The 65,823-nt window shown below is 42.7% G+C and overlaps 2 protein-coding genes across 3 annotated transcripts in view; both read left to right on the top strand.

Moving 5' to 3' along the window:
- Positions 1-24,156: 24,156 nt before the first annotated feature.
- LOC109929537 (myeloid-associated differentiation marker homolog) lies at positions 24,157-32,530 on the top strand. Of its 2 annotated transcripts, XM_048610973.1 has the most exons (4): positions 24,157-27,030; positions 29,829-29,933; positions 30,217-30,313; positions 31,770-32,530. In XM_048610973.1, the coding sequence occupies exon 1, from the start codon at positions 26,110-26,112 to the stop codon at positions 26,998-27,000; it is 891 nt and encodes a 296-aa protein (XP_048466930.1). In that variant the 5' UTR covers positions 24,157-26,109; the 3' UTR covers positions 27,001-27,030; positions 29,829-29,933; positions 30,217-30,313; positions 31,770-32,530. The 2 variants fall into 2 exon arrangements, with proteins under 2 accessions (XP_048466930.1, XP_020384793.1); XM_020529204.2 differs by lacking the exon at positions 29,829-29,933.
- A 31,824-nt stretch (positions 32,531-64,354) lies between these two features.
- The window catches only part of LOC109929496 (testis-expressed protein 2), a 136,436-nt gene continuing 134,967 nt past the window's right edge, over positions 64,355-65,823 (top strand). The window contains exon 1 of the mRNA XM_048610819.1: positions 64,355-64,381. The gene's annotated coding sequence lies outside the window, so the exon portion shown is untranslated. The remainder of the gene's footprint in view (positions 64,382-65,823) is intronic.

The raw sequence follows: 65,823 nt of genomic DNA, 5'->3' as shown, positions 1-65,823 counted from the left end.
AACGTCAGCCTCTCTGCTCCTATGATGCTGCTTGGCCTGCTGTGTTCATCCAGCCTTGCACCTTGTTGTCTCAAAACTCAAACGGTCTGGTTTCAAAGAATTGATCAGGTGACTGAAAGTTATTGTGCTAAATTTGCTAACATAACCTTTTGCTTGTTTAACAAACTTTCTAAATTTGCTTTGTAAAGAGTTTTTTACTTTGTTTTAATTGGTTAAGGTCTTGTCTGAACAAAAATACGCTTACAATTTGGAAATTGGAGAAGCTGAATGGGAAAAATCAATTATACGGTCTTATTTGCAAAGTGTATCAGCAGCTCATTATACATCAACCTTTCAAATTTTCCTTTTCTGTTGAAGTCAATGGATTTTAACAAATAAAAATTTGATTGTAAGCACATTATATTGTGGGTTGTAAGTCTTACTGATCATTTCACATAAGATTCACCGGAAAATCCAACCCAACGAATGCTCGCCTTTACACTGAAGCATCGCAATGAGCTGTTAAGTCCAGCAGAGGGCAGCATTGTCCTTCTACTCAAACTGCAGAGGAGTGATGTCCCTCTTAAAAAGAACACGAAGAAAATCATCAAATAATAATTTTTGATTTTAAAAACCTGAAAATTCCAGAAATACTCAGCTGTTCATCCAAAACCTGCGGTGAAAGTTAACACTACTTGTCCTTCAAATTTCAGAGTATTTTCCCATTGCTCAGTTCTAAGTCAGCTGGTGTCTTAACAGACTTGCCTCTGATTCTGAGATAACAAGGTGTAGATCCGGATGAACACAGCAGGCCAAGCAGCATCAGAGGAGCAGGAAGGCTGACGTTTCGGGCCTAGACCTCTGATTCTGTCTCGGTTCACAGCGCAGTCCAAGTATCAAGTACAAAAATTAGGATTGATACCTACGTACAATACAAAGGGAAAATTATAACTTTTGAAGTGCTGCCTTTTATGTATGTTAAATTGAGACATCTGTCTGTGTGGCCTAAGCTGAATAGAAAATATTTCATAGTGCCATTTTGAAGAGCAGAATTCTGTTTCCTTGTCAATTTGACAAAACAGACTACCTGGTCATTATCATTGCTGTATGTGAGTATGCTGTGTAAAACCTGTATACTGCACTTCCTACATTAACCTCACTTCAGAAGTACCTAATTGTCAATTAAATGCTTTGGGTTCTCCAGTGGTCCTGAAAAGCTTTCTATCTAATCATGTAATAAATAATGGATTCTCATACTCAAAGGTAAAGGACGATGTGCTGAAGGATGCCCTAAAGTTTGTGGGCTGCACTGTGGAGGTGCAATGGGGGAAGGTGGTTGTCTATTGAGTGGGTCATGCTGTATACAGACAAGTGGAATATTTATTGTAAATACTGAGTCAAGTTGCACTTCTTTGTAATTTATTTTACAAATATTATGAATAAAGTATATTTTTGGAAAAAGAACTTGGACTTCAATCAAACTTGCAGTAGAGGAAATTCAGCCCTCTTAGTCCTCAGAAGTCACCAGTGAACTAAGATGATATTTTCTGTATTTGAGTCTGCCACTGAGGGTCTGAAATGGGCAAGTGTTACATTTCCCCAGCTGTGATTCTGTACAGCAGTATTGACAGTAATTAGTGCAAATGTCAAATGGGATGTCTACACCACTGGCAAGGCCAGCTTTTCCTGCCCATCCCAGAGTAGGGTGGGTTGGTTGAATTGGTCCTGTCATCAGGTAGCTATAGTGGGGGAAAGAACCAGTCAGGGAAATCAGTCAGCTCCTGCAGATCTCTGATACATCAAGCGGTGTCTTTGGTAGGCTGGCAGAGTGGACCAAAAGGCCATGAGGAACAGAATAAAGCAAAGGCAGATGCCAAAGAGGAAGACATCACCCTGAGGAAACCCCAAGGGGGCACCTAGTTGATAGGGACTCGTAGAATCTCGATGCAGTGCTGGAAAAGCACAGCAGGTCAGACAGCATCCGAGGAGTGGGAAAGTCAACATTTTGGGCTGAAACCATTCATCAGGACTGGGGAAGGGGAGGGGAGCCCAGAAGTAAATGAGAAATTCAACTGCCCCAGTTGACCCACTCTCTGCCTGCTCTTGCCCCACCAAGCTCATCTCTTTCTACCTTGACTCCGTTCTTGCCCCTTTGGTCCAGGAACACCCTATCAACATTCCTGACACAGCCCACATCCTCCACGTTTTCCAAAACTTTCAATTCCCCAGTCGTCATAGGCGTGCAGTCCCTTTACACCTGTGTCCCCCACAGAGGGCCTAAAAACCCTCTGCTTCTTCCTCCCTCATAGGCCGAACTAATCCACTGACCCTCATTTACTTGGCAGAACTGGTCCTCGCCCTCAACAATTTTTTGTTTGATTCCTCCCAATTCCTACAAACCAAAGGAGTGACCATGGGCACCAACATGGGTCTGAGCTATGCCTGCCTCTTTGTAGGATTTGTGGAACAGTCCCTCTTCCACAATAACACCAGAACCATCCCCCCCCCACCTCTTTCTCCACCTTATTGGTGCTGCCTTGTGCTCCCATGAAGTGCTCAAACAGTTCATCAACTTCAGCAACACCTTCCACCCTGCCCTCAAATTCACCTGGACCATTTCTGACACCTCCCTCCCCTTTCTGGACCTCTCCGCCTCCATCTCTGGAAACTGAGTCACCACTGACATCCATTTCAAACCTACTGACTCCCACAACTAGCTCAACTACACCTCCTTTCTCCCACCCTTCTACAAAAATGCTATCCCATACACTCAGTTGCTCCACCTCTGCCACATCTGCTCCGAGGATGAGGTGTTCTACTCCAGGACACCCCAGATATCCTCCTACTTTAGGGACTGTAGTTTCTTCCCCCTTGTAATGCCCTCAACCACATCTCATCTATTTCCTGCACTTCTGCCCTCAAACTCCCTCCAATAACAATGAGGATAGAGTTTCCTTAGACCTCAAGTACCAGCCCACCAATCTCCAGATCCAATGCATCATCCCTGACATTTGTCACCTACAATTATACACCACCACCAAAAAGATATTTCCTTCTCCACCCCTGTCCACTTTCTGCAGGGACCATTCATTCTGCGATTCCTCATCAGTTTTACACACCCCACTAACTTCTCCACCATACTCTATCTTTACACCACAAGTGTAACACCTGCCCCTACACCTCCCCTCTCTCCACTGTCCAAGGCCCCAAAAAATCCTTCCAGATCCTGCAGTTCATCCAGCCTGATCTATTGTATCCGTTGCTTCCAACATGGTCTCCTGTATGACGGGGAGACCAAACAGTCTTGGTCTGTTTCGCTGCACATCTGCACTCTGCATATACCAACCAACCCAACCTTCCAATTGCCATCCATTTTAATTCTCCCTCCCTCTCCCTTGGTGACATGTCCATCCTTGGGCTCTTCCACTGTCAGGTGAGGCCAAAGGTAAACTGGAGGAACAACACCTGATTTTCCCTTAGGAGCTTACAGCCCAATGGCCTCAATATTGACCTCAGATTCAAAATCCCTCTACCCCCAACCTTACCCCATGTCCAGCCCTCCCCCTCCTTGCCTCCTGGACCTAACCTGTCCATCTTCCTACTCCCCTAGCCACACCACCCTTCCCACTGACCAATCACAATAACCCTCTATGGCATCCACCTATCATCATCCCACCTACTGTTGCCCCCAGCCCCATCCCTCTCCATTTTACTTATAGGCTTGCCTCGACCTCCCCAGTCCTGACAAATGATTTTGGCCTGGAACATTGACTTTCTTGCTCCTTGGATGCTGTCTGACCTGTTGTGATTTTCCAGCTCCACATCTATTGACTGTGGCTTCCAGCATCTGCAGTCCTTACTGGCTCCAACTCATGGAATCTTCCCTCAGTCAGAGGATCTCTGAGAGCTTGGTGGTACTGTTTGTGGTCTTGATGACAAGGTAACTTGATATGTGATTTTTGAAGGGAACTAGTGAAAGGAACAAGCACACCGGCTCCCAACTTTGTTTCTCTCCTGCAATTTGGGTCCAACTTTAAGCCCACTCTGCAAAGAGTAGGGTGAGGGATAAAGGGAAGATTCAGGATGACAACCTGGCATTCCTACAGAACTTAAAAACATACCAACTCCCATTTGATTCAAGTATTGCATACTTGTAATCAAAAAGGGTGTTGAGCTTTCAATGATTTTGGAGTATTTAAAATGCACTTTAAGATATAGTAAAGTAGGGCAAAGTCAGCATGGTTTCATCAAGGGGAGGTCATGCCTGACAAATCTCCTAGAATTCTGAGGAAGTAATGAGCAGGGTAGACCAAGGAGAGCCAATGGATGTTATCTACCTGGACTTCAAGAAGGCCTTTGACAAGGTGCCACACAAGAGGCTGCTGAGTAAGATAAGGGCCCATGGTGTTAGAGGCAAGGTGCTAGCATGGATAGAAGACTGGCTGTCTGGCAGAAAGCAGAGGGGATAAAAGGGTCTCTCAGGATGGCAGCCAGTGACCAGTGGTGTTCCGCAAGGGTCGGTGTTGGGACCACAATTTTTCACTTTATATTAATCTTCTAGATGAAGGAACTGTGGGCATTCTGACTAAGCTTGCAGATGATACAAAGGTAGGTGGCAGGACAGGTAGTATTGAGGAGGTGGGGAGGCTGCAGAAGGATTTGGACAGGTTAGGAGAATGGGCAAAGAACTCGGAGTACAACATGGGAAAGTGAGGTCATGCACTTTGGTGAGAAGGATAAGAGCATGGACTATTTTCTAAATGGGGAGAACTGTCTGAAGTGCAAAGCGACTTGGGAGTTCTAGTCCAGGATTCTCTGAAGGTAAACTTGCAGGTTGGGTCAGTAGTCAGGAAGGCAAAAGCAATGTTGGCACTTATTTTCAGAGGACTTGAATATAAAAGCAGGGATGTACTAAAGCTTTAAGGCTCTGGTCAGGCCACATTTGGAGTATTGTGTGCAGTTTTGGGCTCCATATCAGGAAGGATGTAGTGGTCCTGGAGCAGGTTCAGAGGAGATTCATGAGAATGATCCCAGGAATGGAAAGCTTAACAAAAGAAATGTTTGAGGACTCGGACTATATTCACTCATTGGAGTTTAGAAGAATGAGGGGAGATCTAATTGAAACTTAATACTGAATGGCCTGGACAGAGTGGATGTTGGGGAAAATGCTTCCATTGGTAGGAGAGACTAGGACCTGAGGGCACAGGCTTAGAGTAAAAGGAAGACCTTTTCGAACAGAGATAAGGAGAAACTTCTTCAGCCAGAGTGGTGAATCTATGGAATTCACTGCCATAGAAGGCTGTGGGCCAGGTCATCAGTACATTTAAGACTGATAACCCTTGATCCCATTGATGATCAAGAACCTATGGGGAGAAAGTGGGAGAATGGGGTTGAGGAACTTATCAGCCATGATTGAATGGCAGAGCAGACTTGATGGGCTGAATGGCCTAATTTCTGCTTCTATGTCTTATGGTCTTGTGTTTTAAAGTATTGAGCAAGAGACATCCTTTTTTTAAATTCCTTTAAGATAAGTTTTACGGGTTTAATGCTGATGGAATTAAAAAGCTGAAACTCTTGTGCATTCTGTGTGCTTAAGTCATGAGTTACACCTGATTGCTTTGAGGTGGTGATGATCTGCCTCTTTGAATCACTGTAGTCTGTGGTGTAGCTACATTCAGTTCTGTTTGACAGTAGAATTTTAATTCTATGACAGTCAGGACAGTGTAAGGTTAAGTTGAACTCTACGATATCACAGGAGGAGCCAGTAGGGGGCTAGTTCCTTTTAAAACATTACTCTGTGGAATGAATGTATTTCCATTTATTAGGTTAGTAGTGGTGTTTCAAGGGACCTATTACAGTACCCCATTTCTTTTTTTAAAAAACCTCAAGTCAAGAGTGAAGCTTAGTTATGGCAAAGTCAGTTCCTTTGGATGGTTACACTACTCAAACTTGTGGGTTCCCTCAAACCCTTGAATTGGTCCCTCATTTAATAACCAGTGCTGGTTGTATTTTGTCCATCAACAATCCTACCCCAACACTTAAATCCTAATGTGGTTTGCACATTTTCACATTTTGTAAGAACAGCTTATCCAATGTTCTGCTCTTTCGACCCCAATCTAATTTTAGTCAATCGGTTTCCTCTGCACAGCTCCTGCATCTAAGTCAGTCTGTTGTAAAATGACCAGACTTGTGGTTCATAAGGCCAATGACTGCTCTTCCATTTATATTTGCCCTCATGCTATTTATTTACTGCAACTCAGTGGCTCCTACAGAACTCACTTGTCCTACATTAAGTAGTGCATTCAGGATCATTCAGTGTTAAAGTAAAATACAGTGGATGCTGGAAATACGAAATATAGAAAATGTGGGAGAAACTCCAAGTCTGACAGCACTGGTGGAGAGAGAAAGTGTTAATGGTTCAAGTCTGAAATGACTCTTCTGCTGCCAGACCTAGTGAGTTTCTCCAGCACTGTTTATTTCATTTACAATGCACACTCCCACTATCTCTGCCACTGCCTCTATTCTACACCTTCAACTGCAGAATTCTCCTGATATCTAGCATGTGTTTTAGGAGATGCAGTGCAAAGATATGACATCCAATCACAAAAGCCCTCTTTCTATGTATCACTATTGAATCCCAGGTCAGTAGCTTTAAAAAGGTGGGTCAAAGACCCAAGGACTCATAAAAGGAGATCTTGAACCAATGATTTAAAACCTAAGTCTAACAGCCTTGAGATCTGCAAGATTGTAATCCCTTCAAACATGGACTATGAGCAAATCTTTGGAGGTCAGTTGGCTGGACAGCTGCTTTACAATGTAGCATGAGCACAATTCCTGCACCTGCTGATGTTATGATGAAGGATTCTCTTTTCTTTTTTCTTTCTCTCTCTTTCTGCCCTCACCTAAGTCATGGTGACCCTCCACTTGAGCCATCAATTCTGAGAGTAACCCTATGGTCTGGTAAGATAATGGTGACTTTACCTTTTACAATAAGTTCTCAATTAAGATTCTGGTAAGTGGTTTAGAAAGACAATGACCAAAAGAGTTGGATTTATAAATACTGCCACCTAAATGGATAACTTCTACAGGATCATTCATGTCATCCAGGCTGGTTGAATAAAAGCTTCCCCCCACCCCGCCACACTCCTTCAAGCTCTGGAAAACAAGATACACAAGTGGAATTGAGGCTGGGAACATGCAGGGCAAAAAAGATTCAGCCTGAAGGCAAGTCTCTGGGTTATAACTGTTGGTTGACTAGTGGTATTCATTAACACAAGATTCTTGATGGAGTATTTACTACAAGTTTTATTTATTTAATCATTCAGTGATGTTGGTTATGCTAGCTGAACCAACATTAATTGCCTTCTCTAGTTGCCCTTGAGAAGGTGCTGGTGAGTTGTCGTCTTGAACCACTAATCCAAGTGCTGCAGGTAGACCCACTATGTTGTTAGGTAGGGAATTCCAGGATTTTGACTTTAGTGACAATGAAGGAATACAGGTAGCTCTGCTATAACGCATGTTTTGTTAACACGAATTGGCTGTAATGTGATGAATAGTGGACACTGTTTGGTTAAAGTGAACTTTCCACTGTACAAGTATCGTGATTTCCCTATAACGTGATTTTTCTACAAGAGGTCACACAAGAATGCAGCTCCTGCATTATAGGAGAACTACCTGTAGCAATATGTTTCCAAGACATGATGGTGAGTGGCTTGGAGGGGAATGTGCAGATGCTGGTGTTCCCACATATCTGCTGCTCTTGTCCTTCTAAATGGTAGATGGTCATGAGTTTGGAAGGGACTGTCGAAGGAACCTTGATGAATTTATGCAATACATCTTGTAGATCGTATTTAATGCTGCCTTTGTGCATCTCATTAAAGAGGGCAAAATTAAGAGGAAATCAAAGGTGTTTGAAATTGAGATTATGGCAGATCAGGTACCCTTTTAGTGGTGAAAGGGTAAAGAACCAGAGGATGAATTTAGTGTTGGAAAAAGAACCAAATGTGACATGATAAAACCATTTATCCTCAATGAGTGGTTCGATCTATGGTGCGGGCAGTTTCAATTTTGGATTTCAAATTAACACCTGAAGAGAAAATAATTGGACAGTTATAGGAAAAGGATGGGGAATGGAATTGGCTAATTTTGCTTTTGCTTGTGCTCAAAGGCTGAATAGTCACTTTCTACACTGTAACCATTCTTTGATTCTATGCAGATATTACTTTTCAACCACTAAGCCTTTGAGCTCTGTTGTACAGTATCTGAGACAGACATTGTTAGAAATGCACATAATGGATCATCTATTAGGCAGACAATGGACACTTTTCTGGTTAAGGAGTTTGCATTGATTGGAACCAGGTGTACCACATTGACCATGAGATCCCTGGCCAAGGTTAACAACCCCAATCAAACGGGAAGCCCTGGCTGACCAATATAATCGGGATTTTGGATTTAGAATTTCCTCAGTCCAGGGGGCTGAATCCAAGCTAGCTGGCCACAGCCAGTGTACTATGCACAAGTAAATAAAGGATGACTTGGTGACAGGATACCAGCCTCTGTCTAGTTATTTCAAATGGCAATGGGGGGAAAGCGATATGTGCCTGAAGAACATTTTGCTCACAACATCCATCTTGGATTGGGGTAAACATTTTTGGCATGTCCTTATTTGGGAAGCTTGACTTGTTCGATCCTGCTGTTGAAGACTGGGCCTAGTATGTGGAAAGAACACAATGTTTTTCCCAGGCAAATAACATTGTGGCAGATGAAAAGCAGTGAGTAATCCTTCTGATTGCTGCAGGTCCGCAAGTATTTTTGGTTTTAAGAGGCTTAACCTTCTCAGAGGCACCAGCTTAGACCTGATAATTCCCAGACCTGGGAGCAAGGGTGAAGTGGCAGCTGGAATGCTAATGCTGGCCACGTGCCTCCTCTAAGCAAGAGACAATTTAATTCATAGGACTAAATTTGGTGCCAGAACCATGGAAATTGCCCTATATGGGTATAAGGCAAGGTTGATGTGAGGTCAGGCCATGTGACCTACAAACTTCGTGTAGGTGAGGTGGTCCTGAACAAACGTGGATCACCTGAAAGCTGTTACCTTGCAAATGGGACAAGAGCAAAACATACCTAGCCCCTCAAAACATCCAGAAGGCCTGTCAGACTAGGTTCTCCCCCTCCATCTAGTGTCGAGGAAACCTGAGTCTGAGATGGATGCAGCCTCTATCACTTTTGCCGGAAGAAGAGGCTCTTTCCTGAGATGCTCCAGATGCAAGAGGCGGGCTACGGTCCGGTACACTCTACCTGTGTCACAGTCTGAGTCAGAGGTACCGACCTGGGGCGAAAACATAGCAGGAAAAGCTACGTGAGTTGGAGCAGCAGGGGCAGTGGGGGATGATGTAGTGATTGGAACCTGATGGACCTTGTTGATTGAGATCCTTGATTGGGGTTGTTAACCTATGCCAATCAAAGCCCTGGCTGACCAATATAATCAGGGGTTTTAGAATCTCCTCAGTCCAGGGTACTGACTCAGCTGGCCACAACCAGTGTACAGTGCACAAGTTTTTAAACAAAGGGTGACTAGATACCAGCCTCTAAGTTATTTCAGATTTCAAATTCAAATTTGCTGAATAGCTTTGCATTTCAAACACTTTTTCAATCAGATCTGATGCAATTATAAATCTGTACTAGGGGCCTCATTTAGGTTCATAGTCTGTTTATATAGACCAACTACAATGAAATGATCACTGTTTTTCCATTCCTAGTTTTAATAACTCTATTTTTGGTGGTGTCCTTTCAGTTGTGAGCTTAATTCTGAAATACCTTCCTAAGCTGTCTCTTTATTTCTCCTTCCTTTTAAGACATTAATGAAAATGTATCTGTTCAACTAATCCTTGACCACGTTCCCTACACCTCATGTACCTCCGTGTTAAATTGTTTCCTACCGCTCATGGAACATTTTTATGATAAAAGACCTATAAACACAGGTGGTTGTTGAATCGCACTGCATTAAAATGAAGGTCAGTCAAGGACCGTTTCAAAAATAATTTATCATACTTTTTAATGAGAACTAAATACTGAGGTACCTGTGTCACAGACAGAATACACTTCCACTTTAGGCACACATTATCACATAGCAATCTCCCTGCTTGGTTACAGCAGCATCTGGTATAGGTAGGGCTTCCTTATCTCCTCAATCTTCCACTTTAACGTAAGAAGACTGGCTGTAACAATGCAATTTTTATTGTTTTGCTTACAAGCAATTCATATGATCTGAGCAAGTGATTTTGCTTTCAACTAAAGCTCATGATGCCAGTTGTGGATCATTGGATAGCATTCATGGGGAGGTGACGGTCAAGTGGTATTATTGCTGGACTGTTGATCCAGAGACCCAGATGTTCTGGGGACCCAGGTTTGAATCCCACCACGGCAGATGATGGAATTTGAATTCGATAAACATCTGGAATTAAGAATCTAATGAAGACCATGAATCCACTGCTGATTGTTGCGGGGGGGAAACCCATCTGGTTCACTAATGCCCTCTAGGGAAGGAAACTGTCATTCTTACCTGGTCTGGCCTACGTGTGACTCTGGACATACAGCAATGTGGTTGACTCTAAAATTCTGCCTAGCCAGTGATGCCTTCATCCCAAGAATGGACAAAAGAAAAATCCTCTTGGAATGGAATACAAGAGTGATACCTGGATTTCACGGGTTGAGGAGAGATTACACAAATTAGGCCTGTTTTCTCTAGAATTTAGACAGTTAAAGGATGATCTGATCTATCTTTTCAAGATAACAGGAAGAAACAAGGTAGACCAAAACTCTTTCCACTGGTGATTATAGAATTCTGAGGCATAGTCCAAAAAATTAGGGCCAAACCATTCTGGAGAGATGTTAGGAAGTGCTTTACACTCAAGTGGTAGATATTTAAAATTCTCCTCTACAGACTGTAGTGGATGCTAAATCAGTTGTTAACTTAACTGTTCAACTAAAATACTGTTCTGTTACTTTCTCGCTGTAAGAACAGCTGGGAATGGTTGTAGATTCACAAGATGTCCCATTGGTCACCATAACTGTACTGCAACTCAATGAGAGTTGTTGTGATCATGGTATTTAAGTATCTCAATGCTGGCAATTTGCCCACATTCCAATTCTGCTCATCTGCCATACCTAATCCTGTGATGTGACATACTTCTTCCTTGTGGCTAACAATCTCTCTAGTTGATTTGCAGCGACAGGAAATATGATCTTGTTGTTTTTACACCCACTGTTCAAGTCTTTCTAGTCACGTAGACTAGCAGGCTGCAAGAGGGTTGTAGTGGGAGGAGTAGGTAGAAATGGTTGAGGAGGTATGTGGATGGTGTTGGGACAGGAATGGTTGGGCAGGAAATGAAGTGTTGCTAGTCCCAAAATTTTTAAAAAACATTCCTGTCTCTGGGTTTTTAGAGCAAATTCTTGAGATCCAAGGGCAGAGTGGGTCTTGTGTGCTGACCACTGCAGATTATAGAATTGATTTTGAACCCTTTTTACAGCACATTGGTTTAGTCACAGAGGACATAATTAACCGAGAAACGTAATCTGCCTAAATTTAAAACATATCTCATGTCTTGTACTGGAACAGCTTGGTTAGGGGATCAGCAGGTTCTGGACCACAAGTCTTCAGCACTATTACTGGCCTGTTTTTCTTTTTCTGTCATCCTGCCCAACAACCAAGATACCTGCCACTGGCTCCTTGCTCTGACTTTGATTTCCCCTGTCTTATCTACATGGCTGGTGGTGGGTGTTAAGAACAGGCCTCCAAGGCCATTACTCTGCTGTTCTCCCTTCATCCTGCTTCCTGGGACAGGCTTCTGAAAGGTGATAGGGCCAAAGGTTGCACACTTTTCTAACAGTTTCTGGCACGTGCCTGATCTCCCTCCAACCCCTTACTTACAGTAGGCCTCGGTCTTGGTAATGGAAAACTTGTTACATTTGAGCATCCTGCAGCACTACACCTCCCATCCCCTACTACTGTGTTCCTTCCTGCCACTTCTGGTGCTGCGGTTCTAACATGGTGTGTTGTGAATAGTGGTCAGTGTTTTGACTTCCTTGGGTAGGACTCAAATTCAGGGCTTCCTGCTCAGAGGCAAGATTAAAAACCATAATTAGGAGCAGACACTTCAGCCCCTCAAGCCTGCTCTGCTGTTTAATACAATCATGGCTAATCTCCTCTTAGCCTCAACTCCACTTTTCTACCTGCTCCATAACCCTTCAACTCATTACTAATTGAAATCGACCAGATATCCTAAATTAATCTAGTCCCATTTGGCCCATATCCCTTAACTTTCCAATTTATGTACCCATCCAGATGCCTTTTTAAATATTGTAATTGTACCACCCTCCACCACTTCCCGTGGCAAATAATTTCCATACATGCTCCACCCTCTGCATGAAAATGTTGCCCCTTAGGTCCTTTTTTATACCTTTCCTCTCTCTCTCCTTTTAAACCCTCTAGATTTGTACTCCCCTACCCTGAGGAAAAAGGCCTTGGATATTCACCCTATCCATGCCCCTCATGACTTTATAAACTTCTATAAGGCCACCCCTCAGCCTGACACTCCAGGGAAAATAGCCAAAGTATACTCAGCCTATCACTATAGCTCAAACCCTCCAACCCCAGCAACATCCTTAAATCTTTTCTGCACCCTTTCAAGTTTAGCAATATCTTTCCTACAGCAGGGAGACCAGAATTCCTAACCTTTGACCTGCTCTTGTAGCCACCATATTTATATGGCAAGTCGAGATGAGTTTCCGCTCAGTGGTAGCCCCCAGGATGTTAATAGTGGGGGATTCAGTGATGGTAATACTATTAAAAGTCAAGGGTTCATGGATGGATTGCCTGTTATTGGAGATGGTCACTGCCTGGCATTTCTGTGCGCAAATGTTACTTGCTGCTTATCAACCCAAGCATTGATATTGTCCAGATCTTGTTGCATTTGAAGGTGGACTGCTTCAGTACCTGCAGAGTTGTGAATAGTGAGAACATTGTGCAATTGTTGGCAAACATCCCTCACTTCTGATTTATGATGGAGAGAAGATCATTGCTGAAGCAGCTGAGAATGGTTAGGCCAAGGCCACTATCCTCAGGAGCTCCTTGCAAAAATGTCCTGGAGCTGACATTGAACAACAACTACAACCATCTTCCTTTGTGCCAGGTATGACTCCAACCAGTGGAGAGTTTGCCCCGATTCCCATTGGTTCCAGTTTTGCTAGGGCTCCTTGATGATCAAATGCGACCTTGATGTCAAGAGCTATCACTCTCTCCTTGTCTCTAGAATTCAGTGATATATTTCTTTTCTGTCCAAGTTTGAGCCAAGTCTGTAATGAGATCAGGAGCTGAATGACCCTTGCAGAACCTAAACTAAAAGCTTACAAGTGCTGCTTGACAGTACTGTTGATGACGCCTTCCATCACTTTACCAATGAATTCGGAGCAGACCGGGGCAGTAATTGGCCAGATTGGATTTGTCCTTTTTTTTGTATTGGTACATACCCGGACAATGTGCTACATTGTCAGGTAGATGGCATTGTTGTAGCTGTACTAGAACAGCTTGGTTAGGGGATCGGCAGGTTCTGGACCACAAGTCTTCAGCACTATTACTGGAACTTTATCAAGGTCCATAGCTTTTGCAGTATCCAGTGCCTCCAACCATTTCTTGGTGTCACGTGGAGTGAACTTAATTAGCTGAACACTAGCATCCATGATGCTGGGACCACTTAAGGATGCGGAGATGGATTATCCATTTGGTACTTCTGGCTGAAGATTGCTGTGAATACTTTGGCTTGTCTTTTGCAGTGATGTGTTGGCCTCCATCATTGAGGATGGGCATATTTGTGGAGCAGCCTCCTTTTTTAGTAAATTTACTAATGTCCACCACCATTCAAACCAAATGTGGCAGAACTGCAGAGTTTGGATCTGAATGGTCAGTTATGGGATTGCTTAGCATATCTATAACTTGCTGCTTATGCTGTTCGGCACGTAAGTAATCATACTTCGTAACATCACTGGGTTGATAGTTCACTTTTAGGTATGCCAAGTGCTGCTCCTGGCATGCCCTCCTGCACTCTTCTTTAAATCGGGGTTGGTTCCCTGTCTTGATGGTAATAGTTGAGTGGGGTTATGCTGGGCCATGAGGTTACAGATTGTGCTGGAGTACAATTCTGCTGCTGTTGATGGCCCACAGCACCTCATGGATGTCCAGACTTGAATTGCTAGATCTGTTCAAAATCTGTCCCATTTAGCACAGGGATGGTGCCACATAATACAATAAGGGGAATTTCCAAATGTGAAAGTGGAATTTTATCTCCACAAGGACTGCAGTCGTCACTCTTAACAATACTGTCATGGACAGATGCATCTGCAGTCAGCACATAGAAAAGAATGATGTCAAGTCTGTTTACCACCTGCCACAGACCCAGTCTAGCACGTATGTCCTTTGGGACTTGGCCAAATGGATCAGTTATGCTGCTGCTGAGTCACTCTTGAGGACATTGAAATCTCCCACCACAATACATTCTGTATTCTTGCCACCCTCAGTACTTTCTCCAAGCGTTGTTCAACACAGGTACTGATTCATCAGCTGAGGGAGGATAACACATGGTAATTAGCAGGATGTTTCCTTGCCTATGTTTAACCTGAAGCCATGAGACTTCATGGGGTGCACAGTCAATTTTGAGGATTGCCAGAGCAACTCCCTCCTGACTTATGGAGATATTTTGGTGAACCGAGATTTTTTTGAAGATATTATTTTGTTTTGTTCCAAGAGTTTGTTTTATCAAGTTTAGGACATGAGTGTTGGGAGGTAGCAGGGAAATGTTCCAGTTTGAACTGGAGAAGTGTTCTACATGCTCAAACTGAAGGCAGTATTTACTTAAAGAGAGCTATCTCTTTATTACAAAGCCAAAACTGGGGGCTTCATGGTTTCTGCAATCAGTGATTGAATCATTTTTGAGGGAGGCTCCTACCTACTAACCTCATCTCACCCCCTTGACCTGTCTGTCCTCCCTGGACCGCCCTAACTCCCCACCTACACTCTCCTTTTACTGGCTCCATCCCTGCCTCTCCGACCTGTTTGTTTCTTCTCCACCTATCCTCTCCTCCATCCCTCTTCTATCCGCCTCCCCTCCTCCCTATTTATTTCAGAACCCTCTTCCCCTCCCCCATTTCTGAAGAAGGGTCTAGGCCCGAAACGTCAGCCTTTCTGCTCCTATGATGCTGCTTGGCCTGCTGTGTTCATCCAGCTCTGCACCTTGTTGTCTCGAATCATTTTTGAGGTTGGTTTTAGTGAGCCAATGCACCCTGTAATCCAGCAGAGATAGAAATCACTGCAGTGAACTAAACTAATGGTCTAAACTTCAGACGAAACACTAAATAGAGATCTCCATCAGCCTGTTCTTATTTGAAGGTGAGGTCCCTGTCCAATATTTAATCTTCAACCAACAAAACATCAGGTTTACCCAGAAACTTAGGTGAAACCACTGTTAGAAGGAAAGGAAGAGTAGCAGTATTGTTTAAGGAGATCATTGCGGTGGAGAAAGAGGTCGTCTCGGAGGGTCCAATGATAGAATCAATTTGGTGAAACCTAAAACACAAATGGTACAATTACATTGCTAGGTGTAGTCTATAAACTGCCAACTGGTGAGAAGGACAGAGGAACAAATCTGCAGGGAAATGAGTTGCCAACATTATGGAGTACTTGTAGGAGACTTCAATTACTCAAATGTGGACTGGCATACTTGTTGTGTAAGGGGCAGTGAGTTTCCTACAGCAGCATATATCCAGTCCAACAAAAAATGATGCACTGTTGGATCCAATTCTTGGAAATGAGATGGGCTAAGTGAATCAAGTGTCACTGGGGAAATTTAGGAAACAGTGATCATTGTATGGTTAAGGTTGTTGGTGGAGAATGAAATGCAATAATCCAGAGTGAGAAAAATCATTTGGCAGAAAGTTGACTTGAATGAGGCAAGAATGCAGCTGGCAGGACTGACCAAAACTAAAGGCTGGTGGAGATTTGATAGAAAATTTCAAAATCATAAATAGGCTGGATAAAGTAGATATGGAGAAACTATTTTCACTTGTAAAAGGATCAAAAATGAAGGGCATAGGTTTGAAATGATTTGTAAAAGAAGCAAGGACGATATGGGGGAAGAAAACTTGCTCGCTCAGCGAGGTGCCAAGGTATGGAATACAGTTCTGGAGAAGGGTCACTGGACCCAAAACATTAACTCTGATTTCTCTCCACAGATGCTGCCAGACTTGCTGAGTTTTTGACAACTTGTTTTTTAATGGAATACACTGCCTAGAAGTGTGGCAGAGGCAGGTTCATATAAGGTATTCAAGAGGATGTTGGTCAATTATTATATTAAAACGATATGCACAGTTATGATGAAAGAGCAGGATGTTGCCATTGGGCAATGATGCTCGTTTGAAGAGATTGAGCTGGCATGTTGGGCCAAATGGCCGCCTCCTGCACTAAGACTTGTGATGCTACAAGCAGCATATGGAGAAATCTTTAAGCTTACTATCAGTCACATTTGCTGGCACTGAAGCCTTTTAACATTTGGGAAACAGAAGCTGCATGGTCAAATTTTTAAGCCACTATTTTTAGGGAGGACATGTAGGATTATGTATTTATTATTTTGTGACATAATACTGACCAATCTCTTTCTTTATCAGCCATTTTTTTCTTGTCGTCTCTCAACAATGGTGTGATCTGTCATAAACTACAGCCCCAAGAGAGCATTGAGAACAATTATTTCCTTCTTGTGGAACATAAAATGTGATAGCAAAATATGGCAATAGCTCATAGTTTTAAAAATAAACCTTTTTGATGTTGATTTAATAGAAGTGTGGACTGTATTTTCCATTCAGCTATTTTAAGATTTCCCCCACCCCCACTCTAAATTATTTTCTTCCTTTCTCTCCTGGCACTGACTTACACTGTGAAGCTGCAAAAACACCAACTGCTCTGTTTGTTCATCCAATATTTTACTCATGTTTGTATAATGAATATACGCTAGCAAATTATTTTGAGCATACCCACTTATTCATTTGTTTGTTTTCATGTGCCAAATATGGACATTGCTGATATGGCCAGCATTTATTGTAAATTCCTAGTTGTGAGGGGGCACCTTACACAAATAGGTGAGAAATTCAATCATCCAACCCTGCTATAGGGAACAGTAGAGGTTTAGCGTCACCTTCTGGGGAAACCAATGCAGCAATTGTTTCCAGCCCAGACTGTACAGTGGGACCTGTTTAAAACAGTCCCCACACGGTTATTCCAAGTGTGTGCTTGACGTTTGCAGAGCAGGACTATTCTTGTGCCATGCAGATGTGATGTCAGAATCCTGGTTTTGGCAATGTTGGTCCTGGCAATGAACTACCATGTTATCCTGCAAAGAACAGGAATGAGGTTGTAAGTTAGGCTTTGCACTAGCAAACCTCAAACAGCCAGGTACCTGAATTGCAAGTAAGGTCACCTTTTTGATAACGTTTAGAACTTTACATGTGACAAAGTAGTCTACTGTTTCTGAAGGGTTCCGACCCGAAATGTCAACTTTCCTGCTCCTCTGCTGCCTGGCCTGTTGTGTTGCTCCATCTCCACACTGTTTATATCTACTGTTTCCGTGTTGCTTTTGTGTTGTATCTGGATTTGTTGAAGAGCGTTGTATCTTTCCAGGACGGCAGAGGAGGAAGTAACCTGTGCACGGAAAGGCTGTAACAGGTAGTGGAGGCAGAAGGGGCAGTGCCTGTGGGTCAGCTGCATTATAGACAGATGGAGCAGATACAGCAAAGGGAAATTCTAAAGAAAACCCTCTACAGCTTGGGACTGCTCCTTACAGCAGGCCAACCAATATAATGCAGCATCGGAACATATGTCTGTCAGCATTTTCCTACATGCTATCTCATTGAGATCTCTTCAGAACTTATTATAGACTTAAAGATATTTACAGCACAGAATGAAACCATTTGGCCCACTGGTCTATAAAGATCTGACTACATTAATTCCATTTTCAAGCTTTTAGCCAGTAGCTCTGAAGCCTATGACAACACAAACGAATATCAAAATAAGGTAAAGTCTCAGACAACAGGTGGTATTTTAAGCTGCAGGTCACCAGATATCAGGGCGAAGGAGAATCCTTCATGTAACCTCAGCGTGTAGGAATTGAACCCATGTTGCTGTCAGTCTACATCACAAACCAACTGTGCAGCTAACTGATCCCTGCTACTTCCTAAATACTGCTTAAATGTTTCCGGAGTCCCACCACTCTCTCCATGGGGGAGGAAAAAATTCTCCTCCACTCTCTTCTTAGCTTTCTACCTTTTTTATTTTGAATCTGTGACTCATGCACTAATGGAAAAAGTGCTTTCCTATCCACCACATGCCACTCATAATCTTGTGTACCTTTATCAGGTCATCTTTCATCTTTCACTGCTCCAAGGAAATCAATCTTAGCTTATCCAATTTTTCCTTGTATCACCGACTCTCCAGCCTAGTCAGTGTCCTGATAAATTTCCTCTTCACCTTCTAGTGCAATTTTATCCTTTCAATATTGTGGTGACCAGAAGTCTGCACTCAACCTTTGGTAAGCAAATAAATGAACCATTCTTCCCTCCTGGCCTTCTGATCCTAACTCCACAATTGCTTCCAAGTTACATTCAATTACAATACCAGAACTGATGACTATCCGTATCAGATAAGTACCAAGGCCTCTTCTTCAATGCAATGCTGTTGTTTTCTCCCTTCCTCCTGTGGCTCTGGTGGGTGAGCAGACAGGAGTTCTTGTTTCTGAAACCAGAAATTCAGGAGAATGTTGGTGTAAGGAAAAGAGGATGGGGTAGGAAACTTGAAGTCTATGCCATCAGCTGTTTGTTATGCTAAATACCTGGATGACAGTGCTTGGAATTTGAGGCATAAGGCAGGAAAATCCCAACATTTTTCAATACCTTCAGTATACAAACTTTATTATGTAGACAACTATATCCTTCTTTGGATTCAGGAGATGTAGACTTCCATATCCTACTACCCAGCTCTGCTCTGCCATCTCCTATTGTAAAATAGGGATAGGTTCAGCCAGTTGACATCACTGGTCACAGGTGCCACTTAATTCTTCAAATAATATGCATTAGGAAAAGTAGGCCACTGTACCCCTCAAGCCATCTCCATCATTTAAGATTGTGCCTGACCATTTTGTGTTTTGAATTCCATATTGCCATATACCCCCAATAACCTTCAATCCCCTTGCCCAATAAGAACTTGTCTACCTCTTCCTTAAAAGTATTCAATTATCGTGCCTCCATAGGCTGTGTTCCAAAGTTCACAACCCTCTGAAATAAAATTATAACTTCTGACTTAAAAGGCTGACCCCTAATTTTTAATCAGTGCCCCTAGCTTTGGACTCACCCACAGGAGGAAACATCTACCTTCACAAGCCGTTTAGGATCCTACATACTTCAATCAAGTCACCTCTCATTTTCTGAAGGTAAAATCACCATAGTCCCACTCTCTCTCATTAGAGAGACTAGTGGTGAGTTTAATCTGAGGGCTATCACACCTCAGGCAAGGGGCAAAGTTTAGAAGGCAGGATTTTTATGGTAGTCACAGCCTGTTCAGGAATTAAACCCATGCTGTGGTGTCACTTTGCATTGGAAAGCATCTATCCAGCCTTTCCTTGTATGCAAACTTGCCCATTCCAGCTATCAAACTAGTAAATCTCCTCGGAACCACCTCCAACATATTTACATCCTCCTCTTAATAATGAAAACAAAGCTGCACAGTTTGAGATGGTCTTACCAATGCCCTATGTAACTGAAGGATAATATGCTTACTTTCATGTCCAATTACTTTTGTGAAAAAAGAGCTTTTCATTAGCCTTCACAATTATTTATTGTATCTGCATTCTAAACTTTTGTGTTTCATGTAGATCCCCTAAATCCCTCTGTACCTCAGAATTCTGCAATTGTTTATCATTGTTGTACCATCTACAAATTTAACTACCATGTCTTCATTTCCTTCACTTAATTGTTGATGTAAATTGTAAAAAGCCAAGACTCCCACAGAAATGCACATGGAGCTCCAGAAACACAGCTCCTGTTTTCACCCAGCCAGCCAAACTTCTATCCAGGCTAACACGTTATCTCCTGCACCATGAACTTTGTGTGCTATAACCTTTTAGGGAGGCACCTTGTCAGTTATCTTCTGGAAATCCAAGTTCAGTATGTTTACAGGTTCTCCTTTTTACCAGTGCATAAGAACATTAAATTGGTTAAACATGATTTCTCTTTCTCAAAACCACACTGACTCTTCCCGATTAACTTAAGTTTTTGCTAAGCTCCCAGCTATAATCAAAATAATGATCAACAATGGGCAGACAGGAATCAAACAGTTACTATAATCACGCCTCTTTTTTTTTTTCTAAATGGCAGGCAGTGACTAGTAGGATCTCCTGGGGATCAGTGCTAGAATCCCAGCTATTCACAGTATATGTTAATAATTTGAGTGAGGGAACAAAATATCATTCCAAATTTACAGATGACGCAACCCTGGGTGGGAGAGCGAGCTTTGAGGAGGATGCAGAGATGCTTTAGTGCAACTTGGATGAGGTGAGTTAGCAGCAATTGCATGACAGATGCAATATAATGCAGATAAATATGGGATTATCCACTTTGGAAGCAAGAACAGGAAGGCAGATTATTATCTGGCAATAAATTGAGGGAAATGTGCAACGAGACTTGGGTTTCTTCATACTCCAGTTGCTGAAGATGAGCATGCAGGTGCTAAAGGCAAATGGTATGTTAACCTTCAGTGAGAGGATTTGAGCACAAAGCATGCATGTCTTACTGCAATTACACAAGGCCTGGGTTAGACCACATCTGGAATATAGCATTCAAATTTGGTCTTGCCTGAGGAAGGATGTTCTTTTTGTAGATGGAGTGCAGCAAAGGTTTACCAGATTGATTCCCGGGATAGCAGGACTGAAAGAGATTGAATCGGTGGAGTTTAGAAGAACGAAGGGGAAATCACAAACTTCTAAAATTCTAACAGGACTATATCAGGTAGATGCAGGAAGGATGTTCCCAATGACGGGGGAAGTTTCAGAACCAGGAGTCACAGTTTAAACATAAACTAGTTAGGACTGAGAAGAAGAAATTTCTTCACCCAGAGTGGCAAGTCCGTGGAATTTGTGACCACAGCAAGCAGTCGAAGCCAAAATGTTGTATGATATCCAACTCCTTGAAATAGCACTTGGAGCTAAAAGGATAAGAATATGGGGAAAAAGCAGGAACAGATTATGAATTGAATGATTAGCCATGATCATAATGAATGGCAGAGCAAGCTCAAGGGGCTGAATAGCCTACTTCTGCTTCTATTTTTCTATCTTTCTAATTCTAACACTTCCCCATGACTGGTCAAGCTAATTAGACTATTTTCATTATTTGATTCCTCCTTTCTTGAATAAAGGAATTATATTTGCTACTTTAGTTTGATGGCACTTTTCCAGAATTTAGTGAATTTCAGAAAAATGACATCAACACATCCACTAATTCATTAGCCATTATTTTTAAGACCCTAAGATGAAGCCCATCAGGACATAGAGCTGCGGGCTGACAAATCCCGATCAGTTTGTTCTGTCCCATTTCCCTAGTGCTTTTACCAAGTTACTCTCTCTCCTCTACCTCCTGCTTTGCAACTGATACCAGAATATTTTTGCATCCACTACCCCAAAGACAGCAAAGTTTATTGCTTAACTAGATATATCATTTCCTTTTTATTTACTATTAACTCCCCATTCTCTCTCTGGAAGACAACACTCACTTTACTCACTCCTACAAATATTTTAAAAAAAGAAAATCTTCTCTCTTTTTACACTTTTAGCTAACTTTCTCTTATGCTGTAACTTCTTTCTCCAGATTAACCTTTTAGTCACTCTCTGCAGTTCCATACATTCCAACCAATCATCTGATCAGCCACTCATTGTTGTGCAATTACATGCTTTTTCCTCAAGTTTGATGCTTTCCTTTACTCCAGTTAATGATGGATGGTGCATTTTTCTTTAGAAAAAGCAGTAGGAATATTCTTGAGTATTTGTTAACATCCCCTAAATGTCTGCCACTGCCTATTGATCTGTCCCTGGCCCAGTATTCTAATACACATCCACTAACTTAGCTTTCATTCCCACAGAGGCCTTGATTTAGGTTTAAAATACCATTCTTAGACCCACACTTCTCCATTTCAAACCGAATGTAAAATTCAATTATATGGTAGCTGCTCCCTCCCAAGGTTGCCTTTCCTCTGAGGTTTTCCATCATGTCATGTTACACAATACCATACCTAGTCATCCTGAGGGTCCCCAAACCAGTGTCTGTATCAGGTTCTCCTGGGTGAGATGCAGCTTGATGCTAAAAATACCTCCTTGTGCAGTACGTAGCCACATTTTCCGAAGAATAATTCTGTTATATCTTTATGCACCCAATTCAGAAGACAGCTACAACAACTTGGTCCTTGTCATGCCACTCAATCTTTTTTAATACTGCAGAACAGATAATTGACATGAAAGATCAAAAGATAATATTTGTGTTGAGCAAAAGCGAGCGGAGATGCTGCTGCAGAACACTGAATTCAGGGCATCTGTGGTCACTTCCTGTAAACCACAGTGTTCAAAGTAATGGCACATTCTTGCTTCGCTGACTGATTTGCCCATGTATATGAAACCACAGCTAGCTTTTCACACTGTTTTTGCTGTAGTGGTTATTTTCTTGGACTAACAATGCACAGCATGAAGGTTCAAGGACACCATTGCTTTTGAGAATTTCAATTTTTAAAAATCTTATAGCTGTTAAATTGATCATGAGCTGTTGGATTGTTGCAAGAACCCAACTATACATTTTGGGAAAGAATATATGCTGTCCCTGCTTGGTTTAATGTGACTCCAGTTCCACACCAATTGACTCCTAACTACTTTCTGAAGTAGCCTAACCCTGAATGGCTCAAATATAATCAAACCAGTGATTTGAAGTCCACCACCTTCCCAGAGCAACCAACAGTGTGGAATAAATGTTGGCTTTATTAATAATGCTCACATTGAGTATGAATCTTTGCACAAAATAAACTTTTAAAAGAATGAGTGATTTAACTTTGAATTTTGAACCTGTTGCAATATTAATCTGTGGTGAAGTGTGACTCGTATGGAAGAAAGACAAACTGCGAAGGGCATAGAGCTACGAGAAAAAGGGAGGTGTGAAGTGTTTGCAAGAATGAGGCAAGGTATACTGAAGGGTTTTCAGTATTGATAACTTTTGTCTGCAAAGGCCAAGTTCTCCTTATTTGCAGGTCCATCTTGATCTCTCCAGAATGGGCACCATACTGACTGAGGGCTGAGATAACCCACTTCAATACTCCCTCTCCAAAGAAAAGATTTCAACTTCACCTTGAGACTTCTCACTGAAGCTGTGGAACTGAGACCAGCAACATCAGTTCATGGTGGCTTAAGACATAAGTCAGTGTACAGAAGGAGGCTCTTCAGCATTTTGTCTGTGGTTGTTGACTTACTCACCGAGCTGGCTTGTTTTTGTTCAGACATTTTGTCACCATACTGGGTCACATTCGCGAGGCCTCCAATGAAGCGATGTTGTTCTACTCCGCTTGGAATTTATACTGTTGGGTCCGTTATGGTGAGTAGTGTCATTTTCTGTTTTGTTCTCTATGGGTTTGTATATGGGGTCTAATTCTGTATGTTGATTGCATTGTGGGGTGAGAACTGCGCCTCTAGGAATTCCTGTGCATGTCTGTTTGCCTTACACTACTGTAGTTGCGTTGTCCCAGTTAAACTGATGGCCTTCACTGTCCTAGTGTATTGATATTAAGAAAAGTTGCTAGTTTCTGTCCTGTCTGTCCGATGTCATGCTTGTGGCAGTCGTTGCATGGTATTTTGTAAACTGTTGGTCCTGCATGTTGTGGGAATGCCATCTTTAATCCTTGACCTACGACCAACACACTCAAGGATTAAAGACCCCACAGCCTGAGCTACAAATCTTTGCTAACGTTTTGTTTGTGTTGAAACATTACCAGAGCAATCCAAAATTTGTTACAAGATATATCAGTACTGTTTTATTGGAGGGTGACATTTTGTAGCAAGTTAATATTTTATCTAGCATTTATGTAAACATAGTAGTGGGCTGATTGTTTAGCAGCTCTTTTAAAAGCAGTGTGTTCTGTGAAAGATAACAGTAGCACAATCTTTATACTCATTTATTGAGGTGCATATTACAAACATGCATCACTAAATCCAACAACCCCACCTTTAGTCTGGTCCCATAAAAGAAGAGTAAAAGTGAATGTCCACCAGCTGAATACAATTAAGCACTCAATTAATACAATCAGTGAACATCAAATTGTCATAGTGGCAAAAGACTAATGGTTTTCAACTTCCATTATCTAATTTTAATACATGGACTAAAATATTTTTTTTAAAATAAGGAAGAACAAATCTAAAATGGCAGCAACAATCACCTTGGCACACATTAAGGTAGGATCAAGAAATCAGTGAGAAAATTTTAATTTTGTTTATCTTTAATTTACAGGACATGAGTGGTGCTGGCTAACTAGCATTTATTACCCCAGAGAAGGCAATGGTGAACTGCTTTCTTAAACCACTAGTCCCAATGTCTGCAACAGTTGAAGACTGAGTCAACAGTCATGATACATATCTCCCCTGTTTTAGTTTACATTTTTCTGATATGTACATATTGGACATTAAAGATTGCCTGCCACTATCCAGCATGGAAAGACAATGGGCCCAGACTTAAAAACACATAAATGAGCCACATTTCAGTTACTGCTTTGCAGAACACCAGAGCAAAAATGGATCAATAACTATCTCTCCAGCTTTAGCATCTGGAAAGACTGTACCAGTGATAAAACAGACAAATATCCATTCAGCAAGAAGTCAAAGAGCCTACAAATGTTGCTAACGTCAAGGATACATTGAGTAAGCAATAGTAGCCTCAACTACTACTCAAACAACTGAAGAACACTACTGGATGTTGTAGTTTATCATTTTTTGATGTAACTACATAATAAAATGCTGTATTTTCTTTCTTTAAAGATGTAGGAACAAGAGTCGACCATTGAGCCCTTCGAGCCTGTTCCTCTTATCAATGAGATGATGGCCGAGTCTTGCAATTGGCTCCTGAATTCTGGTCCTGTGGCTACACCTTAATTGATATGTCGTATGCTTAAACACAAATTTTAAATGTTTGATGTCAATCATGGCTAATTCACTCCTCACCTGGTCATAACAAATTCCATTGCCCCTCTGGTGCAGTGGGAGCATTCAAGAGGTAGCTGAACAGGGAGGGGAGTATCTGGACAGATAAAACTGCCCAATTATCTCTAAGTCTGGTCAGGAACAGTGGTTTTACGACAGCAGCCAGATAAACTCATTCATAGGCTATAGTTGGTGCATATAATGACTGATTTTTGATGAATTGAATAAGTAAGGGATAGTTATACCCCTTTTATTGAAAGTACTTTATGAATTAAATGGCCTGGTGGTTCAACTTTGCCTAACTGCTGCTTTTCTTACATGACACCAGGTTATAGTCCAACAGGTTTAATTGACACCTAACACCTGAAGAAGGAGGGACACTCCGAAAGCTTGTGTTTTCAAATAAACTTGTTGGACTATAACCTAGCGTGTGTGATGTTTGACCTTATCCACCCCAGTCCAACACCTCCACATCATCTTTCTTAGTCAACGTTGCATTTACTAAGAGTTATCCTGGTGCCCGCCTCGTGTTGGAAAGATTAAACTCACCTAAACAAGCTGCGGTTTCCTAAAACCTTACTGCCATTCGCATCGTTGCTATTGTGGTTACTAAGTAGGTCACTTTACATCTGAAACTCCACTTTCTTTCAGACTTTCCAGTGAGACAGGAAATACTAACATCCAGCCTTCCTACCCTCTCTATACAGAGAGAAGGGTAAGTGCAGCAGATTCAAACTGGGTTCTTTCACATTCGGGACGGTTTAAACTGCTAGATTCTCGGGAGGGGGAATCTCTTGAGGGCAGGCGGTCGTTCAGAGGCAAGATGCCGGTCAGATTCAGTGACATGAGTAACCTGACCTCTCCGAAGACGGTGATCCAGCTGCTGGAGATGCTGTTCACCTGCACGGCTTTCAGCCTGGCGAGTTCTGCCGGGTTCAGCAGCTGGAGCGGGGACTTCACCACTTTCGCCATGTTCACCTGGTGCTTCTCCTTCGTCGCCACCACGCTCGTCTTCCTGGCCGAGTTCACACAGTTCCACAGCCTCCTCGCCCTCTCCTGGAAGAGCCTACCCGTCACGGTGGCCGCCTTCGCTGCCCTCATGAACCTGGCCGCCTCGGTCACCTACCCGCTGATGGTGCTGAGCGTTACCACGGCCCAGAAGGGCTGGAGCGAACTCCCTTCTCCCTACCAGATCGCCGCCACCCTCGCCTCCTGTCTGGCTTTTTTGGCCTACTCGGCCGAGCTCCTCGTCCTCCTTAAGAAGGACGAGGGCAGAGCTGCTTATATGGCGACCTGGCCCGGTCTGCTCAAGGTTCTGGAGGTTTCTGTGGCCTGCGTCGTCTTCGTTACCCTGACGACCGTGAGTAGTCCGGAGTTCGCGGGCTTTCGCTGGGCCGTTGGTGCGCTCTGCGTCTGCGCCCTGCTCTCGCTCGCGGTCATCCTCATGATGGTGGGCGACTGCCGAGCGCGGTGCCCGTTCCCCGTCCTCCGGCTCCTGCTGGTCTTCAGTGCCCTGGCCTTCCTCCTGCAGGGGTCCGTGTTGGTTGTCTGGACCCTTGAGCTCCTCCGCAAAACCCAAGGCCTGGACAAATGCATACAGATGAACTGCCGCTGGAACCAGATGCTTCTGTCTGCTGCTCTCATCGCCCTGAATCTCATGGCCTACCTGACCGATCTGATTTACTCCATCCAGCTGAGCTGCTGCAGGAGCTGACGTTCTGCCAGCCTCTGTAATTGGCTGAAGGTAAGCTGCTTTCCCTTTACCCTGTCTGAAAAAGGGTCATTGGACTCGAAACGTTAACTCTGTTTCACTCTCCCGATGCTGCCAGATCTGCTGAGTTTCTCCAGAAATTTCTGTTTCGGTGTTCTGTTTATTCATTCTTATTCATTTTCTCTCCATTTTATTTGTCTGTCTGAAGCATTCATTACATCCAATCTTCTCCTCTTTACCCCTTCACATTAATTAAATGTCTTTATGGCCAGCTGAATTAGACAGGGACATGGATAGGGTGAACAGCTAAGATCTTTTTCTTAAGTTGAAGGGAGTCCAAACCGAGGATACAGGTTTAAGTTGAGAAGGGAAAGATTTACAAAGGAACTGAGGGCTAATTTTTTCACGCAGAAGGTGTGTGTATGAAATGAGCTGCCAGAGGAGATGGTAAAGACAGGTACAATTAGATTTAAGAGGCACCTGGATAGGTTTATGAACAGGGAAGCTTCAGATGACTGAGTCAAATGCTGGCAAATGGGACTAGGTCATATTGGGATGTCTGGTTGGTGTGGGCAAGTTGGACCAAAGGGACTGTTTCTGTGCTGTATGACTCTGCAACAGACAGTTTTTAAAAAAAAATCACAAATGAACACTGCTGCAGAAACACACCAGTCTTGAAACCTTAATTCTGTTTGTCTCAATGAATGCCAGATCTGTTGAGTTTCTGCAGCATTCACCAGAATATTACTATTACGAGCAGGAGTAGGCCAGTCAACCCCTCAATCCTCCTCCACCATCGAATACAGTCATGATTGATCTTATCTCGGCCTCACTCCACTTTCCCGCCCAGTCCCCATAATCCTTCAACCCATTTCTGATCAAAAATCTGTCTCCTTAAATGTACATAATATCTTCGAACCACTACACTCAGGGCTAGTAAATTCCACAGATTCATGACCCTTTGAGCAAAGTAGTTTCTCCTCATCTCTGTTGTAAATCTGCTATTCATTATCTTAAAACTACGACCCTTCATTCTAAATTGTCTCAAGACAAAACATCCTTTCTATACATCGGATATTACCTGCACATCATTTTATAAAACAGGCAGTCCCTGGGTTACAAATGCTTTTCGTTCTTTAGTACATATGTAAGGTGATATTATGCAAGTTGGATCCCAATATAAAATAGCCATTAATAAGTACGTGAAAACATTGCATGTTGGTTCTTTAAAATTAATATTAACACATCAGGTGTTGTAGAATCTCATTTGTAAGTATGAGTGTTTGTAAATCGGAGAGATCATCTGTACACATACCTACAAAATTGTATACGTTGTCAATTATTATACACCAACTATGCTCTCTCCCTAAGGGCAAAGTAGAAGTTATAATTATAGATAAGTGACTGACTGGTCAAATGACATGATTGCTACATTGTGTACCCTCTGTCCAAATAGTAAAGTAGAAAGAGATTATAACAATGATGTAGGAGCCGATGAAACATTTCAACTCAAGGGTGAAAACTTTATAGGATGACATACCACAGGATGATGCTTTTTGGCCAGATGCTTAGCAGAGTTATTACATTAAGCTAATTTTCCCCCCTCCTTTTCCCACTGCCTGAAGTTATTTTCCTCTTTTTCTGTATTTGTAAAATCCTCCCCAGAAACACTGTTTCCATCATCATTTACGTTCAGGAATGAATTGCATAAACTTATTTTAAAAGCAAGCTTCCTTCTGTTGCCTGTGATTTTGTGTGCCATTTACTTTAAATCTAAGTTGTTTCGTTGTTAAGGCTTCTGCTACTGAAAAGAGTTTTCCTCATTTACTCTATCAAAAACATTCACAATTTTGAACACCTCAACCAAATGTCCTCTTCAACCTGTCTGTTCTAAAGGGAACAATTGCAGATTCTTCAGTATATCCATTTAAGAGTCTTTCATCCATGGTTCTTGTCTACTAAAACTCATCAGCACCCTCTGTCTAAGATCCTGTGTCCAGTGTGAAACAAAATACTCAAATTGAGGCCAAACCAAATTTTTTAAATTCAGCATGATTTCTTTACTTTTGTGCTCTTTGCCTCTTTTTTTGATTTAAAAACCAAGGTTCTCGTAACTTTCTCAACTTGTCTTGTAACTTGCAAAAGATTGTATATGTACACTTTTTAGGGTCTGTCTGTTCCAACTTTTCCTTTTATAATTGAACAGGAAGACTTTGGAAGAATGTTGCATATGCCTAGACTGTTAATATGTCAGTGTAATCCCAATGAGGAGCATGAATACACACAGTTTTTTGTCTGTAAAACAATCATTTCTGAAGAAGGGTCTAGACCTGAAACGTCAGCTTTCCTGCTCCTCTGATGCTGCTTGGCCTGCTGTGTTCATCCAGCTCTACACCTTGTTATCTCATTCAGCACTTTACTCTGTTTTATGTCACTTAATCAGTTTCATATCTGTGTTACCACTGTTTCTTTAATCCCACAAGCTTTGTTTTTGCCAACAAGTTTGTTATGTGGTATGTTGTCAAATGCTTTTTTGAAAATCTACATGCATAACGGTAGGGTTGTGAATCTGTGGAATTCACTAACCCAAAGTATAGTGAATGCTGTAACACTGAATAAATTAAGGATTTTATATAGATTTTTAAATAGTAATGGGTTAACGGGTTATGGAGAGCAGACAGGAAGTGGGCTTGAGGCCAATTTGAGATCATCCGTGGTCGTATTAACTAGCAGAACAGGCTTGAGGTGCTGATTTGCCTACTCCTGGTCCAATTCTTATGTTTTTAACAGCAAACTTAATACTCTCTCTGTTTTTTTTTTAATTCACTCAGGGAATGTGAACTTCATTGGCCGGTCCAGCACTTCTCGCAGGCAATTAAGGATTGGCAATAACGTGAAAGTGAGCTGCCTACTTGAACCACTGCAATCCATTTGGTGTAGGTACACTGTTAGAGAGGGAATTCCATCATTTTTACCTAGCGATTAGGTTAGAGTTGTGGGCCAGATCAATTGAGAACTCAATCAGAACAGTCAAATGCGATTTTCCATTACTGAATCTATGCTGGCTTTTTAAAATTAGCCTATTTTTTTAAAATGCCTGTTAATTTTGTCCCAGATCATTGTCTCTAAGTTTTTCCACCATTGGCTCTAGGCTAACTGGATTGTAGTTGCCAGGTTGAACGCTTTTTTAAACAAGGATGTAATATTTTCAATCCTCAGATCCTTTGCATCACCCCCATATGGGAGAACGATTGGAAGGAATGTGGGCAGAATCTGCACAGTTTCCATCTTTACTTGCCCGTCTAATCTAGACCAGGTAAATTTTTTGTCCTTTTATAATTCATAACTAAAATTTTTGATCCTATCCAGGTATCACTAGCAGCTGCTCCTTTACTGCTACATGAATGCTCAACTCTGGTAAAGACAGATGCAAAGTACCAACTTAGTACATTAGCCATGTCCTGTGCCTCTGCAGAGATTTTTTTGTACCTCATTAGCCTATTCTTCCTTTTGACTACTTTTTTTTTCTATTTGTATGTTTAAAACTTCTTTTTGGGTTCCCTTCTATCACTAATCGTTTCTCATACTTCATACTCACACAAGATGATAAAAATATAGAAGTCTCTTGCATATGTGAATTGATACTAAATTCATGGTTAATTTTTAAGTTTGATAGCTTAATGGATATGGGACAAAGGTAGGTATTATGGAGTTAGTTCTGAGATCATCTCATTGAATGTAGAATAGGGTGAAGCTGTCTAGCCTGTTGAGCCTGTTTTAATATGTTCCTGAGCAGTATCTAAATGCTTGGAATCTTTATGCTTTTGGAACCTTTTTTTTTGTGTAGCCTGTATATTATATTCCAACAATACCACCTCCCTGATTATCCATCAACAGAACGGAGCCAAAGTACATCTCCCACCCTGACTGTCAATTCACTGATTCCGTCCCCCTCGCAAGCACAAATATGGCATTTACTGAGCACTGCTTTGGGAACCAGGGCCCAGCAAATTCACTTAATCTCCCCATTGGTATTGAACAATACATGGTCAACTGCAGCCTCTCTGTACTTGTTCTCTTTTTTCTGACCTCCTTTCCTCCCTCTGTTTGCTCATCTAATCTCTCCCTTTCTTAACTTCTCTCCACATTGGCTTCCACTTCCCTATTCACCCCTTCTCCCTACCATCTTTCTCCTGCCCTTCAGTCTTTTCTTACTGAGTGCCCGTGAACATACTTGAGGTTCCTGAGTTTCACAGTTTGCTGTGAAATGCTGTCAAAATTAGATATTAGCAACTAGTGAAAATGTTGGATAGAGTCTCTATAGCAAGGTGTATGAAAACCAAGTGCAGCCATAATTGCATTGGAATGCTTTGAGAAGAAAGGGAGGTCTGGTATCTTGGATAAAGGCTCGGATAATGAGTGCTTCACAGGGGTCATTTAACTATTGAGGCAGCTACAGTATATGTCTCTAGTGTGCAAACATGTCCTCAAACTGTTGTTGAAATACTGTCAAAAGAGATATCGGAAGTTATCTTCCTGTACTGCATTCCATCTGTTTCCTCTTAGACCAACTAAATTTTCACTCCATTGTATAACTGACTGACCTGAATATTACACTCAGCTGTGATTCTCTGTACACAATAACACAGGATGTCCACTTTTATGTATTTGCTCATGGACTTGCCTGGTGTCCCATATTAAAGGGTCACCGGTCCAGAAGGGATGGTGAGAGCAGGGCTGTCCTGTCTGATGTGTCTCTTCATGTGTTTCAGGTGCTTCCTTGGAAGACGTTACCTGCTTGTCAAATGGTTCAGTGTATGGTCACGGAATGTAGGTGCTGTTCCTGCTCCCAACTTCTATAAATATGGAATCTTTCAGCCAGACAGTCTCCATCATTGTCTACCATTGAATCTTTGGTTTCAGACTAGACTGTGGTTTCTCAAGTGAGGAGTTCACAATCAGTTGAAAACTGAATGAGTTGCTTGTGTGGGACTGAGGTCAGATGATTATTTAATGAGTGCCACAGAAAATCTTGAACTCTATTTAGTTTAAACTGTATCAGTTTATATATTTAATATATTATGTATTTTATAAATGAGGCAACTCTGTTGGGTTGAGCCCAAGATTATTTCTAAAAGCTATTTTGTAAAATTTCTTGTTGCGTAAATTGTAAACTGTGAACTACTTAAAACCCATGTATTCATGTTCAGTTTGAACTCTGTTTTTCTTAATGTTGTAATTTTTCCTGTTTACTGCCTACTGTGGTTGTTTATAGGAAATGGTAATTTCCGTGCTCCTGAACATTACCTGTACTATTTCTCAAGTGGAGCAAGATTTTTGTTTAATATTAGCATTCATTGTCATTTCATTTGTTGCAAATCTAACTGGTGCAAACAGGATGGGTGGAATGGCCTCCTGCACTGTAACGATTCTGTGATTTTGTAGTTGTCTAGGCAATCAGCTCCTGGCTGATCACTGCCCAACGATGAATCATGTTGTAATTAACACCATTAAAAGTGTCAACTGGAGAGCACAACTAATTTGCAAAGCCATAGTGACCAAAGTGGTGAAAGTACAGATATACACTCAAAGTAATGGCAACATCTCTTCCACATTCAGGTCTTGGGGGAGTTGTTACTAATTGAGGAGAATATCACAGCCATTTTGAGGGAGAATACCTTGAAGGGCTCATCCAGTGAGGTTATATAGGTGGAGCTCAGGATTAGGAATTAGAGTTCAGGACCAGTATGTTCCTGTGAAATTGAAGGACAAGGATGGCAAGATTCAAGAACCTTGGATGACAAGAGAAGTTGTGAGCTTAGTCAGAAAGGAAAAGGAGGCCTACATAAGGATTAGGAAATCTGAAGATCGACAGAGACCTTGAGGGATATAAAGAAAGAAGGAAACTACTTAGAGTTAGGAGGGCTAAAAGGGGCGAGAAATGACTTTTAACAAACAGAATTAAGGAAAATCCCAAGGGTTATGTATGTACATAAGGAGCAAGAAGGTAGCTAGGGGAAGGGTGGGTCTACAAAGGAGGAAATTTATGCTTGGAGCTGGAAGGTGTGGGTGTGGTCTTCAATGAATACTTTGCTTCAGTATTCACAAAGGAGAAGGACATTGTGGTGGTGAATCTAGAGAGGGGTATGTTGATATTCTAGTGCATGTCGATATAAAAATGGTGTTGGATATTTTGAAAAGCATTAATGTAGACAACTCTCCAGGCTGTAATGGGATCTATCCCAAAATATTGAGGTACGTGAGGAAGGTAATTGTTGGGGCCTTGCACAAATCTTTACATCCTTTAATCACAGGCACAGAGGACTGGAGAATAGCTCACGTTGTGCCCCTGTTTAAGAGCAACAGGGATAATCTGGGAAATTACAAGCTGGTGAGCATTATGTCAGTGGCAGGGAAATTATTGGAGAAGATTCTTGGACAGGATTTATTCACATTTGGAAAAATATGGACTTATTAGTGAGAGGGAGCATGGCTTTTGAGTTTTTTTTTAGGAAAAGATAAAGATGATTGATAAGGACAGAGCAGTGAATGTTGTTTACATGGACCCTAGCAAGGCCTTTGAAAAGATGCTTCATGGTAAGCTGATCTGGAGGTGAAGTCACATGGGATCTGTGGTGAACTGCTAAGATGGATACAGAACTGACTTAGTCATAGAGGGCTGAAGTGGAAGGGTATTTTTCTGATTGGAAATCTGAGACCAGTGGTATTCCACAGGGATCAGTGCTAGGACCCTTGATTAGTAAACTTGCAGATGACACAGGTTGGCGGAGCTTTGGATAGTGAGGAGGATTGCCAGAGGATTCAACAGGCTAGAGATGGGCTGGAGACTAGGGTGGAGAAATGGCAGATGGATTTTAAGCCGGACACATGAGGTGATGCACTTTGGAAGGTCTAATGCAGGAGCAAAGTACACAGGAAATGGCACAATCCTTAGAAGCATTAACATACAGAGGGGTCTAGGCATATAGGTCCACTGTTCCCTGAAAGTGGCAACACAGGTGGATAAGGTGGTCAAGAAGGTGTATGGCATGCTTGCCTTCGTTGGTTGGGGTATAGAGTATAAAAAGTGGCAAGCCATGTTACAGCTGCACAGAACACTAGTTAGGCCACGTTTGGAATATTGTTTATAGTTCTGGATGCCACACTACTAGAACAATGTGGAGACTTGAGGGTACAGAAAAGGTTTACTAGGATGTTGCCTGGTTTGGAGGGTGTTAGCTATGAGGAGAAATTGGACAAACTTGGGTTTGTTTTCACTTGAATGTCAGAAGCTGAGGGGTGACATGATGATAGAGATTTACAAAATTATGAGCGGCATGGATGGTTAGTCTTTTTCCCAGGATAGAAATGTCAGTCATCAAGGGACATACCTTTAGGTAAAAGGGGGAAAGTTTTTATTAGTGTGGTGAGTGCCTGGAATGTGCTGCTAGGGGAGGTGGTAGACGCAGATACAAGAGCAACATTTAAGAGGTACCTTGACGGCTATGTGACTGGGCAGGAATAGAGGGATACGGACTGTGCAGAGGCAAAAGGTCTTTTGTTTAGAAAGGAGTCATGTGTCAGCACAGGCTTGTAGGCTGAAGGGCTTGATCCTGTGCTCTACTGTTCTTTTGTCCTTTGTTCTAAGAGAGTTTGTTAATATCTCTCAACAATAGCATAGTGTTTACGTCACTGAATCAGTCATCAAGAGAACCCGAGTCAAAATCTCATCGAGCTAGTTTCAGAATTTGAATTCAATTTTTAAAAATATTGAGCTGGAAATAATAAGTAGCCATGTGTGGACTTTGCCATGCCTTGAGCAATTTGGGTAATGGAGATAAACGTGGGAAATTACAGCAAGAATGGAAAAAATTGAATCGCCACATCACAAAAATCTCCAATTTGTCCCTTGAGTTGGAATTATTTATTTATTTGCAATAAATAGTAATTTTTAAGTACTTAAACCTGCTCTATATTTTCTAATTAACCTGAATTTATCAGGTAAAGTGGGCATTTTGTGTACTTTGATAAAATCTTTAATTTCTGTGGTAACTCCGGGAATAGTGTGGTTTGATTTCCAGTGCACTACTCCATTGAGGTGTTCAGAAGCAGTCACCTGCCAGATGTAGCTTGCTGCTTGCTTCTCTTATCTTCCATTTTAATGTGTCCTCACCAACATGTCTTGTACATTTTTATGGACATCATTCTCCTCCAAACTTCATCCACCAAAGTCAGCATCGGGAAACCATCAATCTCAACGAGTATCGTGGTTAATTGGACCAATTCTAAATCCATTTCAGGACTTCACTTTGGAGCTCAGGTGTGCCTTTGACTTGAATGCTTCTGCCAGCTCATTTGACAGAGGGAGACACAGCCCTGATGCATCTACACAGGATGTATCTTGTAACTTTTCATGGCGCTTACTCACTATCTTCCTGGGTGGCAGCAAACCTCCAGAATTGTGTAGCTTTATAGCCAGAGGGCAGGAAGAGCTACTAGTTGTGGAGAATAAGGTGGTTGAAAGCTATTGAGCGGTGATGCTGCATTGAAGAATGAAGTTAGCCATCCATGAGCAGTTTGAAGCAGTGACAGAGTTGGAGAGAGTGTGAAGTAGTGGAGAGAAGATGGTATTTCCAGGTTTGCCGCATTTGAAGTGGTGTGCTGCTAGACTGTAAGAACGGTACCATCAGCTTGTGCCTGGAAGGTCCCAGCTCTGTCTGGCATTTTGCCTCTCCTGCCACGTGATTGCATGAGAAAGAGGCCGATTACATTATTAAATGATGTGAGGAGCAGAAGATCGTCATGCAGTATAGAAACGTGCCCTTCAGCCCACCATGTCTATGTCAACCAACAAACACCAAACTACACTAGTCCTATTTACCTGAGCTAGGTCCATATTCTACTGCCATTTTAAATGCTTATCCAGATGCTTCCTGAATGTTGTGAACGTACTTGCCTCAGCCAACCTCTCAGGTAACACATTCCATTTTTCTACCACCCTCTGGGTAAAAATGTTTCCTTGGATCTCCTCTAAACCATTTATTCCTCATCTTAACCTTATGCCCTTGGTTTTAGACACATTTGTCATTGTCATGGGGAAAGTGATCCTCACGATCTACTGTTTATCCCTCTCAATAATTTGTATACCTCAAACATGCTGGTAAATCTCCTCTGCACTCTCTCTATTACAATCACGTCCTTCCACTTGTGTTGCGAGCAGAGTACTCCCATCTGTGGCCTAACCAACACTTTATTAAGTTGCAACAAGACTTTCATGCTCCTCTATTCTACGTCCCAGCTAATGAAGGCAAGCATCCCGTACGTTTTCTTGACACCTTGTCTGCTCTGCAGATACCTTTGGCGATCTATGGACTTTGACACCAAGGTTTCTTTGTTTCTCAGTACTCCCTATGGACCTACCATTCATTGAGTATGTTCTTCCCTTATTAGACCTCCCAAAATACATTACCTCACACTTATCAAGATTAAATTCCATCTGCCATTGCGCTGCCCAATTTCCCAGCTGTAGGCTGAGCCCTCAAGGTTCTTGAGTAGATTTGTTGCTTGTTTTGAGACCTCACAACATCAGTAATTGTCATGTCATCTGCAAACTTGCACAGTAAACCTTCTATATTCACATCAGTCATCAATGTACATAAGAAAAAGTATGGGTTCCATTACCGATCCCTGTGGCACACCTCTGGTCTCAGGCTTCCAATGACAAAAACAACCCTCCAACATCAGTCTTTGGGTCCACTTTGTCAAGATCCCATGGGCTCTTACCTCTTGGACCAGCCTTCTATGGAACCATATCAAAGGCCTTACTGAAGTCCTTGTAAAGCATATCAATTGCACTACCAACATCAATATTTTTAACCACCTTTTCAAAAAAATCTCAAATTAGTCAGACAGAATTCCCCCGCTAACAAATCCATGCTGACTATTCCTAATCAATCCCTGCCTTTCTAAGTATTGCTTAATCCTGTCGTTCAGAATTTTTTCCAATACTTTTCCTACCGCTAACTGGTCTGTAATTACCTGGCTTATCCCTACAGCCTGTCTTGAACAAAGGAACCATATGAGCTATTGTCCAGTCATCTGGCATTTTCTTGTGGCTAGCTAGGTATTGAATATCTGCCACGGCCCCAGCAATCTCCTCCCTGCCTCCCGTAGCAGCTTGGGATGCATCTCATCAAATCCCGGCTACGATGTCTTTCTCTCTGAACACAAATGAGAAGTATTAATTTAAGACCTCACCCACATCCATTGGCTCCATTGCATAGGTTGCTGCTCTGGTCTCTAATAGGTCCCACCCTTTTCCTGGTAATCCTCTTACTCCTAGTGCACTTTTTATAAAAGCCTTAGGGTTTTTCTTGAACCGATCTGCATTTTCTGGTGCCTCTTTGCTTTTTAAGCAACCTCCAATAGTCTGTATACTTTTGAAGAACCTCTCCTGTTTTTAGTGAGCTGTACCTGACATTTGCTTCCTTCTTTTTCTTTATGAAACTCTCAATATCCCTTGAAGTTCAGGGTTCCCTGGACTTGCTACCCTTGCTTTTCACTCTTAAAGGAAGATGCCAGCCCTGAACTCTCCCTATACTACTTTTAAAAGACTCACTTTCCAAATGTAGACTTGCCTGCAAAAAACCACTCTTAGTCTATTTGGACAGATTGTGTTTAATGATATTGAAATCGGTCTACCCCGCACGCCCCCACCCCACCAATTTAGACACAACTTACGCACTATCCCTTTCCATAATAACTTTGAAACTTAAACACTTACGGTCACTATCTCCAAAATGTTCTTCCATTAAACTTCAACCACTTGACTGGCTTCACTTCCTAGGATTAGGTCATGGAGTCATACAGTCCAGTCAGTCCAACTCATCTATGCCTAACCAGGTTTCCCAAATTAAACTAGTCCTACCTTCCTGTGTTTGGGCCATATCCCTCTAAACCTTTCCTATTCATGTAGCTACCCAAATGTCTTTTAAATTTTGTAACTGTACTTCCATCTGTTACTGCCTCTGACAGTTCATTCTACATACAAACCACCCTCTGTGTGAAAAAGTTGCCTCTCTAGTCCCTTTTTAAGTCTTTCTCCTCTCACTTTAAAAATATGGCCTTAGTTTTGAACACTCCCACCCTAGGGGGAAAAAACCTTTGCTTTTCACCTTGTATATACCCCTTATGATTTTATAAACCACTATAAGGTCGTCCCTCAACCTCTTACGCTCAGTGAAAAATGCCCCAGCCTCTCCTTATAATTCAAACACTCCAGCCTTGGCAGCATTCTTGTAAATCTTTTCTGAATGCTCTCCAATTTAATAATATCCTTCCTATAGCAGGGTAACAAGAATTGCACACAGTATTACAAAAGTGGCCTCACTAACATCCTGTACAACCTCAACATGACGTCCCAACTCCTATATTCAAAAGGTCAGAGCAATGAAGGCAAGCATGCTAAATGCCTTCTTAACCACCCTGTCTACCTTCGATGCAACTTTCAAAGGACTATGTTCCTGAACTCCTAGGTCTCTCTGTTTGAAAACACTACCCAGGACCCTATCATTAACTGTATAAGTCTGCCCTTTTTCATTTTACCAAAATGCAATACCTCGCATTTATCCAAATTAAGCTGCCTATTGGCCTAGTTGTTCAAGATCCTTTTGTAATCTTAGATAAACTTCTTTACTGTCAACTATACCACCAATTTTGGTGTCACTGGCAAACCTACTAAGCATGCCTCCTAAATTCTGGCCCTATATGTGATACCAGTGACTACACCACAGTAGTTCATACTCCGTGGCCCACTGGTCTACTGAACCAGTTGGCCATATTAAACCATTAGAAGCGTTGTGGGAGCAACTTGTAGTTCAAGATGAAACCTCAACATCACCTTCTTAAGGGTAGCAAATGCTGGCCCTAGCAACCTCACCCATATCCCAAGCATGAGTTAACAGTACAAATGTCCTGCAACTGGGGAAACATTCTATCACCCTGCCTTCCAACCCCACTTTCCTTTACATTAAACAAAATGAAGCAGTAGAGTTAAATATGGTCTGAAACAACCAATAGTATTTATGACTGTAATTGAAGTGTTGGATTTTGGCTTTCATTTTTCACCTGCATTTGGGCCGCACACCAGCTCAAAAACAGAACATAAAGTTTGTGTTGAAAAAGCTCTGGATTCAATGAGGGAATAAAACAGGTGGAGGAAAAACTCAACCCTGAGTATTCATCGTAAGAGAAGGTGATGCAGTGAATCAGTGAGAGGATGTACAATGAAGAGTTGTGTCATAAATCACTTCCTGGGGGAACCAGTGAAATTAGACAGTCTGGAAGCAGAAACTGTGTGATAAATAGTATCAGTATGGCTCAGTTAACATTCACATTTTTGAGTTAAGAAGTCATGGGTTTAAGTCTTGCTGCATGTACATGAGCACATAATCCAGGCTGACACTTATAATAAAGTGATAGCATTTTGAAAAAGGTGGTATTAATATTGATGACAGGAGTGAGGGGTGGGCAGGGGAAGGAGTGAGCTGATAGTTGGAGAAGGAGACTAGAGAGAGAGAGAGAGAGAGAGAGAGGATGAAGTGATTTGTTCCTTTCTTTCTCTCTCCGAGCTCAGGTTCCACCTAACACTCCTCAAACCCTTTACTCCAAGGTCCTCCTCAAGTGAACATAGAAGACCCCACTGCACTATTTCAAAGGATTTTAAAAGGAGATTTTAAAAATGTTTTTAAGTTTCCAATAGTTAAAATTTGAAGCAATGAGACTCGGACATTATTTGCAAAAGTAAATTTTCAGTCCCAGAGAGGTTGTTTCAAAATAATTAAGTCATGCCATGACAATGAAAATTCAATTAGATTTCAATGCATCAGACCTCTTTCTGGCAGGTTTCATGAGTATCCATTTCAAATTCATGTCCACTATGTATTTGGATGCTGGATGTTCCAGTGAAGTCACAATTTCATAGACATTATGTAAGAACAGGGCAACTCAAACAGCAACTTCTTAATTTCTACTTTTTGATTTAATTCCTTCACCTTCCCAGCAATAGCCACAGAATTGCGCTTGAGGAGATGATGGTTAGCTGCTTCCTGGAAAACTGTGTGGTTTTACAGAGCAGTTAAGAGTCAACCACATTGCTTAGCATCTGGAGTCACATATAGGCTTGACTGCATAAGAATGGCAGGTGAATATGATTGGTCTCTACGATTAACTGCTAGGTTTATGGAGCCCACTACTGATACTGGCTTTTTTAAAATTCCTAATTTATTTTATTAATTGAATTTAAATTGCTGAATTGTTATGTTGAGATTTAATTTAATCTCTGGATCAATGATCCAGGCCTCTGGATTACTAGTCCAGTATATAACCACAGTGCGACTATTGCATTTTTAACTAATCATGTGCAGATTCTGGATTGTGATCCGATTTAGTCTTTAGTAGCAGTGAGCTCTGATGGCATTGCCATTTTTCCTACTGCAAATTCTGGCCCTTTGTTGTTAATCAATTCCAGAGAGACTAGATGTAATCATTAGTTTGTTTTAAGTACCTTAGCCCTTCCTGATGGCCCAAAGCCAAGCTTAGCAGACAACATTGCAGTTATCACTTGATCATCTGGAAAGAGGGTGTGGAAAGAATGTAGTTGTGACTTTATTCAATGTAAACAAAGGGAATCTACCGAACATGGTTGTTGAGAGCTAGTCGGTTACTGGTACTTTTCTAATCTCCTTTCTCAGAATAGGCTGGAGATTATTCTGACTCTTAAACATTTGCCTTTCAAGCAAATGTCGTGTGTTTTGTTCCAGTGTTTTACTTTTATTCCCACTTACTATTTATCATTTCTTCTCTTGAGGTCCCATTAGTCCTGTTAACGTGAGCCCTCTCCACCCCATCCTGCCTCCCCACCAACCCCAGGGAGTGGAGCAAGTTGTCCCTTGGGGCCACTTTGGAACAATTTTCTCACCAGTTAGCCCTAGTGTCTCCCTTCCCATTCCCACAGTCCCTCACTCATCCCGGGGAAGTTTATACATAACTGGTTTTCTGACACATTTATTGGTGTAAGTATAGAATGGAAAATGTTGGATGGCTGTCCAGTATCCACTTACCTGGATTGTTCTGAATCCTCCAGCAGTTACAGATCTATTTCCTGAAGATTTCTGGAAAATTTATGTGGCATTAGAAGAGTGTTATTTTTCATTTTCGTTGAACTCTTCTGCTTCTGATTTACATAATCATTGAAGATTGGAAAAATCTGGTGATTGGAGATGGGAGGTCAGTTGTTGAATCCTTCAGCAACACCTCCATCCAGAGTCAGCATCTCATCCTCAGGGCTACTGGGTCCCATTGGGCTTGCGGAGGAGAAATTAGTCAGGATTATTGCAATGGAAGGTGCACTACTGATTGCTACTTGAAGTACTTGTGCATTAATAACTAATGTGGACAAGAACAGGCTGGGCTTTTTTAAACTCATTCATGGGATTTGGGCCCTGGTGGCAAGACCAGCAGTTATTGCCCATTCCTAATTGCTCAGTTAAGAGTTGTGGATCTGGACTCAACCCATAGGCCACAGGGTAAGGATGGCAGATTTCCTGAAACCAGATGGGTTTTTATGACAATCAACTCATTAGTCCAGAATTTAATGAACTCAAATTTCAACATCTGCCCTGGGAGATTTGAACCTGTGTCCCCAGAATATTGGCCTGGGGTTCTGGGTTACTTGTCTAGTGACATCACCACTACACCACTGGCTCCCCTCCTACAACAAATAAAAAGAACTGGTCCACATGTGTTGGTGTGCAACAAAGCAATGATGTCACAGATGTCCATTTGCCCATATACAATACATTCAGCAGCCTGGGAAGTGTAGTGAACATTTGTATAAACTACTGAACAGAGTGGAGGAGAAAATTACAGGAATGATGATTGTGGATGATATTGCAACTGGTGCTTTAGTTTCCTGTAACACTTCATAGTAGATTGTCATTTAGCAGTAAAGAACTTAAGTATTGTTGAACAAAAGAGACATTTTTCCAGACATTTCTTCCTGCACTCAGTATAAAAAATATTGTTTTCCCTTTCTATTGGTATTTTTTGCAAATTGTCTTGATGAGTGCAAGACAAAAACTTTGCAAAAATGTATATTTTATGAAGCTATACTCAATAGCAGGTGTGCTATTTTATGCTGATCTTTGTAACCAAACAAAAGATAAGCATTTATCACTAGTAATTTCTAAATTCTTTCTATAATTTTACAAACTTGCCACGAACATAGGAGATGAGGAGTGACGCCAGTAAATCTTTTGAGCTATTGAAAGCATTAGATAAGGTTGATATAGGGGGACTATTTTCTCTTGTTGGGGATCAAGAACTGGGGTATAATCTTAAAGTTACAGCCAGACCATTTGTGGTGAAATAGAATCATAGAGTCATAGACTCATACAGCAACAAAACAGACCCTTCAATCCAAACCAACCATAATCCCAAACTAAACTGGTTCTGCCTTCCTGCTCCTGGCCCATATCTCTGCATACCTCTCCTATTCATGTATCTATCCAAATGTCTTTTAAACATTTTAATTATACCCGAATCCACCACTGCCTCGGGAAGTTCATCCCACATGCAAACCATCCTCTGTGTGAAAAATTTGCCTCCCATGTCTTTTTGAAATCTCTCTCCTCTCACCTTAAAATTGTGCCCCCTAGTCTAGAAATCCCCCATCTTAGGGAAAAGACAACTACCATTAACTCTATCTATGCAATCCATTATTTTATGAACTTCTATCAGGTCACATTTCAACCTCCTATGCTCCAGTGAAAAATGTCCCAGCCTATCCAGCATCTCTTCATAACTCAAACCTTCCATACTTGGCAACATCCTGGTAAATCTCTCCTGAACTCTCTCCAGCTTGATAATATCCTTTCTATAACTGGGTGACCAGAACTGGACACAATATTACAGAAAAGGCCTCACCAATGTCCTGCATAACCTCAACATGACTTGCCACCTCCTATACCGAAATGACTGAGCAATGAAGGCAAGCATGCCAAATGCCTTTTTAACCACCCTGTCTATATGTAATGCAATCTTCAAAGAATTATGTACCTGCACCCCTGGGTCCCAGATGATGCTGGAAATCTCCTCCCGAAATCATGGATGCTGAGAGTGAATTAAAGTTAGGTAGTGATAGCAAAACAAATGGAACAAAGACAGTTAAATGAAACTGAGGTATGTATCAGTGATCTGATTGAATGGTGGAGAGGCTGGATTGCTGGATGCCTCTTTATTTCTATGTTACCAAGCAAATTCCAATCTTCAAGGCTTCCTCAATACAAGCAAATCAAACTCTGACCTAAGAACAAGGAGAATTAAAGTGGCTGGACTTTAAAAGAACCTAGCCATTTGAAAACAAAGATCCACTCAAGCAGAAGGATAATTGATTGTGAGCTACATGATGTAATGCCGGTGCTGGACCGGGGTGGACAAAGTCTGAAGTCAGACAATACCAGGTTATAGTGCACCAGGTTTATTTGAAATCATGAGTTCTCAGAGTGTTGCCCCTTCGTAAGGTGAAGTGACGAAGGGGCAACGCTCCAAAAACTTATGATTTCAAATAAATCTGTTGGGCTATAACCTGGTGTTGACTGACTTCTGCTAATGTATATTATACATTTCCAATAGTCTATAAATGCCACAGATCATCTTCTATCTTGTGTATAAAGTAGGAGACTGGTTTTTAATGTCATGTTTGTGTTTCCTTTGCAAATCAGAATATTTTTTCTAAGAATATTTTTCAGAATTTGGGCAAAATATTTGTCATTCTAACAATTCCCTTGTAACCAGTGGTCTTAGCTGGTTGGCTGTTTTTTATTTCCAACACCATAGCTTAGGTCTCACAACTGAAAAACTGACCTATAAAATTTTAAAAGTCTTGACAATGTAATGATAGATGCTGTTTCCCACACTGAACACACAGTTCTAACTTGGAGCTATCTTGCTATTGGTTCATTATCACTAGGTCAAAATCCTGGAGCGTCTGTCCTACAGTGATTGCAGTGAGGTCAGCCAGGTGGACCTGATAGAATATGAGTTCCCTGTTTGGGGCTGTTCACCTGGACCAATCAGGGAGCCCTGGTTAGATATAAACAGGAGTATCAGAGGTTCTGCTCACTGTGAGAGCTGGCCCTGAGGAAGCTGGACAAGAGTCAAGAACGATGACATGTAAATAAAGGGTGACTTGCTTTTGGGATACTGGCCTCTGTGGAGTTATTTCAGTGGTGACAAAAAAAAAACGGGTCTGAAGAAATTCGCTCGTGCCAGTCATCCTTGAGTTGGGGTAAGCATTTCTGGGATCGTGCCGTTATTTGGGGAGCTTAACTTGTTCAAACCTGCCGTTGAAGTCTGGGCCCAGTATGTGGGAAGAATGCATTATTTTTTCAGAACAAGTGACATCGGGGCAGATGAAAAGCAACGAGTAATTATCCTGACAGCTTGTGCACCCGCAGATTTTTGGTTATTAGGAGCCTCAATTTTCCTGAAGCACCAGATATTAAAACCTTTCAAGTGTTGATGGATTTGGCTAAGGAAGATTATGACCCTGAGACTTCTCTAATTCTGAGATGTTATCGTTTTTACTCAGCATTTCCAGAACCGGGGAATCTGTGTGGGGATTTTTGACAAGGTTAAGATGACTGGCAGAGGCATGTGACTTTGGTTTAACCCTTAATGAGATACTAAGAGACCATTTTATATGTGGGATTAATGATGGAACCATGCAAAAGCACCTACCAGCTGAAGCCCAATTGGACTTCAGAGACTTCAACTAACTTTGTCATTAGAAAATGTGGCAAGTGGAGCATATGAGTTACAGGGTATGACAATGGAAGTGGATACCCTCACCAGGCTGATGGAGCTTGGGGGACATCACTTGAGTGAAGGCATTTGCAAAGCCTCACTCAGGACATATCCTGAACAGAGGGACTCTAGGTCAGCCCACAACAAAACCCCAAAACCAAGCCAAGCCTTAGCCAAATGGTTAACATTTTCTTCAGGATCCAGACTGGCAAGCCAGTGTAGTTGTTGCTGGTATGTGGACTCGAGACAGCAAAAGAGTTCCGCTAGGCCTGAATTGAGCAAAAGAGCTCATAGGCCGTTATCCAGGAGAGTGCACACCCTGGACAGTCCACTTACATCTGCCTTGGAACAGTTAAATTACTTCACAGCATCCAAATCAGAACCAATCACAATGAACACCTGGTTAAATGGTTTTAATGGAGGTCAATACTGGTGCGGCTATCAATGATTGCAGAACCAGTCTTTAAAAAAATTCGCCCTGGACTCCAACCCTTAAGTTTGCATAAGACTTCGGCTAGACTGAGAGCCTATCCCAGGAAACTTTTACAGAGTAGGGGTACAACTTCAGTTCTGGCCTTGTATGGAAAGCAGTTGGTTCAGTTACCACTGATTATGGTAAAAGGCTCACGCCTCAGCTTGATGGAGGGAAATTGGTTGAGAAAGATTCAACTTGATTGGCTCAACATTTTTCTATTAAAAAATGGCTGCTTGAGTGAAGTCCTACTTAAATACCAGAAGGTTTTTCAGGAAGGTCTGGGAGCTATCAAAGGAGCTAAAGTCATCCTGTATGTTGACCAGTCTGCAATTTCATGATTCTGCCAGGTCCCACCCAGAGCCATTTGCCAAACGTGCAAGAAGCAGAAATCAAGAGGCTGGAAAGCAAAGGAATCAACAAATCAGTACAGGTTACAGAATGGGCAGCACTAATCGTATTGATTATGAAGCTTGACAGGTCGGTTTCCCTTTGTGGGGATTTTAAACAAACAGTAAACCGCTTCTTACAGCTGGATAAGTACTCAATGCTTCCCATAGAAGGCTTAAATGCAAAACTGGTGGGTGGGGGGGAGCGGTGGTGGGTTGGTAGGTTGGGGAAATGGGGTGCTGTCTTTCACGAAGCTGGACATGAACCATGCATACCTGCAATTGTGTTAGATGACGATTCCCAGAAGTATGCTGCAATTAATACCCATGAGGCTTTGTACCAATACATGAAACTGCCATTTGGGATATATCAGCCTGTGCAATTTTTCAGTAGACCACGGAGAACATTTTACAAGGTATGTGCCAGGTCACTGTCTATCTGGATGATATGCTATTAACAGGGAAGACCGGTTAGGAGCACTTAGAGAATTTGGACATAGTCCTTAGACATTTCTGCAAGGCAGGCATCTGCCTTAGAAGGGAATGTGTATTCCAGGCACCCAAGTGACCTACTTAGCCTACAGTGTCGACAAGACTGTGTTACACCCATTGGAAGATAAAGCGAGGGTGATCAAAGGTTCCCCAGCTCCCATCTCTGTCCTGGAGCTTAGGTCATCCCTTGGATTGATGGATTATCACAGAAAATTCATACATAACCTGGCCTCCACCCTGGCACCTCTGCATCAACTCTTAAAAAAGGTCAGCCTTGGAAATGGTCTTGTAGCCAAGACTTAGCTTTTAGGGAAGTGAAGAAGCAGCTGCCATCATCTATGGTGTTGGCACACTATGATCCCAAGTGAGAACTGGTGATGACATGTGATGCCTCCCTGTGCGTTATTGGGGTAGTGAGGAATGCATATTAGCGTATACTTTTCGGACTTTGGCTGATGCAGAGCGCAAATACATCCAGATAGTGAAGGAAAGTTTGGTGGTCATCTTTGATCTGAGCAAGTTCCACCAATACTTTTACAGACATAAATTTGTAACAGTAACAGACGACAAACCCTTTCTAGGGCTACTCAAAGAAGACAAGGCCATGCTGCCCATAGCTTCAGGTCTAATTCAGCAGTGAGATCTTATTCTAAGTGTGTACAATTACAAGTTGGAACATCACCCAGGAGGCCAAGTAGCTGCCTCCTCTTGGCAGATACACCACCCATGGTGCCGCCACTGGAAGAGTCCATTCTGGTTTTAAACTTTCTGGACACCCTTCCAGTCACTGCTGACAATATCAGACTGTGAATGTAAAAAGATCCGGTCCTGGCAAAACCAAAACAGCTGGTGGTGATGGGGGAAACCAAAGGGCTACCACAACCAGAACTGAAACCTTTCTGGACCTGGTGAAACCAGATTACCATCGAGCAACGATCTGCCAGGTTCTGGCTGAACTCTACCAGAGTCATCCAGGGGTGTTCAAAATGAAGATGTTGGCAATAAGTTATGTCTGGTAGCCAGGATTGGATGCAGACATAGCCATGATGATTGGGCAGTGCCCAGAGTGACAAGAAGGACAAAAATCACCACCAGCAGCCCCCCCACATTCGTGCAAATGTCTGGGTAAACCTTGGACTCGGTTGTGCTTCGACCCTGCCTGCTCTTTCATGGGCTCAACGTTCTTAGTCCTTATGGACGCCACTCAAAGTGGTTGGATGTGCACAGAGTTCATTCATGAAACATGGGGACAGTGATAGAAAAGCAAAACATGGGCTCCTGAAGTGTTGGTCATAGATAACAGGCCATCATTTACCAGCAGGGAATCCAAGTGTTTCCTAAAGTCAAATGGCATTCAGCATATAAAGACAGCTCCATACCATCCGTCGTCCAATGGTCTGGCAGAAAGAGCAGTCCAAACTTTGAAGGCAGGCTTAAAGAAACAAACCACAGCTTCACTTCCTCAGTTCCTATTTGATTATAGGACGTCCCTCATGCAACTACAGGTATAGATCCAGCAGACTTGCTAATGGGGAGAAGACTCCGCACCAGGTTCAATCTGAAATGCTCAGTCCTGGAGAGGGGAGGGTGAAACAGTATCAGGAATGCCAATGCCAGGCACAAAACTCCTCTAAGCAAGAGAGACAGTTTACTTCAAGGGACGAAGTTTGGTGTTGAAACCATAGAACTGGCCTGGCATTGGTAAGAGGCATGTTCAACGTGAGGTTAGCTCCCATGACGTACAAATTTTGGGTAGGTGAGGCAGTCTTGAACAAGCATGAGGACCACATGAAAGCTTCAAATACATGAACAGAGCAGGAGCAAAAGATACCCGGCCCCATCAGAACAGCTGAAAGGACTGTCAGAAACCATGGGTTCTCCCCCCGTCTAGCATCGAAGAAACCGCGGCCTCAACACCTTTACTGCCTAAAGAAGAGGATGAACTTCTTCTGAGACACTCGGGGTGCAAGAGGTGGGCTACAGTCTGGTACACGTCACCCATATCTGAGGCTAATTCAGAGGAATTGGACCCGGTGTGAAAACTGGAGGGGCTACGAGAAAAAGAACAGGTCTATGTCCCTAGACTTAGAGGGTAAGGGATGTAGTGATTGTAACGAGGTCAGCCAAGTAGACCTCATAGAATATGAGTTTCTTCATTGGGACTATTAATCTGGTACAATCAGGGAACTCTGGCCGACAGATATAAATGGGAGTGGCGGGGGTATGTTGTCAAGTACTGTGCACGTGTAAATAAAGGATGATTTGGTGACAGGATACTGACCTCTGTGGAGTTATTTCACTTCCAACCAGCACTGTGGGTCTCTGCATCCAAATGCTGCAGCAATTCAAGACAGTGGCTCATACCACCCTCTTCAGGGCAATTAAGATGGGCAATAAATGCGGCCCTACTCAAAGATGTCCACACCCCATGAACAATTAAAACTGTGGCCATAGCAGACAGGTCTCTGGCACTGAGCCTGGCCCTGTGGCACAGAAGGGAAGGGGGGAGAAGAGGAGAGCAATTGTAGTGGGGGATTCGATAGTAAGAGGCACAGATAGGCGGTTCTGTGGACGCGAACGAGATGAAAGGATGGTATGTTGCCTCCCAGATGCCAAGGTCCGTGATGTCTCAGATCGTGTCTTCAAGATCCTTAAGGGGGAGGGTGAGCAACCAGCAGTCATGGTACACATCGGTACCAATGACATAGGTAGAAAAAGGACAGAGAATGTGAAAAACGAGTACAGGGAGTTAGGTTGGAAGCTGAAGTCCAGGACAAACAGGGTAGTTATCTCTGGATTACTACCAGTGCCACGTGATAACAAGGTAAGAAATAGGGAGAGAGTGCAGCTAAACACGTGGCTACAGGGCTGGTGTAGGAGGGAGGGCTTCCATTATATGGATAATTGGAGCACATTCTGGGGAAGGTGGGACCTGTACAGTGAGGACGGGTTGCACCTGAACCGGAAGGGCACAAATATCCTGGGAGGGAGGTTTTCTCAAGCTATACAGGATGGTTTAAACTAGATTGGCAGGGGGTGGGGAACCGGATTTATAATTCAGAGCATGAGGTATTCAGCCTTCCAACGGACACAACAGGGAGTGAGGTTGTTTATAAAGAAATGCGGTCAATGGAGCGTAATTGTGGACACAGAGATGGTTTGAGGTGTGTATACTTCAATGCTAGAAGTATCAGAAATAAAGCGGATGAACTTAGAGCATGGGTCAGTACTTGGAACTACGATGTTGTGGCCATTACAGAAACTTGGGTAACTCAGGGAGAGGAATGGTGGTTGGAAGTTCTGGGATTTAGTTGCTTTAAAAGAAATAGGGAGGGTGGAAAAAGAGGTGGGCGAGTCGCATTGCTTGTCAGGGCTAGTATAGCAGCTACTGAAAGGTAGTTCAAGAATGATATGTCGACAGAGTCAGTTTGGGTTGAGGTCCAGAACAAGAAAGGAGCAGTCACTTTGTTGGGGTTTTTTTTACAGACCCCCTAATAGTTGCAGAGAAGTAGAGGAGCGGATTGGGAGGCAGATACTGGAAAGGTGCAGAAATCACAGGGTTGTAGTCATGGGTGACTTCAACTTTCCAAATATTGATTGGAAACTTTTTAGTTCTAATAGGTTAGATGGAGCGGATTTCGTCCAGTGCATTCAGGAAAGATTCCTGACACGGTACGTAGATAGACCAACACGAGGAAATAATGGATTTGGTGCTTGGCAATGAACTGGGCCAAGTGTTAGACCTGTTGGTAGGAGAGCATTTTGGTGGTAGCGATCATAACTCTGTTACTTTTACAATAGTCATGGAAAAGGATAGGTACATACAGCAGGGTAAGGTTAATAATTGGGGGAAGGGTAATTACAATTCTGTTAGGCAAGAACTGGGTAACATAAATTGGGAACAGATGCTGTCAGGGAAGAGCACTATTGAAATGTGGAGATTGTTTAAGGAATGCATACTGCGTGTGCTTGATATGTTTGTGCCTAGCAGGCAGGGAAGATGCGGTCGAGTGAGGGATCCTTGGTTCTCAAGAGAGGTCGAACGTCTGGTTAAGAGGAAGAAGGATGCTTATGTAAGGTTTAGGAAACAAGGAACGGAAAAGGCTCTAGAGGGATACAAGTTATCCAGGAAGGAGCTGAAGAAAGAGCTCAGGAAAGCTATAAGGGAGCATGAGAAAACCTTGGCAGACAGGATCAAGGAAAACTCCAAGGCTTTTTACACATACGTGAGGAATAAGAGAATGACCAGAGAAAGGGTAGGGCCGATTAAGGATTGTAAAGGGAATTTGTGCACAGAGCCTAAAGAGATAGGAGAGGTCCTTAATGAATACTTTTCTTCGGTATTCACAACTGAGAGGGACCTAGTTGCAGAGGAGGACAGTGTGAAACAGGCTGGTAGGCTAGAGGAGGTCGATGTTAGTAAGGAAGATGTGCTAGGAATTTTGAGGAAGTTGAAGATAGATAAGTCCCCCGGGCCTGATGGGATTTATCCAAGGATTCTTTGGGAAGCGAGGGAAGAGATCACAGGGCCTTTGGCGATGATCTTCTCGTCCTCACTGTCCATGGGTATAGTGCCGGAAGATTGGAAAGAGGCAAACGTCATTCCCTTGTTCAAAAAAGGGAATAGGGATAACCCGGGAATTACAGGCCAGTTAGTTTTATGTCAGTGGCGGGCAAATTATTGGAAAACCTCAGAGATAGGATTTATGATCACTTGGAAAGGCACAGTTTGATTCGTGATAGTCAGCATGGATTTGTGAGGGGTAGATCATGCCTCACAAACCTTATCGAATTCTTTGAAGAGGTGACCAAACACATGGATGAAGGTAGAGCAGTGGACGTGGTATACATGGATTTAAGTAAGGCGTTTGATAAGGTTCCCCATGGTAGGCTCATGCAGAAGGTAAGGAGGCATGGGATAGGGGGAAATGTGGCAGATTGGATTCAGAATTGGCTGACCCTTAGAAGACAAAGGGTGGTAGTGGACGGAAAATATTCAACGTGGTGCTCAGTTACAAGTGGTGTACCACAAGGATCTGTCCTGGGTCCTCTTCTATTTGCAATTTTTGTAAATGATTTGGTTGAAGGAGTGGAAGGGTGGATTAGCAAGTTTGTGGACGATACGAAGGTGGGTCGTGTTGTGGACAGTGCGGAGGGCTGTTCTAGGTTACAAAGGGACATTGATAGGATGCAGAACTGGGCTGAGAAGTGGCAGATGGAGTTTAACCCTGAAAAGTGTGAGGTGATTCATTTTGGAAGGACAAACTTGAAAGCAGAATACAGGGTTAATGGAAAGATTCTTGACAGTGTGGAGGAGCAGAGGGATCTTGGGGTTCATGTTCACAGTTCCCTGAAAGCTGCCACCCAGGTGGATAGAGTTGTTAAGAAGGCATATGGTGTGTTTGCTTTCATTAATAGAGGGATAGAGTTCAAGATCGGTGAAGTTATGCTCCAGCTATACAAAAGCCTGGTTCGGCCACATCTGGAGTATTGTGTCCAGTTCTGGTCACCTCATTACAGGAAAGATGTGGAGGCGTTGGAAAAGGTGCAGAGGAGATTTACCAGGATGTTGCCTGGAATGGAGGGAAGGTCTTATGAGGAAAGGTTGCGAGCGCTACGGCTTTTCTCTTTATAACTACGAAGGATGAGAGGTGACTTGATAGAGGTGTTTAAAATGAACAGAGGTGTAGATAGAGTAGACAGCCAGAGACTTTTTCATAGGGTGGAGGTAGCTATTACGAGGGGGCATAGTTTTAAAGTGAGTGGAGGTAGATATAGGGGAGACGTCAGAGGTAGGTTCTTTACTCAGAGAGTGGTAGGGGCATGGAATGCATTGCCGGAGAGGATAGTGGAGTCGGCCTCATTAGGGTCATTTAAGCGGCTATTAGATAGGCATTTGGATGATAGTCTAAGGTAAGGGTGGAGGTTAGATAGACCTTAGGATTAGGGTAAAAGTTCGGCACGACATCGTGGGCCAAAGGGCCTGTATTGTGCTGTACTGTTCTATGTTCTATGTTCTCTGTGGGGATCATAGTCTCAGGATAAGGGTTCAGGAATTGAGATGAGGAAATATCTCCTTACTAAAAGAGCTGTGTCTCTTTTTTGTAATTCTATGTCCAGAGAGCCACGTTCTTGAGTTTATTCAAGGTGAAGATAGACAAGTATTTGGAAAATAAAGAAGTCAGGACATGGCGTTAAAGTGGGAAAGTTGAAGTGGAAAGTCAGCCATAACCTTATTGAATGACAGAGCAGGTTCCAGGGCATCTTTGCTTCAATGTCTCATTTCCTTATGTTTTTCTCTGACCGAAGTGTAGCGTAATTCTAAAACAATAGAAATAGATATTGCTGGAGAAACTTCAGAAAAAGGATTACTGAACTCCAAACGTTAACTCTGTTTTCTCTCCACAGATGCTACCAGACCTGCTGAGTTTCTCCAGCAATTTCTGTTTCTGTTTGTTGTCACAAAAAAGGTGGGAATAAAATCTAAAATTCAGTTTAAGGAACCCTGGTGGCAGCACCAGAGTAATTCACATTATATGGGCTCCTGAACAGAGTGCAAATTGGGATGTGTATTTCCCATCTCAGATAATGGGAATTCAAAAAGTGATGAACAATAAGAACCAGCCTGTCATACGCATTTGGGGCAGAAAATCAAGACTTATATGTTGATTTAAGATCTGTTCAGGTTGAGGGATTTAAAACAACAAAGAAAAGAAATGCGGGGATAACACAGTGTGGAGCTGGAAGAACACAGCAGGCCATCAGAGCAGCAGGAAAGTTGACGTTTTGGATTGGGACCCTTCTTCAGAAATGAGGAGGGGGAAGGGAGCTCAGAAATAAATAGAGAGGAGGGGTGGGGCTGGGGAATGTAGGTGGGATGATGATAGGTGAGTATATGGTCTTGAGGAGTATCTCTGCTCTGTTCGCGACAAACGACAACACCTTCCAGTCGAGAGCTATTTTAACTCCCCCTCCCACTTCCTGGGTGACATGTCCATCCTGGGCCGCCTCCAGTGTCACAATGACGCCACCTGCAAACTGGAGGAGCAGCGCCTCACATTCCGCCTTGGGAGCCTACAGCCCAATGGCCTAAACATAGACTTTACCAGTTTCAAAATCTCCCCACCCCCCCGGCCTCATCTCTTGACCAACCCTCCATCTCATCCCCGCCTCCTTGACCTGACAGAACCTGTCCATCTTCTCTCTCACCTATCCACCCCTCTCACCTCACTGACCAATCCCCACCACTCCCTACCTGCATTCACCTACCACCATCCCACCTACCTTCCTCAACCCCACCCCTCCACTCTATTTATTTCTAAGCTCCCTTCCCCATTTCTGAAGAAGGGTCCCAACCCGAAATGTCAACTTGCCTGACCCTCTGATGCTGCCTGGTCTGCTGTGTTCCTCCAGCTCCACACTATGTTATCTCTGACTCCAGCATCTGCAGTTCTTACTGTCTCTCAAAGAAATGTGTTATAAAGAAATAGAAAGATGCTTGCAGTGTGATGTGAACTGCTTTCATGATCAGCAGGGGGAGTAGGAGGTACCAGCATTTTAAAGGCTGCAACTAGGAGGGAAGACAAAAAAATAGAGAGAGCAACTAACTTTTATACGGTAGCCTTCACAACATAGAGGAGTCCCAAAGTACTTTACAGTGAAGATGTATTTTTGAGGTGTAGTCTCTCATGCTGGGAGTGTGGCAGCTAATTTTCACACAGACTAGAAGTCTGACCTTCCAGCAGACTTTGAGACCCTGACTGTTTGGGACCAAGTGGGAATCCTGAACACAGACTTTGTGGCAGCGGGATTGTCTCAGCGATCTTCCTGAGAGGTGGCTGCCTCTGTGATATTGCGGGTTCAACCAGAGTCTCCTGGCAGCCCCACCGGGAAAGGGAGCCTGAATGTCACCCTGTTCCTTGTTTTATTTGCTTGCTGTCAGTGATTTGGCAGTGGAACAGTCGCAGGAAGTTCCTCACTACTGACTCCGACTTGGCTTTTGACCTTCAGGAATCTGACTGAACAACAAAGGTAAAAGGGAATGACAACAATGCAGGGTGTAGGATCCTGGCCTTCAATCAATATCATTTGTAAGAAATGTGTGGAGAATGAAATTGATCTGAAACTCAGTTATAAATTGCCCTGCCCCAGAAGGATAAGGGTTGATGTGTGAAGTGTTGTTCATTCCTCAGTTAAGCAGATTTGACTTGTCAAATCTCACCGCTCTTCCTGTGCTTCTGGGATAAAAAGTTACGTGCCTCTGCATGTCTTACTGTCAAAAAAGTACCCAGCTCTGCCTCGTTTTTCAGTCACTCACTTATTTTTACATTATATATGTAAACAGCTCAAACATTGGATTGTCCTGTAATCTCCTTTACATCTTGGTTAGCAAGTGGATTTGACATTTAATTATTTTACTGATTTAAAAATGTTTCAACATGCCTCACGAACAAATACTTTATTTTTGTTATGGGTTCGCCTCCATTCAGCCCAATAACATTCATCAGTCCCTGATCCATCTGGCTGTCCTGTACATATGGACATTTTACTCGGATGGTGCAGTAATTTGGGTCACTCTGAGGTCAAATACCAAGATACTGTGTACAGTTTTTGGTCTCCTTATTTGAGAAAGGATGTACTGACACTGGAGGGGGTACAGAGGAAGTTCACTAGGTTGATTCTGTATTGAGAGGGTTGGCCAATGAGGAGAGATTGAGTAGACTGGGACTATACTCATCGGAATTTAGAAGAATATGGGGGATTTTATAGAACCATATAAAATTATGAAGAGAATAGATATGATAGAAGCCGGGAGGTTGCGGGTGAAACTAGAACTGGGGGCAGAACCTCAAATAAAGGGGAGCAGAGTTAGGACTGAGTTGAGGAAGAACTTCACCTAAAGTTTTGTGAATATGTGGAATTCCCTGCCCAGTGAAGCAATTGAGGCTACCTCGTTGAGTATTTTTAAGGCAAAGATAGGTAGATTTTTGAACAGTAAAGGAATTAAGAGTTATGGTGATCGGGTGGGTAAGAAGAGCTGATTCCATGAAAAGATCAGCCATGATCTCATTGAATGGTGGAACAGGCACAAGGGGCCAGATGGTCTGCCCCTGCTCCTATTTCTTATGTAAGGTCTTCTGGACCTGTAGATCTCAATATGTGCTATCCAAGTTATACGATTCCTCCACTCTGTCTCATAGTCCTGTAATTTGTTTTCCTTTAAGTATTTTATGTTAAGAAAGCTTAGTAGAAAAGTTAGGCTTCACCTAACAATGCAAATATTGAAAATGATAAAATACCCCCTAGTGCTGACACTGTATACACTCAACTCATGGTTTTGCGCTGGTCTAAAGTTATACTGCATTCACACAAATGTATGTTGTCACACCCCTTCTCTAGAGGAAGCCTTCACTTTGCTTGTCACTAACATGCTCCTGGAATCAGATTAGGAACATATTCTCTGAGCCAATCTGTCATATTGATACTGTCTAAATCCATTTTTCACCAATATGAAGACAGCACTAAAGACTCTCAGTGAGTGAGGAAATAAGAACTCAACAGGAACAGTCCTGTCTGCTGTCACATTTTATTTCATCTTGATTCCAGATATTGATAGATTTGTCCTCCCTACCAACCATTTGCATTTCCATTGTGACATCACTAATGTGGAATTCTGGTGCAACTCCAATGTGTTGCAACATTCTCCTCATAAATCCATTAATGTGCTGCTATGTCTAATCCACGCACCGTTGTAATTGGTCACTCAGCTGGTGGATGTGAGTTTAGTTTTGTGATCTGTTCTTGTACTGAATTTTCAACTTCAGTCACTGGGCAGAAAGAGAAGAAAGGAGAAGCAATCATTTATGAGGTATCAGACCTGAAATGTTGAGTGTCTCCAAATGTTGAGTGTTAGTTGGCATTTTCTGCTTGTAGTTTGAGATACTTTTGTACAGTACTGTATGACTAGATTAAAGCAAAGCATCACTTGGTATAAGCTTAAGATTTGAGAAATTGGTCACCTCCTTGCCTGGGGTGGTTGCGGGGGATCGGGGTGAGGTGGTCAGGGCCTGTTAGCTGAAGCAGGTGCAATTACAGAAGGTGGGAAAAAATCACATTACAATGAGCCAGAGGTTATGGCTACATGAAGGAAATAACAGAAAGCATACAAAGATATCTGGAATGTCATTATTCAAACACGTCTTTAACATCAAGATTTCAACATGAATCAGAAGGCATGTCTCTTGATTGTTTGCTTGAAGCAATTATGTTGTTTTTAAGTGGAGGTTACAAAAGCTGTTCCCTCTATGGACTATGACCTCGACTTTCCAGATTTTCTTTTGGCACAGCTGCAGGGTAGTTGTCAGTTCGTATAAACTGACCCTGTATTCCCTTGAGTTTGGATGGTTGAGCAATGATATATTTGAGGTATTTCAAATGATTTGGCAAAGTAGTTACACAAAAGTAATTTGCTTTCTTGGGTAAATCCAGAATAAGGGATACAACCTTAAAGTTAGAGGCAGACCATTTTGAACGAAATCAGGAAAGACTTTTTCCCATTAAGGATCATGGAAATATTAAACTCTCTCCCCACATGAGGCTGTGGATTGTTTGAAAATTTTAAGATTGAGAATGATGGATTTTTGTTAGGTAATGGGTATCAAAGAATATGAAACAAGGTTGAGCAAATGAATTTGAGTTACAAAATAGCCTTATGGGTCTGAATGGCCTACTCCAGTTTCACTAAACGATTCACTCTGTTATTGCGTTTGTATGTTTATTTTATTTCATAGCTGTTAGACTGCACCAGTGGCTAGGTGCTTGAGAGCTCATTACTCAAGATTAATTTTCATTATTCCCAATAGCAAGATGATTCCAAATCTGACTGTGTCATGTGGGTAGAGGCTGGCAGAGACTATACATTCCCAGAGGGAGGAGAAACTGAAAGTGAAGTCAGTCCTGAGCTGTTCCAATGGGACCGCCAGTGAACATTATACTATAAACACTCAGAGAGAAATATTGTTTGTTCTCTTGAATTGAAGAACTGCATATCCATCAGCTACTATCTTCTACCTGTGAAATATCTAAAACGACAGATAACGGTGATGTTTCTGTTTTGATATCCTCACATTTTAAAATTAGAAGCAATAATTCAGCTGCTCAGCTCTAGAGAACAAATATCATTTGATATTTGTGGAATAATTTACTGATTTATAAGCAGCCCTTCATGTGTCCATTATGAAAAATAGGAAGCTAATGTTATTTCTGAAAAAAATGTTATTCCAGGGCATTGTTGTTCTATTTTCTGAGCATAGCATAAAGTTCAGAATTCAGTTACTTTTTAACTATTTGTGTTTAATGTTTGCAGAGGAAAATATATTATTCATGAAAATATATATTGAGTATTCTGAACAAATGGTAAATGTGAAAGGGTGATGGAGAAATCCAGCCTGCAATACCAAATCTTTCATCAAGACTGTCATTGTGCCTTCATGCAAAACATTGAAATGATGACATCATTGCCGGCAGGCTGCCAGGTTGAGATTGATTGTAACATTTCCTCATAGAGTTTGGGTGTACAAACTAAAGAGATAGCGATTTTTTGGTAAAAACTGCAGCTAAACTAACAAGACAAAGCGCAAAGTTTGCTGTCAGATAAAGCAGTTCATTAAGAATCCACTGATATATTTTGAAACACAAATACTGGATGGATGTTTAGGAACAAGTCTTGAAATTTATACAACCAGAAATAATGAAATGTTACATGAAAGTTGATAGTTACTGGTTGATAAATATCATGTCACAATAGGTAACTGGTGAGGAACAAAGTGCGTCACTGACAGATTAAATATTTGCTCCTTTCTGTAAATAGGTATCTGTGTTCAAACACAGAAGATGCTGGAGAAACTCAGCAAGTCTGGTAGAATCTATGACTTAAGATCAGAAGTCCGTTTCTCTGTGAATCTGTAAATCACAGTTTCATATTGGATTGAAACATTAACTCTGTTTCTCTCTCCACAGATGCTGTCAGACCTGCTGAGTTTCTCCAGCATTTTCTATGTTTGTTTCAGGTTTCCAGCATCTGCAGCATTTTGCTTTCATATAACTGTATCTGCGCTATTCTGTGACAAACAAACGGTAAGATATAATTGATTACCAATGCACATCTTTTCCCAGGAGAAATGCCCCAGTGAAAGAACTCTACCTTCAGCTATCACCTCTTCTGTAGTGATTGTGATGAGGTCAGCCAGGTGGACCTCATAGAATATGTGTTCCCTGATTGGGGTCGTTAACCTGGCCCAATAAAACCTTGGCTGACAGATATAAACAGGAGTGTCAGAGGTTCTGTTCAGTCTGAGAGCTGACTCTGAGGAAGCTGAACCAGTGTCAAGTACTATGCACGTGTAAGTAAAGAGTGACTTGGTGATGGGATACCAGCCTCTGTGCAGTTATTTCAGCAGTGATGAGAGAAAAAAAATACTCCTGAAGAAATTTGCTTGCAACAGTCATCTTTAAGTTGGGGTAAGTATTTCTGACATCATGCCATTACCATAGAATCCCAATAGTTGGAAGCAGGCCATTTGGCCCATCAAGTCTACATTGACCCTCTGAGGAGCTTCCCACCCAGTCCCACCCCTCTACCCTATCCCTATAACCCTGCATATCCCATAACTAATCCACCTTATCTACACATCCCTGGAACTATGGGAAATTTAGCATGGCCAATCAACCTAACCTGCACATCTTTGGACTGTGGGAGGTAACTGGAACACCCAGAGGAAACCCACGCAGGCACGAGGAGAATGTGCAAATTCCATACAGACAGTCGGCTGAGGATGGAATTGAACTTGTGTCCCTGGCACCGTGAGACAGCAGTGTTAACCATTTTTCAGGAAGATTGACTCGTTCAATCCTGCTGTTGAAGACTGGGCCCAATATGTGGAAAGAATGTGTTATTTTTTCTGGGCAAATGACGTTGAAGCAGATGAAAAGCAATGAGTAATTCTCCAGACAGCTTGTGTAGCCGCAGTTTTTTCAGTAATTAGGAGCCTAACTTTTCCTGAGGCACCAGATACAAAAACCTTTCAAGAATTGATGGATTTGGTTAAGGAATATTATGACCCCAAGCCTTTTCTAATTCTGAGATGCTATCAGTTTTACTCGGCAGTTCGAGAATTAAGGGAAACCGTTTCGGAATTTTGGACAAGGTTAAGATGACTGACAGAAGCATGTGACTTAGGTTTAACCTTTAATGAGATGCTGAGAGACCATTTGGTGTGTGCGATTAATGATGTAGCCATGCAAAAGTGCCCAGTAGCTGAAGCCCAACTGGACATCAAATAGACATTTCAACCAGCTTTGTCATCAGAAAATGTGGCAAGCAGAGCATATGAGTTACAAGATATGACAATGGAAGTGGATACCCTCACCAGGCTGACGGAGCTTGGGTGACATCACTTGAGTGAAGGCAATTGCATAGCCTCACTCAGGACATATCCTGAACAGAAGGACTTTAGGTCAGTCCACAGCAAAACCCCAAAACAAAGCCAAGCCTCAGCCATATGGTTAACATTTTCTTCAGGATCTGAGCTGGCAAGCTGTCGGTATGCAGACTTGAGACAGCAAAAGAGTCCTGAGACGTACAAAGTTCGGGTAGGTGAGGCAGTCCTGAACAAGCATATGGACCACGTGAAAGCCACAAACTCGCAAAAAGCGCAGGAGCAAAACATACCCAGCGCCTCAGAACAGCCTTCTCCTTCTCTATCTAACATTCAGTTGGTAGTCCTGTCCCGAACCACAGAGTCTGAGATGGATACAGTGGATGTCGCAATCTCAGCACCTTTACTGCCTGAGGAAGAGGATGAATTTCTTCCGAGACGCTCTGGGTGCAAGAGGTGGGCCACAGTCCGGTACATGCCAGCTGCATCAGTGGCTCACGCAGAGGAACGAGACCCAGTGCGAAAATGACATCAGAGAGGCTACTCAATAAAGAACAGGTCTACACCCCTGTAGTTAGAGGGGAAAAGATGTAGTGACTATAATAAGGTCAGCCAGGTGGAAAATGAATTCCCTGATTAGGGCTGTTAACCTGGTCCAATCAGGGAGCCCTGGCTGACAGATACAAACAGGAGTGACAGAGGTTCTGTTCACTCAGAGCTGGCTCTGAGGAAGCTGGCCCACTGTCAAATACTATACATGTGTAAATAAAGGGTGACTTGGGAACAGGATGTGGGCCTCTGTGGAGTTATTTCACCTTCCTCCTACAATTTACAAGCTTTCAAAATCAATGCTTCAAACAAATTGCATATTTTGATGTAATTTCAGATCTCTGTTTGTTAATATCATCTTTGATTGACTTGTTGATACAAATCATAGATTAGTTAAAGACTGCTTTCACAAAGCAGATGCACTAAAAATAAAATACTTTCCCACCAATCTTCAGTCCTGAAGAAAAATCAGTCATTGGACTTGAAAGATTAACTGTTTCTTTCTCTTCAGATGCTGCCATTAGCACTAAGTTTCAACTGCACTTTCTATTTTAATTTCACTATAAGTAGCACTTGTGTGGATTATAAACGCCAGCTCAGACTAGTTGAGTTGAGTGGTCTGTTTCAGTGGTGGAATTCTTTAACATGTTTGTTAGTTGCAGGGGCCTGGAAAAGTGAATTATCCAGTCATTTATTTGCTTAATTGATTGTGGTTGGAAATGCACAAGTTAGATGAGAAGGTGCTGTCTGAAGAGCCTTAGTGAATTTCTGCAGTGTGTCTTGTAGATGGTACACACTGCTGCTACTGAGTGTCAGTGTTGAAGAGAGTGTGTTTGTTGCTGTGGTGTCAATCAATCGGGTTGATTCGTCCAGGATGATATCAAGCTTGGAAAGCTTTGTCAAGCCAGAAACACGGCTGAGGGAGGTACAGGACTAGCAGCTCAATGTTCCGGGGTACAGATGCTACAGGAACGATAGAAGGAGAGGCAGGAGAGGAAGTGGAGTGGCATTTTTGATTAGGGTAAACATCACAGCAGTACTTAGAAAGGATATTCCTGAGAGATTGTCCAGTGAATCTATACAGGTGGAACTGAGAAATAAGAAGGGGGTGATCACTTTGACTGGATTGTACTATAGACCCCCAGTAGTCAGTGGAAAATTGAAGAGCAACTATGTGGGGAGATCACAGATAGTTTAAGAAAAATAAGGTTGTAATAGTCAGTGATTTTAACTTCCAAACATGGACTGGGACTGCCTTGGTGTTAAGGGGAGGAATTTGTTCAATGTGTTCAGGAAAAATTTCTCAATTAGTATGTAGATGACCCTACTAGAGAAAGGGCAAAACACAACCACTTTTTGGGAAATAAGGCAGGGCAAGAAACTGAGGTGTTAATGGGGGAACATTTTGGGACCTGTGACTATAATTCTTTGAAAGTAGTTATAGAAAAGCACAGGTCTGGTCTACAAGTTAAATTAGAGCAAGGCTAATTTTGGTGGTATTAGGCAAAGACTTTCAAAAGTAGATCGGGACAGGCTGTTTGCAGGTAAAGTGATGTCTGGCAAGTGGGAGGCTTTCAAAAGGAAGATAACAAGATTTCAGGGATAGCATGTTCCTGTTAATGTGAAGGGCAAGGGTGGCAGGAATAGGGAATAATGGATGACTAGAGACATTGAGGATGTGGTTAAGAAGATGAATGAGGAGTATGTCAGGTATAGGCAGCTGGAATCAAGTGAATCCCTTGAGGAGTATAAGGGTTGTAGGCGTATACTTAAGAGGGGATTCGGGATGGCAAAAAGGGGACATGAGATAACTTTGGCAGATAGGGTAAAGGAGAATCTAAAGAGATTCTACAAGTACATTAAGTAACTAAGGAGAGAATAAGGCCCCTAAAGATCAACGAGGTCATCTATGTGTGGAGCCATAGGAGATGGGTGAGATCCTAAATGAAAATTTCTTGTTAGTATTTACTGTGGAGAAAGACATGGAAACCAGGGAATTCTGGGAAATAAATAGTGATGTCTTGAAAAGAGTCCACATTACAGAAGAGGAGGTGCTGGACGTCTTAAAACGCATAAAGGTAGGTAAATCCCTGAGACCTGATCAAATGTATCCCAGAACACTGTGGGAATTAGGGAAGAAGTTGAGAGACAGGATCTACATTCGGAAAGGCAAAGACTTTTAAGGATATTCAGCATGGTTTTGTGTATGGGAAATCGTGTCTCACAAATTTGATTGTGTTTTTTGAAGAGGTGGCCAAGACAATTGATGAGGGCAGAGCGGTAGACGTTGTCTACATTGACTTTAGCAAGGTCTTCAACAAGGTTCTGCATGGTAGACTGGTTAGTAAGGTTAGGTCATATGGGATCCAGGGAGAGCTAGCCAACTAAATACAAAATTGACTTCACGATAGGAGACGGAGGGTGGTTGTAGAAGGTTGTTTTTCAGGCTGGAAGCCTGTGACCAGCATTGTGCTGCAAGGATCAGTGCTAGGTCCACTGTTGTTCATTATTTATATAAACAGTTTGAATGAGAATATAGGAGGCATGGTTGGAAATTGTTGTGGTTGGTTGGCTCTCCGAGCTGGTTCGTTGTTCCGCAACCCGAGCTATAAATCTACTCCAAAACCTTAGAGCATAGTTGGAAAGTTTATAGATGACACCAAAATTGGTGGTATAGTGGACAATGACAAATGGAGTTTAATTCAGATAATGCAAATGTTTCATTTTGATAAGACAATCTAAGGCAGGATTTCCACAGTTCATCGTTGGGCCCGGGGGAGTTTTGTCAAACAGAGAAACTTTGGGGTGCAGGTATTTAGTTCCTTGAAAATTGTGTCACAGGTAGACAGGGTGGTGAAGAAGACGTTTGGCATGCTTGCCTTCGTTGGTCAGAGCACTGAGTATGGGAGTTGGGATTCATGTTACAGCTGTACAGGAAATTGGTTAGGCCACACTTGGAGTACTGTGTACAATTCTGGTTGCCCTTCTATAACAGATGTTATTAAACTGAAAAGGGTGCAAAAAGAAGTTACAAGGATGTAACCTAGTCTGGAAGGTTTGAGTGAAAAGGAGAGGCTGGATAGGCTGGGACCATATTCCCCGGAGTGTAGGAGGTTGAGGGGTGAGCATATTGAGGGTTATAAAATCATGCGGTGCATAGATATGATGCATAGCCAAAACTTTCCCCAGGGTAGGGGAGTACAAAACCAGAGGACATAGGCTTAAGGTAAGAGGGGAAAGATTTAGAAAAGACCTAAGGGGCTACTTTTTCACATGGAATAAACTGACTTGGGTAGTGACGGAAGTGGGTACAATTACAGCATTTAAAAGACGTTTGGATAGGTACATGGATGGGAAAGGTTTAGAGGGATATGGGCTAAATGTAGACAAATGGAACTAGTTCAGGAAACCTGGTTGGCATGGACGAGTTGGGCGAAGGGTCTGTTTCCGTGTTGTATACCTTACTCTGAGACCTGCACTCGTTCAGATAATTGGAGTGTATTCCTCACTTCCTGACTCATGCCTTATGTGGTGCACAGGTTTGGGGATAGAGGAAGAGAGTTGCAGTATTCCCAGCCTCTGACCCACACCTGTAGCCATCTTATATACAGGGTTAATTCAGTTTCCAGTCAGTGGTCACCCCGTGAGGATGCTGATAGTGAGGTTTTCAGTGTGAATGTCAAGAGATGATGGTTAGATTCTCGCTCTTGTTGGAAATGGTCATTGTCTGGCGTGAATGTTATTTTTACTTTTACATGCTGATTTACCCAAACAATGAATGTTACAACTTCATAACAATCAATAAGTGAGAAATATGTAACAGGACAGCATGGATATGAATGATTCAGATATTGATAATATTTTAATATGTATGTCACTATCATAAGTCGGTTTGATTATAATCACAGATAATATGTACTTACACACATTATCTGTTGATTAACTACGAGACAGCCAGCAGCACTGAAAAATATTTCCCATTCGTTATGGTTCGATGGGATAGTCCGATCGATTGGTTGAGTCGGCTCTGGAGGCAAGTGGGCGGGGCTAGATGAGCAGCGTGCACATGCGCTGTCGCTTCGCAGGCGGTGCCGGCGTCAACAGGCAGTGGCGCGAGCGCCGGGCGGCGGTTGGAGGGAGGCGACTGGAGTGGCTTCTGCTGCTGCCATGAGAGTACTGGGGTAAGGAGAGTGCCTTCCCTTCGTGTGGCACAAGAAAACCACTCACCCTGTTCAGGCCTTCCCATCCCAACCCCTCCCCCCACTTTTCCACACGGCCGTGACTGAATCCCGCAGTGAGGGCGGACCGTTCACCACAGCCTAATGCCCTTCCTCCGCCTCCAGGCCCGACTGAAGGCAAACTGCCACCGCTGCTCCCAATCCCCCGGAGCTGTCACTAACGACGCGTTACCCAGCCCCCGACGCGTGCGCGCAAACATACAACCCAGTCACTGGATCACCCGGTTACCCACTGCCAGGATCGCCCCACCGCCCGGATCAGCGGATCACCCTTTGCCTCACCGCCCACGTCCCTGTATCCCCTTACCATTTGGGTCCATGGATATCCTCACAGTCTTAGTCCGTGGACATCCCCCGTCCGCCCCCCACTGCCTGGATCCCGCATATCACCCCTTTCTCAGCCCTGGCCGCCTAGCTCACTGGACACTCCCCCCCCCCCCCCCCCCCCCCCCCTACCCACTCACGCCCACCCGCCTGGGTCACTGGATTGCTTTTCTCGGGCTACCAGGTCGCTTCGTCCCTGGATACCCCGCCACACAGGATACGACCCTTCCTGGCCACCTGGATCACTGGAGCCCCGGAGCCCCTCACTGCCCAAGTCATCATCCCACTCTACACTTCACTGCCTGGGTCACTGGATCACGCCGCTGCCCAGATCACCATCCCACCCTTCATCTTATTGCTTGGGTAACCAGATCACACTTCCCGTCACTGCCTTGGTCCCTGGAAAATCCCATCGAGTTGTCCAGGTCGCTGGATCTCACAGCTACCTGGATCACAGGCCCACTCTTCATCTCACAGCCTGGGTCATGAGAATATCCCTCACCTCAACACTGCATTCCCCAGCCAACTGATCACTACCCAAGACCAAGATACCTCTCCCTCCCCCCACCCCGGCTGCCTAGGTCCACTGGGATCATGGATCCCTGCTGCCCAGGTCATTGGATCCCTACCCTGTCTGGGTCACTGACCCACCCTTCACCTCACTGGGTCCCTGGATCCTCTGTTGCCCAGGTCACTGGATCTGTCCCTTCCAGTTCACCTGGGTTGCTGGTTCTCTCCCCCACCACCTGGGCCACTGGCCCACCCCTCCACCACCGCCCAGGTCACTGGCCCACCCCTCCACCACCGCCCAGGTCACTGGCCCACCCTTCACCTCGCCACTTGGGTTTCTGGATCCCCTCACCTCCTCCGTCCCTGGACTTCCAACTGTCCAAATCACTGGATACTCCCTTCCTGTCTGTCCAGGTTGTTGTATCCCCTCTGCTGCCCTGATTGCTGGATTGCCTGCCAGGTCATTGGCTCACGCTTCATCTCACTGCATGGCTAACCAGATTACACTTCATTTCACCTCACAACCTAGCTCCGTGAATCGTCTTGCCGCC

This window comes from Rhincodon typus, chromosome 23, assembly GCF_021869965.1.
Source record: "Rhincodon typus isolate 14 chromosome 23, sRhiTyp1.1, whole genome shotgun sequence".
NCBI classification, from domain to species: Eukaryota; Metazoa; Chordata; class Chondrichthyes; order Orectolobiformes; family Rhincodontidae; genus Rhincodon; species Rhincodon typus.
The sequence above is the reverse complement of the archived record's forward strand: the minus strand, read 5'-3'. Positions and strand labels throughout refer to the sequence as shown.

Coding starts and splice junctions, on each gene's coding strand:
- LOC109929537 (XM_020529204.2), top strand. CDS start 26,110: ATGCCGGTCAGATTCAGTGACATGAGTAACCTGACCTCTCCGAAGACG.